We start from the raw sequence: 72,089 nt of genomic DNA, 5'->3' as shown, positions 1-72,089 counted from the left end.
AATCACATGCTTCATGTAAGCAATCTAAAATACTTAAGTCTTTATACATGAACGACTTTCCATGATTATTAGCGTTCTTCCATTATGTGCTGCTGAGTCATGGATGTATACCCCTGATTATGTGGATCAGGCCATGACTAGCAGTTGAGATTGTTAGTATTAGCCCTAGTACCAATTATGAGATGATTGACGAGGATAATTTTATATCATATTTCACTTATTAATAAAAGGCAAAGTTGATTATTATATTTATTTTAGTTCAGTGTCAAATGAATAAGTATAATAATATCCTAGGGTAATAGGTTCTAGTTTACAGTATATCAATTGGTTGAATTGATAGTGGGAGCCAGTAGATATATATAGACATTACTCTTAACTTGTAACACCCACGAAATTATAAGATAAGTATATGGGTATTATTTTCTTTAGAGCATAGAAATAAAAAGGATAAGAGAAAAGGGAAAATAGAAACAAAAAAATAGGATAAAAAGAGGTGAGGTCAAGGATTGAACCTTGAACCTCCCACAATTAATGGAGATAAATTGATGTATGATAACCACTAGAATAATGAATAATATTTGGATAGAAAGGAATGAAAATTTAGTTAAAGATGAGAAGAAAATAAAAGAAAACTAAGAAAAAGAGCAAGAGAAAACCAAGTGGCTTACCTTCTCTTCCTCTTGGTTAAGAGAAGAAGCAAGCAAAAGGTAAATTGCCTACTTCCCTCCCTCTCTCTATTTTTCGTGGGAATTAAAGGAGTGGGACATGTTTCATTGGCAAAGGAATAAATAGATTGGGAGAAGAAAAACAAGAGATTAAATTCCTTTTTCTTCCTCCTTTCTCCTTCCTCATTCTTCACCGAGACCAAGAGCCTGTAGGATCGAAAAGAATTTAGATATCTCCACAATTGCATGATATTGTCCACTTTGGGCCCAAGCCCTCATGGTTTTGCTCTTGGGCTCTCCCCAAAAGGCCTCATGCCAATGGAGATATCTTTTCTCTTATAAACCCATGATCTTTCCCATGTGTTTCCAATATGGGACTATGTTTGCAACCTTGCAACCCCAACAATCCCCCCCTCAAACAAAGGACCATAGGCTTCCCACGTCCGATCCTCGACCTACTAGGACTTCCTGCCCCTCGGTCCACCCGACCTACTAGGACTTCCTTGCCTAGTCGCAACTAGGACTTCCTACCTAGTGTCTGGTCCTCTTGATCCGAACATAGGAGCCCCCACTTTCTTTGTTCGAGGTCAATATTGTACTCACATGGCTCAATCAGACCATAGCTCTTGTGCACAGTCGGCGGTTAAACCTTCTGGCAGTCCGGGCTCTGATACCAATTGTAGGACCGAAAAGAATTTAGATATCTCAACAATTGCATGATATTGTCCACTTTGGGCCCAAGCCCTCATGGTTTTGCTCTTGGGCTCTCCCCAAAAGGCCTCATGCCAATGGAGATATCTTTTCTCTTATAAACCCATGATCTTTCCCATGTGTTTCCAATATGGGACTATTTTTGCAACCTTGCAACCCTAACAGAGCCTTTCCCTCTCCTTATTCCAAAAGCTAAGCTAAGTTCCTCTCCAAGAAAACTAAATTTTGAGAAGAAGCCTTCAAGTTCTATCCCTTCCAAGCAAAAGAAGCAAAAGGAGGTACAAGAAGAAGAAGCTTTCTCCTTCCTTGGCACTTATGATATCTTTTTCCTTAAGAAAAATCACAAGCGAAAAGATGTAAGTTTCCCTCACCTGTGGTACAATAGCTTGTGTATTTTTCTATGAGATTTGGTTGCCTAAAAACCTAGGATACCTTCATGAAAATTTCGGCCAAGACAAGACCAAAAAGAAAGATCTAGGAAATGTAAAGACCTAAATTTTGACATGCTCAATATGCTTCTTGTAACATGTATCTTATGGTAGGGATTTATCTAATGTTCATATGCTAGAATGTTGGTTAGAACTTAGAGTCATACCCCTAGACTCTCGGCCAAACATGAACAAAGGAAATAGGTAAGTTAAGACTCAAACCAAGCATGTTTCTTATTTTTGTTTATGATATGTGCCTCATGATGAGGAAGATGTTAACATGATATGCTCATGCCTATATGATGATTAAACTTCATTCCATGCTCATATGTATTCGGCCATGATATGACTAGGGGCCTAGAAAAAATTGTTAAACCTAAACTAATTATGTCATGATCCTCCTTAAGACAAGTTATGAAATTAATATGACATGCTCATGATTGTTCCTTGAAATAATTACTATGAAATTTGTTTAGGGTTCTCATGCTTTTATGACACTTGAACCCTAGTTTTAAGTCTTACAAGTTTCGGCCACAACATGTTTAAAGGCCTAGGAAACTTAGCACCTAACCTAATTATGCTCATGTTGTTCCTTGAAATAATTGCTATGAAATTTGTTTAGGGTTATCATGCTTTTATGACACTTGAACCCTAGATTCAAGCCTTACAAGTCTCGGCCACAACATGTTTAAGGGCCTAGGAAACTTAGAACCTAACCTAATTATGCTCATGTTGTTCCTTGAAATAATTGCTATGAAATTTGTTTAGGGTTCTCATGCTTTTATAACACTTGAACCCTAGATTCAAGCCTTACAAGTCTCGGCCACAACATGTTTAAGGGCCTAAGGAAATTTAGAACCTAACCTAATTATGCTCATGATGTTCCTTGTAATAATTGCTATGAAATTGATTTAGGGTTTCCATGCTTTTAGGACACTTGAAACCTAGTTCCAAGCCTTAAGGGTTTCGGCTACAACAAGTTTAAGGGCCTAGGAAACTTGGAACCTAACCTAATTATGCTCATGATGTTCCTTGTAATAATTGCTATGAAACTTGTTTAGGGTTTCCATGTTTTTATGACACTTGAAACCTAGCTCCAAGCCTTAAAGGTTTCGGCCACAACAAGTTTAAGGGCCTAAGAAACTTGGAACCTAACCTAACTATGCTCATGATGTTCCTTGTAACATTTGCTTAGGTTTCACATGCTTGAATATTGTTTTTTTTTAACCCAATGTAATGATTGATAAGATTCGGCCATGATAAGATTTATAAGCTCAGGAAACCTAGAACCTAACCTAAAGCATGCTCATGATGTTTCCTTATGGTATATGATATGATATTGGTTTTAGGGTTCACATGCTTGTATGTTGATTTCTAACCTAAGTCACATCTATATGTTTCGGCCATTACATGACATTAGGGTTAGAAATCTAAATATGATTTCCCATGTATCTCACATGAAATGTTTATAATGTGGTAAGAGCTTGTTATGCTTCTATGTTTAATTATGTACACTTATGATCTATGTATGATGGTAACCCTTATGCTATGTTGTGTGTTATGATGATGAGCTGTGTGCCCAGATTATGCATGCTATTTATGATGAGTTGTGTGCCCAAATTATGCATGTAATTATGATGTGCTGTGTACCCAAATTTTACATACCATTATGATGAGCTGTGTGCCCAAATTCTGTATGGTATGATATGATAAGAAATATGATGTGCATGAAATATTAAGAACCATGATTTGTATGACATGCTACTTTACTTTATATGGCTTGTACCAAGGGTGGGCTCCATAAGCGCCCCAGGGTCGATGGACTAAGAAACGGGCCTCGTTAGGGATGGGCTCCTAAGTGCCCCTAGGTCGATGGACTAAGAAACGGGCCTAGTATGTATGCCTTGTAAGGTTCAAGACTTGCTACCTTGGACCTACATAGGACGCGTGCATTTATGTATGTGGTACAAGCCGGGGCCCTAATCATGTTATTATTATTATGTTTAAGTATGTATGTAATAAGTTTTCAAAAGACATGTTGCATATATTATTGCATGAATCATGTTTTTGAAAGTCATCTCGCATAACACTTTATGATTATGTTACGATATACCATGATGCTTATGATTAGGACATGTTATGTTAGGATGAACTTTATGATTATGTTATGATATGCCATGATCATGATTATGATATGCTAGGATGTACTTTATGATTATATCATGATATGCTATAATGCTTATGATTATGTTATGTTATGCTAGGATGAACTTTATGATCATATTACGATATGCTATGATTATGATTATGTTATGCTAGGATACATGTTATGATATGTCATGATACCTTACAATTATGTTATGATATGATGCTTCTATACATGATATGATGAGTTGTCTTTATGCTTTATGCCTTGGAGATTTAATTATGCTATACGGTTTTTGTGAGTAGGAAAGGATCTTACTGAGCCTTGTGTGCTCACAGCTTACTTTCCTTATACCACAGATAAGGGTAAAGAATGGATATACTAAGGGAGCAGCAGGAGGGGCAAGAAGGGCGTGTGTAGTAGTGACTCGGCTAAAGAGAAAGACCTGCTTCTAGTTAATAAGAATTATATTTATGTCACTCTTTTATGACTCCATGACATTTCATCATGCTCTTTGATATTATGGTTTAAATTTATGTTAAGCATGTTATGCGACTCATATGATAGGTAGTTAGTGATGATGATTTGAAAAGTAAAGAAAAAGTTTTAAAGAAAAAAAAATTATACTATAGATAAGACTTCCGCTGTTTTAAGAAGAAAAGATAAGTAACCCCCGTCAGCTTGAGCAGGAAGGGGCGGGGCGTTACATAACTATTCATAGTCAAACATTAATATACAAGGACAATATTAATGCATTGAGACTAATATGTATGTCAAGTGATGACTTAATCCCACAAGTCATGGATATGAGATATCACGTTGACACATGAGTATATATTAAAGAATATATATTGAATTTGTTAGTAATAGTCCTAAGAGCCAATTATGAGATGATTAAACTTATTGGGTTATTGGGTTAATGGCTAATCCAATATAATAATCCAACCTATTAAGAGAAAAACAAAGAGAAGTTTAATTCGAATTAGACTCATTGAGTTAGACTCAATTGGATCCAATTATTAGATTGAGTTTAAATTAGATTCATGGAGTCAATGATGGATTCAAAGAAATAGAGCAACAAGCTAACGATATGAATCATGGTCAACCCACTCTAGATTTTAATGATGATCCATTATGCATCAATGGAGGCTCAATTACAAAAACTAAGGCTAGAAAGATGAAGGAAGCACTTAATGCACTAATTGAAGATGTGAAAGCCAAAGCTACCATTAAAGAAGGTTTGACCAAGAGCAAGTCATTCGGCATAAATTATAAACAGTAGCTCATGACTAAGATGGATAGGAACAAACCATTAGAATAGTCGTAGTGTAATTTGGTATTAGTTTATCTTAACTATAAAATTACACTAGTACACTCTGAGTATATTGATCAGGACCATTTAAGGTAAGATCTTTTTATACTGACTGAATAAAAGAACAAGACCTTTGTTATTATGGAAGTGTGCTCTTAATCCTGATATAATAACAAGCACATATATCTAGTATTTATTTCTTTGACTTATCAAAGGGTGCGATTTAGTTTGATAAATCAATAGACTCAATAAGTTGAGAAATGATATTATTTATAGTGTGTGTTGTTGATTATAGAAGGAAACTGTGTCCTAGTAATCTAGGTTGATGATGTCCCCAAGAGGAGCTCATAAGGATTATCATGTAAATCCTGCAAGTGGACTTAGTCCGACATGACGATAAGGTTGAGTGGTACTACTCTTGGAGTTAGATATTAATTATGTGAATTGTCGGTAACTCATTTAATTAGTGGCCATTCTATATCTCAAACACAGGGAGACTAACACACTCATGATAAGAAGGAGCCCAAAATGTAATTTGGAATTGGTGCGGTAGTTCAGTAATAATTCTTTAGTGGTATGAATTATTATTGATGAAATTAAGTTGGGTGTTCGGGGCGAACACAGGAAGCTTAATTTCATCGGGAGACCAAAACCAATTCCTCCTCTCGGTCCCTATCGTAGCCTCTTATTTATAAAGTATTATACCCACTCATACCCACCTTCTTACCCACCTTAAGGTGGCCAGCCAAGCAAGCTTGGAGCCTAAACTAGGGCCAGCCAAATGAAGGTGGGTTAGTTTCTTTAGGTGGTCGGCCTTAGCTTGAACCCAAGCTTGGTGTGGGCGGCCACAATAAATTAAAAGGTTTTTATTTTTTAAATCTTTCTTATGTGGAAGCCATGGTTTTAAAAGAGAGTTTAAAATTTAAATCTTTCCTTTTATAGTTTTCTACAAATGATTAAGTGAAAGGTTTGATATCTTTCCTTATTTGTAGTTAAAATAAATACTTTAATTTCGATAAAACTTTCTTTTTTTATAACCATCCTCATTATTTAAAAGAGAGTTTTAAAATTAAATCTTTCCTTTTATAGTTTCTATAAAAGATTAAGAAAATATTTGATATCTTTCCTTATTTATAGATTGAAAGGAATATTTTAATTTTAGATAAAACTTTTCTTTTTGTAAATCATCCACATGTTTTAATAGAGAGATTTTAATTTATAAAAGTTTTCTTTTATGACCAACCATGAAAGGAATTTTCAAAAGAGAAATTTTTATTTAAAAAATTCCGGAAACAAATTAGGAAGTTTTAATTTTATGTTTAAAACTTTCCTTCTTTGGAAGGATTAAGATGGTCGGCCATATATAGTTTGAAAGGGAAATTTTATTAAACTTTCCTTTCATTGGCAAAGAGAATAAGGAAGTTTTAATAAAACTTTCCTTATTTGCCAAGACCAAAGAATATAAAAGAGATGGTAGAGGTGTCTCACCTTATAACAATATCTCTTCTATTAATCCTCTCTTCCTTGGTTGGTGGTCGGCCCCTCTCCTCCTCTCCCTCTCCTATTCTTCTTCCTTGGTCGGCGGCATCTTCATCTCAAGGAGCTTAGTTGGTGGTCGGATCTTGCAAAAGGAAGAAGGAGAGATAGAAGGTCTTGTTTCTTAGCATCCCTTGGAGCTTGGTGGTGGCCAAACCTCATCTTCTCTTGGAGTTCTTGTGGCGGCCGAAACTTGCTTGGAGAAGAAGGAAACTTGGGTGGTTCTCGTCTCGGTAGATCGTCGCCCACACGAGGTCCGAGATAAGAAGAGGAATACGATAGAGGATCAAGAGGTTGTTGCTTACAAAGAAAGGTATAACTAGTAATTCTATTCCGCATCATACTAGTTTTCTTTGTATAGATTTTGAAATACCAAACATAAGAGGCATATGATTCTAGCTTTTGAATTTGTGATTCGAGTTTGTGTTCTTTTGTTTTTGTTTTTTTCGATCTTGTGATTCAATTGTTCCTTTTAGTTAAACCTAGGGTTACTATAAGGAAATTAAATATTAAATTTCGTTGAAAGGCTTTGTCTAGGAAGTGGTGGATGCTCCCATACCCAAGAAGGCCTAGTGTCTCGCCATGTTTAACCTGGAAGTCAATATCTGAAATTAATATTTAATTGAATTTGTAACATGGGTGGATTTGGATCAATAATGTTAAGTATCGTTTGCGATCCAAGTCTAAATCTCTAAGAACAGATAAGTTAAATTTGGAATCAATAATGTTAAGTTCCGCTTGTGATTCCTAATTTAATTTCTAAAGAACACAATAGGTTGTTAGGAATGGTTCAGGACTTGTACAAAATTTTTATACAGGAGAACCGATACAATATTCCGAGTATCAACCAACAATTTCAATATTAATAAAAGGCAAAGTTGGTTATTATATTTGTTTCAATTCAGTACAGATTGAATAAGTATAATAATGTCCTTGGGTAGTAGGTTCTTATCTACAGCATATCAATTGGTTGAATTGATAGTGAGATATTATAGATATACATAGAACACTACTCTTAACTATTCTAGTCAAGCATTAATATACAAAGACAATATTAATGCGTTGAGATAGCATGTAGGTCAACGGATGACTTAATCTCACAAGTCATGGATATGACATATCAGGTTGACACATGGGTATATATTAGAGAATATATACTGAATGACCCGCCATGAGAATGTTTCATGGATCGTTATATGAGTGTCATAAACATTCTCATGTGACTATTGGTATGTGATCCTGTCTGAATCACCGAACCAAAGGACGCTGGGCACGTGGCGCGCTCCTAGTCGGGGGTCGAGTGAGGCCTAGGTCTGCAGTGCATCGATCTCGGTGAACTGCCCAGTCGGGCCGGAAGGGTTCGGCCGACCCTCCGGCTCAGTCGAGCAAGCAAATAATGCAAAGGTGGCTCGGAGATGATTTTTCGTACGTGGCGGTAAGAGGCTCTATATAGGCGAGGAGAGAACTAATGCCGCGTTCACGAGGTGGGCGTGTCGCCACCCATACCTCGGTATGTACTTGTCGAGCTTACGACACCACTCGCTCAGAGCATGTCTTGATGGGACAACAGACACCCGTCGCAGACTAGGGTATCGGCGTATATCACACGAAAGGGTGTTCCTTCCTTTCACCACCCCCGGAGACGTCCGTCGTGCCACGGGAAGAAACGTCGTCCGGGACGCCTTAATTCTCTTCGGGGCGGCGTCTCCTCGTCGGTCATTATGTACTGTTTCATTGAGCGTCGGAACCCTGGTCCCTACCAGGGTGCCTTTTACTACCAGATGTCCCTTCCTTCTAAATCTGGTCGGCTCGTCCTTCTCCGGCGGGCCACTGGGCCCTTTAACCTCCCCGTGGTGTTGATCCCTCGTTATGGGGTTCCGGATTCTTACCACCGGATCAGTATGAATAGTACTTAGACCTGAAGTCACTACAGTTCCCTATATAAGGAGTTGTGTACTTTGGTATCGGCAAACGTCACATGTAACAAGGTGGACAATAAAGTCAATCACTGGGTATGCAATGAATTATGCGGGGGGATGTGAATGATATAGATGAGATCTATCCCTTCCATATGACGGAAGCATATCTATGGGCCCCTTGATTAGTAGGACTCAAGAAAGCGTGGTCATGCTCAAATAAGTCAAAATGAGATATTGAGCTTATTTGATTGAGTGTGTCTACTTAGAGATCAAGAAACACAAAGGTTGATAAGAAGATGACACGGTCTATGCCTCATTAATCAATCTAGATATCAAGGATAGAGGGACCAAGCCATACAAGATAATAGTCATGGGCAAGTTAGGTCGGATCTCGACTTTCTCGTCACTTGAGTAGCAATGATGCCTTGCTAGATGTCACTCATTGCTTATATATCTAAATGTTGATTTGGGTACATTGCCAACATTACAAAAACATATTGAGTCACACACAAAGAACAAGTAAATTTGGAGATGGGTTCATATGATGAATCATTGGATTAAGTCTAATCCGAATTGGACTTATTGAGTTAGACTCAATTGGATATAATTATTGGATTAAGTCCAATTCAAACTAAACTCAAGGAGTCAATTCAAATTAATGAAATATGATTCATTGAATTTGAAATTGTATGAGATTAATTGAGTAAAACTCGATTGAATTAGACTTGAGTTAGATTCAAGTGATTTAGACTTGAGTTAGACTCAAGTGATGATTAATGGAGATATTCATTGAATTTCGAAATTCAATGAATCATTTCATTCAATTTTTGAAATTGAATTTGAAATGAGGAGTTTCAAGTGTGGTCCTTAATGGAGTGTAAATACTCATTAAGGCTCATTAATTGAATTAATGCTCATTAAATGTTTTCATTGGATAAAAATACTTAACCATTTTTCTCTTCATTTTTGGGTAGATCTTCATTTTCTCCTTCCTCTTCTCTCTTCTTGGCTGAAACACCTACTCTAGGTTGCTAGCACATCCTTAGGTGTTTTCCTTCTCCTACTTGTGAGTTTGTCAGACAAACGAAGGCAAGGCTTGTTCATGTGGATACCATAGAGGCAGGAACCTATGATCGTGTTGTGATCCAAGCTGTCTGGAGTCCGTGTGCACACATCAAAGGTATAACCTCTTTCATGCTCTTTTAGAAAAATTAGTATATTTTTCTTTTCCCTTCGCATGGATCTCTTGGAGGAACTAGATGGTTTCCGCTGTGCATAAGCATGTTTAGTGCTCTAGTTCCTTACAATAACAACTAATGTTCCGATTTTATGAAGCATGAGGAAACCTAACATTTTCACCAGCAATTAAATGACTTTAAATTCGGATTTAATTCATCTAAATATTCTCCATACAGTAACCATGAGTTTTCTAATTTTTAAGGTCATTATACACATCAAAAGAATGAAGAAACTTCATGAATGTTAAAACAACAACCAAATGTTCCGATTTATGAAGCATAAGGGAGCCTAACGTTTTTATCATCAATTAAATGACTTTAATTCCATATTTAATTCATCTAAATATTCTTCATCTAGTAACAATGAGTTCTCTAATTTTTGAAGTCATTATACACATCAAAAGAATGAAGAAACTTCATGAATGTTAAAACAATAACCAAATGTTCCGATTTTATGAAGCATGAGGAAACCTAACATTTTCACCATCAATTAAATGACTTTAATTTCGGATTTAATTCATCTAAATGTTCTCCATACAGTAACCATGAGTTCTCTAATTTTTAGGATCATTATACACATAAAAAAAAAGATGAAGAAACTTCTTGAATGTTAAAACAACAAACAATGACATCAACTATGTTACCCGAAATACACAAACTATAGAAGCCAACTAAAACATCAACAAGGTAGGGAACATTGTTGATACGGTCTGACCTGGCTGTTGTTTTGATGTTGACACTAATTTAAGTTTGTATCAGATATTAATTAAACTCAGATTGATTACTGATCAATGTTGATCAGGTGGAAGGGAAAAGTCCAAGTATGGAAACTTGGCACGCGAAGTCAGAGAGGGCTCGGTAGCTCGTTCTCTGACTAGGTCGGAGGGAGGAGCTCGACCGCTCGCTGAGCGGAGCCGGAGAGGGCTCGGTAGCTCGTTCTCGGACTAGGTCGAGAGGTTGCTGGTAGCTCGCTCTGGACCCACGAAGTCGGAGAGGGCTTGGTAGCTCGTTCTCCGGACTAGGTCGGAGAGGGTTCGGCTTCGCTCCTGACCGCCAGACGAGTCGAGAGGGCTTGGTAGCGCTCGTTCTCCGGACTAGGTCGGAGAGGGCTCGGTAGCTCGTTCTCAGAGGACTAGGGAGCTCGTTTCTCCGGACTAAGTCGAGAGGGCTCGATGGCTCGTTCTCTGACCGAAGGCTTTGGGTTTAGGTGGGTGGAAGCTCAAACCTACATAGGCATTGGATCATTGCCGGACCCGTCGAGGATCTATGGTTATCGATCGGTCACCGGGCGATGAAATCAGACTATGAGTGCTGACCGATCGGAAATTCACGAGAATCACGAAGGCAAGAGCACACCAGGATTTGAACGGTGCGGAGAGACCCGATCGAGGCAATGAAGTTCGGAGAGAGTATAGGGGATCGTTGGACCAATCCACCTATAGCTAGATCGGTCTGACCGATCGCAGAGCTCTGACCGATCATGCCATAGCTCGATCGGTCCAAATAGTTGGATCGATCTGTTGACCGATCCACACCGACAGTTTTCTGCTTTCTGCAACCGATCCATCTCATTTAACCATCCGCTTGTTAGCTTTTTAAGTTGCGAGTTGCGAGGTTGCGTATCATGCCAATGCTTAAAATTCAAATTAAGCTCCATCGGAAGAATAAGACAAAGGGTTCTTTCTATCAGTGTTTATGCAATTTCATGCAAGTGATGCAATTCGGGCTTCAACGTTCACTGGCCGCGATCAGCTTGACTCTTGCTCATTGGTTCGAGCTCAGAGACCCCAGTGAAGACGATGGGTTCTATTGGTGTGAGTTCAGAGAACCAGAGGAGGAGGAAGAGTGATTGGCGACGTCGTAGCTTGCAGTAGAGATTCGGTGCAGGTTGACAGCAATTCGGGACAGGCTGAACGCAGTGGAAGCAGAGGCATAAGAAGAAGGATGAAGAGAGGTTCGTAAAAAAAAAAAAAAGAGAGAACTCTCGGTCGATCAAGCAAGGGTGCTGAGCTTTGAGTTCTTGGTTGTGCTTCCTTCTTATACTCTATTTAACTGTTGTCTTCGCGTGGCTGTGAGCGTTTTTCTTCATTCTCTTTAGCCACTGATCTGTAAGTCTTGTGCTTTATTTACATATCTTCTGAGACTTTGTGGAGAGGTTACTCCACCGAGAAGGAGAAATCTTTAGCCGGTATCTATCCGGGGTGTGATCTATCGAAAGATCAAGGGATCGTCCACCTTACGGACACGCCGAGGAGTATGGGCAAATTATCCCCGAACCTCGTACATACTGGTGTTAGTGTTAAGTTTTAGAGGAGGCTACCTAAGAAGTGGTATCAGAGCAAGGTGCTCTTCATCCGGATTAACACCCTAAAGAGCAAGAAGATGGCTATGAAGGAAGGGTTTAGCACCAATCGTCCACCCTACTTCGACGGAGCAGACTTTCAATACTGGAAGAGCCGCATGGAATATTATCTCAAAACCGACATCTCAATGTGGTTCTCCGTCAAGGAAGGGTTTACACCTCCGAAGGACGAAGAAGGTAAGGAACTTGACTCATCAAGGTGGTCCACCGAGCAAACTCGCAAAGGACAAGCTGATGTCAAGGCAGTGGTCACTCTACAATGTGGGATAGCCAAGGATCAACTCGTCAAGGTAGGTCCATTCACGAGCGCAAAAGACTTGTGGAACAAGCTCATCGAGCTCCAAGAAGGAACTCGAGACTCTCAGATCGCCAAGAGAGATTTATTCTTAAACCAACTACAAAACCTCACCATGAAGGAGAACGAGATGGTAAGTGAACTACACGGAAGGTTCAAAGAAATTATCAATGGTCTTCATTCCGTAGATGAACGCGTAGAGAATCGCGATCTCGTAAGGTATGCTCTCAAAGCCTTTCCTAGGAATGCCCTGTGGTCATCTATGATAGATGCCTACAAGGTCTCCAAGGACCTTTCAATTGTTAAAGTAGATGAATTTTTTTGTGAAATGGAACTCCATGAGTTTGCTAACAAGGGTCAAAAAGAGAAAGGTATTGCATTAGTTGCAGGAAAAAAGAGCAAAGATGGAAGAAGGAAGAAAGAAAAGAAGAAGGAAAAAGAGATTCTTTCGTCATCATCCTCCTCCGAGTCCGATGATGAAGGTGGATCATCATCAAGCGAGATGGCCAACTTTGTAAGGAGAATCATGAGAAGAAGCCGGAGATACAAAGGGAAAGGTAAATCTATCGATCAAAATGTTGATAAAACTAATGTTACTTGTTATGAGTGTAGCAAGAAAGGACACTATCGGAGCGAGTGTCCAAAACTCAAGAAGAAGGAGGAAAGGGCCAAGAAGAAGAAAGCTCTCAAGGCTACTTGGGATGAATCCTCCTCAAGCTCATCGGAGGAAGAGAAGAAGGAGAAAAGCACACGTCAATTAGCGTTCATGGCAAGGGAGGAACCGGATTCTGGGAGTGATGGTGACACAAGTGACACCTCAACCGCGGCTTCATCATCTTCGGATGATGAAGAGGTAACCTCTCCTCATTTAGAGAAATGTTATAAAACCATTGCACATTTATCTACTTTTCTTAAGAAATCAAAAACTCAAATTAAATCATTAAAAGATGAAGTAGAGCACTTGAGGGCCCTTAGGGAAGATGAGGTTGATGACCTACATCTAGAGGTCCTTGAGGATGAAAACAAAGCCTTAAAGGGTGAAGTTGAGAAACTCAAGAAAATGCTTGAAAAATTCTCAACTAGCTCTAAGACCTTAGATATGATTCTAAATGCCCAAAGGGCGGTCTACAACAAGGCTGGGTTAGGATATCAACCTAAGGAGTCTAGTTTCATTTCACTAGTGTCTAGAACCCAATTTCATATATCACATGCTTTTAGGGTTCATGAAACTAGGAAGGTTGTGACCAAGGCATGGGTTCCTAAGTCTTTCATTGTAGATGCATTAGGTCCCAAGATTTGGGTACCTAAAATATCTATTTTTCGTGTCTTGTAGGCATTGGTCAAGGGGGAGCATCTATTAACTTGGTTTTTGATAGTGGATGCTCCAAGCACATGACCGGGGACAAGTCACTCTTTACCACCCTTCAAAACAAAAATAGATGTAATGTGTCATTTGGTAATAATGGTAGCCTTAAGGTTATAGGAGTTGGAAACATTCATATATCCGAATGTCTCCAAATCAAGAATGTCCTTCTAGTCAAGGGGATGACCTTTAATCTCCTAAGTGTCAGCCAATTGTGTGATACGGGTTACACAATTAAGTTTCATTCAAGTCAATGTCTGGTCAAACACATTGACACACTTGACACAGTACTAGTAAGCACAAGGGTAGATAACATTTATCAAGTATCTTTTAAAAGTGCTACTAATGCCTCTGCTAAGTGCTTCATGTCAAAAGAAGAGGAATCATGGCTTTGGCATAGGAGGTTGGCCCACGTAAACATGAAGAATATTTGAAAGCTGACCAACAAAGGATTAGTGCGAGGCCTACCAAGCATCAAGTACCAAAAGACAAAATTATGTGATGCATGTCAAAAGGGTAAGCTAACAAAAGCATCTCATAAAGGTAAAAGCGCTGTAAGTACCTCTACTGCTTTAGATTTATTGCATATGGACTTATTTGATTGTAGTAATGTCATTTCATTGAATGGAAGTAGTTATTGCTTAGTGATCATTAATGACTTTACTAGATATACATGGACTTTCTTTTTGAAAAATAAGGATCAAACCATAGATATTTTTGTTTCCTTTTGTAGAAGAACTGAAAATGAAAAATCAACAACAATTAAAACAATTAGAAGTGATCATGGTGGAGAATTTCAAAATCATAGATTTTTAGAATTTTGTCAAGAAAAAGGATATAGGCATGAGTTCTCTACTCCAAGGACCCCACAGCAAAATGGGGTTGTGGAGAGAAAGAATTGAGTCTTGCAAGAGGCTGCACGAAGCATGCTCAATGAGTACTCACTACCGAGCTACTTATGGGCTGAAGCTGTAAATACAGCTTGCTATGTGCAAAACCGAGTCTTGATACATAGGTTTTTAGGAAAGACTCCCCATGAACTTTGGTTTGGAAAACCCCCTACAATTAAACATCTTAGGGTGTTTGGTTGTAAGGTGTTTATCTTGAACACCAAGGATCATCTTGGAAAGTTCACGGCTAAGGCTGATGAAGGGATACTGGTCGGGTACTCTCTCATCAACAAAGCCTATCGAGTCTACAACAATAGGACTAAATTGATTGAAGAGTCCTCGGATGTAGCATTTGAAGAAATCCCTAAATCAAATGATCAATCGAGGGATGTAGGAGAAATTCAATTTGAACTTAGAAGGCTAAGTTTGAATGATCAAAACATAGAAAGAGTCAAAGTTGACTCTGATGACGATGAGCAAAGGCAACAAAGGGCTCAGGCTGATCCTTTGCTTGATACTGAGTCTTTGCCTGTGCCTAGTGAGACCACTCATGAGGCACCGCCGACGCCAAGGCAATCCAGGATAGCCTCTAGTCATCCCAAAGAGCAGATTGTTGGAGACATCCAACAAGGGGTTAGAACTAGATCATTCTTTAGAAATGAGTCTAATGAGGTCGCCTTGATCTCAGAAATCGAACCAAAAATAGTTGATCTCAGAAATCGCCTTGATCCTGACTGGATCATAGCTATGCAAGATGAGTTAGGTCAATTTGAAAGGAGTCAAGTGTGGGACTTAGTTCCTAGACCTAAGAAGACCACCATTATTGGAACCAGATGGGTCTTCAAAAATAAGTTAAACCAAAAGGGAGAAGTCATAAGAAACAAGACAAGACTTGTAGCCAAGAGCTATAGTCAAGTCGAAGGCCTCGATTATGATGAGACTTATGCTCCCGTGGCCCGATTAGAGTCCATTCGTTTGATGCTAGCTTTTGCTGCACATAGAGGCTTCAAGCTCTATCAAATGAACGTTAAATCGGCCTCTTAAACGGTTTCATTAAAGAAGAGGTCTATGTTGAACAACCACCGGGGTTTGTGAATACCGAAGCTCCAAACCACGTGTACAAGCTCAAGAAAGCTCTTTATGGACTTAAACAAGCACCTCGAGCTTGGTACGAAAGGTTGTCAACTTACTTACTAGAAAAGGATTTTGTAAGAGGTCAAATAGATCCAACACTATTTCTGCGTAGAGATGGTGAAAACATATTTGTAGCCCAGGTGTATGTCGATGACATAATTTGTGACTCAAATAACAAGGGCTATTTGAATGAATTTATCACTCACATGGAAAGTGAGTTTGAGATGAGTCTGGTGGAAGAATTGACATTCTTCCTTGGACTTGAAATCAAACAAACTCGAGATGACATTTATGTCCATCAGACGAAATACACTCAAGAGATGCTCAAGAAATTCAAAATGAGTAACTCTAAGGAAGTATCCACTCCAATGGCTACAAACACTCACCTTGACAATGATGAGAATGGAAAACCAGTTGATCTAACGCAATATAGAAGCATGATCGGTAGTCTTCTATATCTCACAGCTAGTCGGACATACTTTTTGCTGTGGGCATGTGCCAAGGAATCTCATTTAATTACAGTTAAGAGAATCCTGAGATACCTTAAGGGCACAATTAGAGTAGGTCTATGGTACCCTCGTACGGAGTCTTTTGACTTGATAGGTTATACCGACTCCGATTATGCTGGGTGCAAATTGGATCGGAAAAGCACTAGTGGGGGTTGCCAATTTTTCGGTTCATCATTGGTTAGTTGGTCAAGTCGGAAGCAACATTGCGTTGCTCTCTCCACGACCGAGGCTGAATACATTGCCATGGGAGAGAGTGTATCACAATTGTTGTGGATGATCCACACCCTAGAAGATTATGGGCTTTCGTATAAGGGAGTGCAAGTGTTGTGTGACAACATCAGCACAATAAACCTAACGAAAAATCCAGTCTATCATTCAAGGACCAAACACATTGAAGTGCGTCATCACTTCATTAGAGATCACGTAGCTAGGGGAGACATTGCGCTCACATATGTTGAGTCAAAATCAAACCTAGCCGATATTTTCACCAAACCCCTTCCGGAAAATGAATTTAGTCATTTAAGGAGAGAATTGGGAATGTGTTTGGCTCAATAGGCCATTAGGACTTCATCATGATCAATAAGGACAATTAAAACGATAAGAGAAATTGGAAAATTAATTTGGGCAACTTGGGGACATCTCACACAAACTATAAGGTTTAACAAATTATTTTTGTTTGCTAGAAATGGGGTGAGATGCTAGGATCAGCCAAATTATTCAAAATGTATCATGCATCTCTTGAATAATTAGGTTGAAGAGACATAAATTGAGTATGGGGAAGACCATTACATAATTCATGTGTATTTGGTTCCTAGATCTTACTCATATATTCCAACCAAGGAAACTTGGTTGGACCTTTACCTAGAAATTATCTAACTATGGATGATGTGGTGATTGATACCTTTGATCGATACCTTTCATGATTTTGATTGAAAATAGGACAAGTTGTTGAAGTAATGATAGCAATTTGGATATATTTTGACAAACTCGAAACTGATCATAGCAAGGATGTGTTTTGAACCAGGTAATAGAGAGTCTAAGTCATGATTAATACCTTGGTCCACTATAGATCATAGTTTCAGAAGTTTTTCTGGTTTTGAAACTTTTAGATTCAAAAACGTCTGAACTCTATGCGTTTAGAGTTGATCTAAGTTTTTAAAGGTTTGGAACTTTCGGGTTCTGAGCAATTTCAGATTGTAAAAGCTTATCTTTCGGAAATATTCATGTTTGAAGATTCTTCAGGTACTAGGTTCTGAATTTGGAAGTTTCTGAACTTATTGAGTTCTGAATCTTCAGTTTTTAGAAACCCTAAAACTTCTTCAAATCTCAGATTACTGAAATTCCTGAATTTTCAATTTGTCAGACACTGATCGGTCTACAGCCCGATCAGAAGAGGCTAGATCGGTCTATCGACCGATCCAGAACTCTCTGTTTGCTTGCTGATACTCTCCCTGATCTGTCCACCGATCGATCAGTATTCAGGAACCAGCGAGGATCCTGATCGGTCCAGGGACCGATCAGGAGATTCCCTGATCGGTCCACCGACCGATCAGGGTATTCAGGAGACCAAGGGAGATCCTGATCGGATAGCCGTCCGATCAATCAACACCTGGATCGATCTCATCCCTCTTAACTCTTCCCGATCCTTTCTCTTCCCATTGCACGCCGAAGCCCTAGCTGACACCCTCCTACGCCTCAACTCTTCTCTTCGTTCTCCAAGAGATATGGCACCAAGGTAACTCCATTCTCCCCGAGCTCTACTCATTTTGGCACTTCATTTTTTATTTCTCATCGTATCTGTGTTATTGGCTTGGTTCTCGGTTGTTGGTGCTTTCCGTGCTCACGTATTTGCCCCGTCCATGTCACATCTTTTTTAAACCTTTAGGAAGAAACAAGCTGGTGAAGGAACCTCTAAGTCGTCAACTGAGAAATCCAAATCTAAGGCTCCCTCCCGACCTCAACCATCCGTTTCTGGACGATTTCCAAACCATCACTTTGAAGAAGTCTTTAAACAAAGAACCTTCAAACTGCTTCCTTGTAGGTCTGTGGATCGAAAATTCATGGATGAATTCTGTCCATCTGTGTCAGAAATAATTGCATATTACAAACTTGATTTTCTAGTCTACTTAGAACGGGACATCAATTACGACTTAGTATCCGAGTTTTATAATAATCTTCATCAAACTAATGATGTTAATTATAGAACTAGAGTTAATAAGCAAACTGTTGATTTCTCTTTCTCGGCCTTCTTTGACTATCTAGGCTGCCGGAGGTATTCAGGAAATATCTTTTCCATATATCCTGATTTACCAGACCCTTTACCTTCTCCATTTGATGTCTCATCTGACTCCATTTATGAGTATTTCTTCGGACATCCTAGACCGGGTGGACAGGATGAGTTAGATGTTGATTTTCCTACCTTTGCAGCCCTGAGACTATCTGCCCCAGATTACATTCTTTTTAAGATTGTCACAAATTGCCTTCTGCCAATCACATCTAAGCCCTTGTTAGAGATCCGACCATATCACTGCCTGATGCTTTATGGATTGCATCGGCGTCTCGATTTTGACATCATGTCGAGCATTTACTCTTCTATCATCTCCTATAGTGAGTCTAACAGTTTCACAGTTTATATGCCTTATGGGCATATAATTACGGATTGGCTCGAGACCCTACAGATTGATGTCTCCAAAGGAAGGATAGTCAAGATGGTGAGGCAGGACTGCAGACTTGGAAAACGTGCATTTTCCAAGTCTGGCATCATAGGACAGAATGGGGCGGTTCGTTGGAAGGACGGGAGATCACTGGGTGAGTTACCACGGGCACCTCCACGATAGGTTGATGCTGCTCCCGTTGCTGCTCCTCCTCCTCCTGCTGCTGAGTATGGAGAGGCAGATCCTGATCTGCGCTGGCAGATTGCTGAGCTGGAGAGCCGCATTGATCAGCACGATGAGCTACTGGCTGCTGAGCTCCATAGGCTGCGTGTTCGGATTGACCAGCGTTACGATGATCTACGCAGTCAGCAGTTAGCGACGCAGCAAGTGCTTCTGGGATGGATGGCCGGCTACCCACCTCCGCAGTATTACTCGGGCTATCCACCCTCGAGCATGCTGCCTCAGGGATTCATTCCTCCAGCAGATGATGATGATGCTCCTCATATTGAGGATGTCGATTGATACACTTTGTTTTATGTTGGTCATTTTGACTGCCTATGTTTCAGATACTGTTTGATAGATACTGTGTCTGACCTGGATATTAGCTGTTTATGCTACTTATTTTTCTATTACTTGCTTTTCTTTATTTTTCAGTTCGTATTGACTAATATATGCTTTTCATATGTCATATCTTGATTGTCTCTTATTTACTGTCCGATATTACACTTAGAGGGAATTTTGTGTGGATTAAGAAAGAGACAGTATGGGTTAAGGGGGAGTCTTTTGAGTCTTATTACCTAATTCGCACCTTTTCGGTGTTTGACAAAGGGGGAGAAGATGACTAAGTTTAGGGATGAATGAAGTTTTGATTTTAGGGGAGAGGATAACCTTGAGGATTATTGACTTCCTTAGTGTTGTATTCGTCTTAGGGGAAGGATCTTGATTCCCCTAAAATTAGGAAAATATGAGCATTTCTGATCTAAACTTAAATCGTGTTGTCAAACAACAAAAATGGGGAGATTGTTGATACGGTCTGACCTAGCTATTGTTTTGATATTGACACTGATTTAAGTTTGTATCAGATATTAATTAAACTCAGATTGGTTACTGATCAATGTTGATCAGGTGGAAGGGAAAAGTCCAAGTATGGAAACTTGCACATGAATCGAGAGGGCTCTGTAGTTCTCCTCGGACTACAGGTCGAGAGGGCCTGTGGCCTCGCTCTACAGGCCTCGGAGTGCGGAGAGGCTCAGCTCGTCTGACTCAGGAGAGAGGGCTTGTAGCTCGCTCCGGAGACGGAGTCGTGGAGGGCTCCGTAGCTCGTTTCCGGACTAGGTCGGAGAGGGCTCTAGCTCGTTCTCTAGACCAAGAAGGCTTTAGGGTTTAGGGAAGCTCTAAACCTACCTCATAGACATTGGATCGGGTCTGTGGACCGATCCGGTGATATTCTATGGTTATCTCGATCGGCACTCGACGCGGTAACGATAACAATCCTTCAGAGAATTACTCGATCGGTCTATGGATGATCGGTAACCATCAAGTAACACTGACGGAGATTTCGGCCATGCGGAGACCGATCGGGAGGCAATGAAGTTCGGGAGAGTAAGGATGACTGGACCGATCCACCTATAGCCTAATCGGTCTGCACACCAGAGAGCTCTCTGGACCGATCATGCCATGATCGGTCCAACAAGTCGTGGATCGATCCGTTGACCGATCCACATCTGAAGTTTCGCTATTTCTCCGCAACTAGATCCATACGAACCATCTCGCGTTAGCTTTTAAGTTGCGGGTTGCGGTATCATGTCAATGCTTAAAATTCAAGTTAAGCCATCGGAAGAATAAGACAAAGGGTTCTTTCTACAGTGTTTCACTGCAAATGGTGCAATTGGAGCATCAACGGTTACTGGCTGCGATCAGTTGGGAATCAGCTTGACTCTTGCTCATTGGTTCGAGCTCAGAGACTCCAGTGAAGACCATGGGTTCTATTGGTGTGAGTTCAGAGAACCAGAGGAGGAGGAAGAGTGATTGGCGACGTCGTAGCTTGCAGCAGGGATTCGGTGTAGGTTGACAGTAATTCGGGACAGGCTGAACGCAGTGGAGAACTCTCGGTCGATCAAGCAAGGGTGCTGAGCTTTGAGTTCTTGGCTGTGCTTCCTTCTTGTGCTCTGTTTAACTGTTGTCTTCGCGTGGCTGTGATCGTTTTTCTTCATTCTCTTTAGCCACTGATCTGTGAGTCTTGTGCTTTATTTACATATCTTCTGAGACTTTGTGGAGAGGTTACTCCACCGAGAAGGAGAAATCTTTAGCCGGTATCTATCCGGGGTGTGATCTACCGAAAGATCAAGGGATCGTCCACCTTATGGACACGCCGAGGAGTAGGGGCAAGTTATCCCCGAACCTCGTACATACTGGTGTTAGTGTTTAGTTTTAGAGGAGGCTATTCACACCCCCCCCCCCTCTCTAGCCATCCGAAGATCCTAACAAACATGTCTTTGATCCTTTAGCTATTATCCCTCTCTTCTTATCTTCCCATGGAGCTATGGGTAAATCGGTGAGTGTGGGAGCTTAGGGTCGACGGGAATCAAAAGAGCAAGGTGGAGTTTCATGTTAGGTTTTATATAAGGTGGGGATATTAGAACTTGTTTTATGTCTTATCTACTAAATCATGTAAATTTCCATTCTAGATAGATTTTATAAATGCAAGTCCTATATATAATTTTTATAAAACTTAATACTAAGTCTAAATAGAAATTTATAATCATGGTTATATAATTCCATATGCATACCAAGTCATCAAGTTGATATTAAATCCCAAATTCCATATATATCTATATAAACTCAGTAGGTTATAGTGCTTAATTATTTTTATTAATCTTTTATTTAATTTGGTATGCATCATATAAATTTATATTTTCTTCTATATTGTTTAAATGAATAACCCACAATAAAATTTATAAGTCTTTAATACCATTGTTTTCTAAAATCGTAATTAAATATACTAATTTCACATTTATATATCTCTATGTATAGTTTCTTAATTATTATATATACTATATATGATACATGTTATATATTTATTATACTAAGCCATTAATTACATTAAATTTCATATATTATATGCACGTTAATCTTATATTTTCTTATTTAATTTTATTTATGCTTTGTAATTTATATTATACATTTTATATTACATAATATATTATCTATTTCTATTTCTATATTAATTAGATGAACAATCTCTAAAAATTTAAAGATACAAAGTTTTGTCCTATTATAAATGCTAAGTGTTATAATTTCTATATACTAAGTTTTATCCATTTATAATTTACATATTATAATTTCTTAATTATCACATACAAGTTACATGTTGTTATATATTTGTATCTTACTACTTTCTTGATATAATTCACTAATCTTAGGCTAACTTAATTAATTTGATCTATTTATATAAATAAATTCTTAATTAAATCAAATAAACAATTACAATTAACCCAATAAATATCCTTAATTAAATAAATTTAAAATCTAATTAAATTATAATTAATCTAATAAATTATCTTAATTAAATAAATCCGAATTTCAATTAAATTACAATTTAATCCAATAACTCCTCTTAATTAAATAAATACTTCCAAACACTACAAAATTATATATTTAAAAAAAATTATAATATTCTTATTAAAATTTATAATTTTATTTTAATAAATAAATTTAATATATTTATCTATTTATTGCATAAATAGAGTGTAAAATCTATAAATTCAATATCAAAATCATTATTTTTTTATTTAAAAATTGATTCATAAACTTAATAAATCGAATATTATAAAGCTTGTGTTTGATTTATTTATCTTAACGAATTTCATTAAAAAATTCAAATAAACTTTTATCGAATCGAACTTCGAATAACTTATGAGCGACTTGGTTCATTTATACCCTCAAATACCTGAGATGATCTTAAACCACTGAACACCTTAAATCCACTACTTATGAAAAGATATACCACATGGTTAATATTTGACTGACCCAAGTGCTAAAAGATAATAAGAAATCCAAAAAAAAAAAACAAACAAACAGCTGTTAGTCAACTGTTGGCCCTCGTAGTTTGTTTGCGATATGGAGGATATGGCTGATGTTTGTGTTTGGAAAATTTTGTAAGAGCTTGAGATTAGCAATGAAATCACCCGCCAAAAGACGCCTTCGAACAAGTATCAACATAGCACAGCAAATTCGCAGCAACGTTTCCTGCAAAAGAATCAAGTAATGTTCCATGAGTTGGGCTAAATAAGTTGACAGGCAGAAATGAAGGATCAATTTCCTACTTGTGGGCCTTCTGGATCACTTAAAAGAACATCCCAGATATGCAGACACTCAGTAAGGTTGAACTCGCGCATCAATAGTATTGAAATCCATCTAAAAGCATAGAATTGAGGACTTACCTGAGATTTTCATCTGAAATCAGTAATTTATCATATCAAAGAGAATAATATAAATCTAAGCTACCATGCAAAGAAAACTAGAAGAACATATCTTGAATTTGCAACTGCAGATTTGCGAAGTGATGTCCAAACTGAGGTAAAATTAATCAAACAGATAAAATGTGGTCTGAGAATTTAACTCTTTGGTATTAACCCTAAATCGTTTCAGTTTACCATAAGCTAGCACATTTTGAAGCTCAAGCATCATTGGCTCAAAACTCTTTTATACAATGTTTAGTGGCTAGCTGGAACTTCACCATGTCTCGGTCCATCCTTACCCACCTAAGAGTGCAACCCTTTCATTGGTTTGTAGGTCATTTCCAACCCACTGAACCATCCTTGTACACCTTCAATTCTTTCATTGGTGTGTAGCCCCATTGAACAAGGACATCCTTGTCTACTAGCAAGTCAATGATTTACTCACTTCATCCAACTACACAATAACTTGGTTCTTTAAACAACTAAAATATCCATGACATAATAGTCATGGACAAAAGAATTTCCAAGTCATACTATTTTGTGTGACTTTTCTTATAATAAGGAGCATCATAACATACCTTATCATAATAACAATCTGTCTTATTACAAAGAAAATGTTTTTTCCCGAGATTTTTTTTTCAATGATTGCTATGTCAAATCATGGTCAATAAAATATGAGGCATTCACATGAAAGTTCACTCCCCTTCAATCACCTCCATCTCTCTGTGACATGTGAGTCTATCGATGAGCAATCAATTATACCTACCAGCTAGTCTACAATCACTAGCTATCTTAATATCTCAACCAACCACCACCAATCATCAGCATCGGCCAACCTTCTCTGCAGTTGTTCCTGTAGGCAATGGAATGAAAGGAAGGGAAGAAAGGGGGCAATATTTAACCATATCACAGCCATTTAAGGAAACAATCAATTTCATACTAAGTCATAAAAAGACAACAATGGACTAACCCTACCAAAGCAGCTACTCATAAAGAGTGGCTTGAATGTTTACTGTGAGAGAAGGGATTCAAAATCTCGGGAGAGAAAGAAGTAATGTTTACTTAGTGAAAAAAAGATAACCAAGGAGGCATCCCTTGACCTCGCCTTTCTATCAAAATTGGCTACTCCAAACGTAGAACAATTGGAGGGGGTGGGAAAGGGAAATAAAATGAGACCATTAAATGCCTTTCTTCAACATACATTGTTATAAACTGAGGTTTATTTATGGGTTATTAGGTGATTCAAGAGTTGAATGTGTAATTAGGAGTGCTTATGGTTGAACTGACCTGTCTTTCAGTTGTTTTTATGTAAGCCAATTGAGCATCGTATTAAATGGAGATCATTTTGGGATTACTTTGGGCTCAAATTAGAAAGAGCTGGACAATGTCGTAACTAAATATATACAAGCTTGATTATGATTATTATCATAAACTCAGCCCATCGCGAAACAACTCTGCTATAACTACTCACAAACCTAGATAAATCAAGAGGGTTGAATTAGGTTGCCAGTCAACCTAATGCTATCTATGGATCCATCAAATTATTATGCTAATGCTAGATTGTTATTCAAAGCAAGAACATGTTGGATAAAGATATTATTTTATATTTGAAACATGGAATGTAAAAATGCTCACTGAAAAGCAATGGGATAATAGATTGAACGATCAGAAAAAGAACTAATATTTTATATTTACATCAGACAAAATAGGTAGGGGAGAAAACAAGGTTGATAGAGAATTTAGATTTTGAGTAATGGTACACAAGAAAGAGTAAAACGGAATATAAGAAATTTACTTTAGTAGTAATAGTAGACATAATACGACAATTGTTAAAATAAAAGATGATAGTTACCTAAGTCTATAATTGAGAATTATGTATCTAAGAACATCTTTACAATAGGATAAAAGGTTGATAGAGATGTTTCACATAAAATACAAGTCAAATGGTTGAAATGGAGAAGGATGTCAATGTTTTTTATGATGCTAGAGTACCTTTAAAGGAAAATTTTATAAAACAATAATTAGACCTGATATGTTATATGGAGTTAATGTTGGACTATGAATCAAGCACACGAGAAAGATGAAAGTCAGATAGAGAATGTACAAGACAAAAAATTAGAATATTAGAAAGTCAAAGTTGCGTCAATTGAGGTAAAACTCCAAGGGATGGATTTTAAAATGATACGAACATATACTTAGGTAACAAATAAATGTCCTTGTTAGGTGATGTGAGACTATAATAAATACACATTAATTGAGGAAGAAGGAGACCAAACAAAACTGAATTAGAAAAAAAAAATACAATAAAATTCATTTACATATAGATGAGGATATAGAAAGGTATTGAACTTAATGATGCAAAAGTATCCATCTAGTTGACCCTACTTAGTGTGATAAAAGCTTAGTTGTATTAGTATTACTCTGTCTTCACTACATGACTTATTGTAGTAGTTGCATTGTTAACAGGACAATCTTGCCTAAATGCTAATTCCCAACAAATGCTTCTCCATAAATAAATACCTGATGAATATTTTGTTCTTCTTTGGTTAGTTAATCCATCTAAAAAGATAAGAATTAAAAGGCTTATTGATGAGTGCATTTCATACGTGATTTTAAGTATCCTTTTGTATGCATTTTGTGTCATCTCATTAGCATATTTCGCATTTTCGCATCTTCCTTCTTATTGTTTCTCTTTTAATTCGGAGAACTGCTCTTTGCATGTTTTTATTTATAGAACACTTATTCGGAGCAAAAATAGAGTTATAAAGCCTTAGACGAAAATCTTCAGCAAGGAACACACTTTAGTCGTGTCCTCCGACATGGGTGTGTTCCTCCTGCCGAAGTTAAACAAAGAACGGAGCAAAAACGAGGCTTGCAACACTTGAAACAAGTTGGTCGTGCCCTTTGGCACGGCCATGCCCCGTCCAGTCGTAGCATGAATCGACACGAGTTGGTCGTGTCACCAGGCACGGTCATGTCTTTTCCCACCGCAAGCAACATGGCTAGGCCATGCCAAGGGTGTCCTTCATCACAACGGCCAACATGCCCAAGTCGTGCCTCCGTGGCACAACCGTGTTTTTCTCCATAGAGTTGGACATGGCTTGGATGTGCCCTGTGGCAGTGTCCAACCCCCAACCCAGTCGATGGGCGCGACATAGCAAGGTCATGCCTCCCAGGCATGGCCGTGGCGCGATGGTTTTGCCCTTACAGTTGGGCTATTTCCAACCGTTTTTTACGGTTGGAAAGGCCATAAAAAGCCCAAGAGGTCACAAAATCAAGGGAGGAGGGTTTTCCCTACTACAGGGAACCTAAAGTCATCGTTCCAAGAGCCATCAAAGCGATCTATTCACCTTTAGAGCTTGGGAAATTCATCTGAAGACACCAGCATCAATTGACTAAATTTCCTCCTCTCTTCTTTCAGTTTTGAGTTGTAGATGCTTAATTTAATGTCTCCTGGTTGTAACTCCATCTCGATGGAGTAGTTCTCTAGATTTTAGGATAAGGGAGTAGCCCGATGTAATTGCTAACATGTTTTTATGAATCTATTTATATTTTCCTTATTGCATGATATGTTTGTTTCATGATCCAGCTTTATTGTGCATACACGTTTGTGATACTAACTGTGCACCTTTGTATCCCATGGGAGGCGGGGAAAGACCGAAAGGTGAATCCAATTCTTCGACCCATAAAGAACCGAGACATGAGGGATTGGTCACGAAAGTAAGCCAAAACCTCATGAGAGCACTTTTGGCTATCACAGAGCTTAATGGGTTTGCCTCGACTCAGTGTCACAAAGAGATGACATTTTTGAGAAATGCAAGACAAGATATACTAGATGAGGATAAACAACATTGAAGGGGGCATATTTATTGAGTGTAAAAGCAGATAGACTATGCAGGTAACAATCATTATTTTCAAGTTACTATGCTAGCCTTTACAGTTTTTTGGTCATTGCATAACTTGGTAGAATAAAAACAGTTCATATTCCAACCTACAGAACTAAAGTTTGGCCAAATGCAGAATAGAAAGTGGAAAGCAAAGCATAGTAAATAACAATAAGCAATAAATACTATTGACAATCTTAGAAAACTTGCAAATATATTACTTTTGTTATGACTTCCAAATGTCTCCAAAGCTCTTCATCATGTCTTTTCAGAAGCTGTGATAATTTCTCCATTTTAGACTGGATGCCAACAACACTATAGTCAAGTTGTTTGCAGAAGTTATCCCTGAAAATATTGAGTAGTTCGGCAAAACAGAAAAAAGTGTCGGCCTCTGCAAAGGTCTGCGTACACCGTGATTATATATATTTAATCAGAAGTGTCTCCAAATAATGGTAAGATAAAAAAGAAAACAAAAAAACATATTTTCTCACAAGTCATAATTAAGTTGGAAGGTAGAGGTAGAAATATCATTATATCAATATCAGAATTAAACAGTCAATATCGGCAATCATATTGGACCAATAAAACCAATATAGACAGGAAAAATACAAAAAATGAAAGAAAAATTAAAATTATTTCACCGAGAACATTACAAAAGGTGTTCAAAAGTAATATATTTTATTCATCATTAAAATAGCACATATATATTGATAAATAATGACATCCATTGTTCATTATTAGATTAATAAAAGGGCAGTTCTATGCACGAAGCTCTCGCCAATGTGGGATCCTGAAGAAGGGTAAGACCACATTAGATTTATTATACGAAGTCTTATCCTGCATTGTAAGAGATTATTTCCGTAACTCGAACATGTGACCATAAGATCACATAGTAGCAATTTTACCGTTGCGTCAAAACTCCCCTTTTCATTATTAGATTAATAGGATCAAATTATTATTTGATGGACTCATCATAATTTTATAGGTTACATACGTACATTTATGAGATAATTAGATAATAGAATCGTGTCATATAAATATAGGCAATCAATAATAAAAATATATTTCATAATAATAATACTAAACAATACTAATCATTTTAATATAACATCTAATTGATTAATATTTCATATTGTAGAGTTTAGTTGAGTTCTCAAGTACATCCTAATTGTTGTTTAACAAAAGGGGAGACTTTTGACGACTATTGCTTGACAAAGGTTTTCTTGTTCTCTTAATTGGTAGTGACTAAAAAAAGAATGGTGAGTTGCCAAATCTAGTGAGTGGTGCCCATGGTTGGATGAGTGATATTCGAACTCACATTATCTCAAGTTATCACAAGGTTAAATGATTTAATGTAGATTGAAGTGATAGATGAAGACTCTTCTGCCTCTTATCCAAGTTCACAAAAATTCAAATTGGGATCCATGAAAAGTCAAATAGATTGGATCTTCCTCTTGTACCAATTTTATCCATTTTCATTTTCAATGTGACAATTTAAATTGATTATACAAAGACGATGAAGAGAGAGAAAAGGAGACAATGGGACAAGAATAGTGGAGTGGAAAAGAGGAAAGTTAAGAAAGAAACCTAAGTTTAATATTTCTTTGTTGCTACCCAGGTAAAAGATCCATATATTCATAGAGTGAAACCTAAAAAAGCAATGGTAGTAATAATTAAACGGCCTTAGTCTCTAGACAAATTTTTCCCTACTTTCAGAAAGCCACTTAAACTTCAAATGTTAACTTTAGAGTTTGAATATAGCCTTTATGTATTCACCAATCTACATTCCTCAATGGTGCCTTCTAGATTGATCTTTGATGTAATATCGAAATGCATTTTATTGATATGCTTAGCAAAGGAATGGGGAATCTTTGCATATAAAAATAATGCAAATTTGTGTTGGATGATGCTTGGCGGTTGTGCAATGATGTTGAGTCTATTTAAAATATGATGTTAGGACTGACGCGCAAGCATAAGAGATACACCTATAAAATGGACAAATTTGTAGGATGGATAGATGAAAAGTGTTGGCGGTGAATATATGGAAGGGATGGAAATAGTTTTATAGGGTAATTGATGTAACAACAAACTAATTTTAGCAAATGTATGAATATGAAGAAGGCATGGTAGAGTAATAAAGGATTAAAAACTCTATTTGGAGAAATCTAACTAAAAGTAGACAACGGTCATGATGTTTGCCTAGTTATTCTTTGTAGTCACTCATCAGGCAAGTCTAGTGTGAAATTGTGTGACTAGCTTCAAACTCCCTTTGTTACTCATTTCTAGGGAGAACAGGAAGAAGACAGAAAAAATGATTTGATTCTATATCGGTGTAGGACCTAAGTAGAGGTAAGCGTACAAGGGAAAACGGAAGAAAGTAGAGAGAACTGGAGATTTGATAAAGAAAGCATTAAGTTAAAGATCTCCTTGCTACCGATTACTACTATCATAGTACAAAATTTATCTCTCTATAGACCTAAAATAAATTTAGAAGAAAGTGATGATAGAATCCCTAGATAACTTCATCAAAAAGGCCAAGAGACTTTCAAGATATTTTAAAAAGTTATATTACATTTTGCAATTTCAACCGATTCATTTCCAAAAAGTGGGCCCCCAGTTCTTGAAGGTAATTTCTCGATTAATCTTTGTCACAAGTTTTTAAAGTATCACTCCAAGCTAGAGTTTTAATTATAGTTTAAAATTTTGAGACATATCATAGTTTTGATTTATGAATGATATGGTTTTGATACTAGATTGTACCGTACTGATATGATTTCGATATTTTTAAATATAAAATATATTAATTACAAATATTTTTAAAAATAAAAATTTTAACCTAAATATTAACAAATTTAAAATGCAAAAAATAATAAATAATAATTTTTTTAGAAAAAATTATGGGATCACGGCGAACCGTGTGTTGATGTTGGTGCTAGTACCGCCAATGTTGGTGCTGGTACATGTGCTAGGTGACGGGCAAAAAGGTAAATTCTGCTCATAAAATTTTAAACCATGATTTTATTCCTCTGCTACAATAATAGTTACCAATGTCACATTAGGCTATTAACATATGGTGCCGATATCAATTTGGAAGAGGAACATATGAGGATTTCTAAGTCTAAAGTCCTCTCAAGCTAGGTATTTATCTCCAACTAGTATGATATTGTGTCGATGTCATGTCAAAGTATTGCACATGATATTGTGTTGATGTCGTGCCAAAGTAGTGACAAGAGATGTTAGTGGAAGGATGAATCAATACTTCATTCCAAGCTAATCATAGCAGAGGTTGAAGAGAAGAGGCAGAGGTTGAAGAGAAGAGGGAAATGTTATAAGAACGAAGCGGAGATGAGAAAGAAAACACAAGTTAAATACTTTATTGCTACCATTTGTAAGCATTCTATCAATGTATAAACCTAAAATAAATAAAAGAAAGTGATGATATTATAATTACATCACCTTGCTCCTTAAAAAACTTGGTTTTAATACTTCCAAAAAGACTTGAAAACTTTCCAAACATTCTAGAGTTCTCATATAACTTTTGGTATTCCAACACATCTTCATTGCTTGAAAGTGACTCCACTTCTTGAAGGAGAAATCTAGATTAATCTTTGTTCAAAGTTTAAAGTATCATTCTGATGTGGGATCTGTCCTTGGTTAGAACAATATATTGTCAATCTGAGGACATATAGTGTCAAAATTGGTTACAAGAGAGGATCTGACAAGGGTTACAAGGTTTACAGTATCATTTTGAGCGGGGGTGTGATCCTCAATAGTGTCAATGTCATGTTAGTGTACCAAAACATGACACTCGCAACCATTTAATAGAGGCATCTATGAGAAGAAGATAAAATCATTCTGAATTGAGGTATCAGTCCTTGATCAAAATGATATTATATATGCATGGTGTTGGAGAAAGGGAGGGACTGATGAAGAAAAGAAGCACAAGGAGAAGAGGACAAGGTGATAGCCCCTTAAAACTTGGAGGAGCTGGAGACCTCATCCAAGAAGAAGAACAAGATGCACTTTGTATAAATCTTGTTCTAGATTGGACAATAGAACAATAAGTTTTATCATGTCAACTGGCACAAAACAATTTTGTACGCCTTGCTTCTCCATGCTTCAAATAAACTTATTGTTAGTCATGTTCTCGTCCTCTATCAACTATTTGGTGATTACTAATGTATATTGAAAATAGTCACTCAGCTAACTCTAAATCCAATTGTTATGATCGTAAGGGATCAAGCACCATAGACAACAATAAAGAAACAAGAGAAAAAAATTAGATAAGAGAAAAAAATTAACTCATAAACAGAGACAAGAATGGATGAAAAGAGATAATTTGATGAAACTTGCTTAATGTAAACATATGGAAACTTATGAATTAGCTTAACTTGCAAACTTTGTGTAGGATTATTTATTTAGATTTATTCAAATAAAAAAAATACATGTAAAACAAATAATCTCTAGAGTAGTCCATAGTGGACAGTTTCACGATAAAATGATTGCACTTAAAAGAATTCACATAGAATTTTATAGAAATTGAAGAGAGGCTAGGGGCTAAATAGACTATCGCTTGATTTTGCATGTTTCTACAATATTACTATATGGGCATTGGAAAATATACAAAAGTTGCAAACAACCAAAACACAAATGCAAACAAAGACAAGATATGTAACATGGTTGGGCAGCCTGGCTCCTACTGCACAGGCTAGTCTATCAAGGGATCTCCCCTTGAAGTTTTTCACTATCTTTCTCCTTCTCAACAGCATCGGAGGTAGAGAAACCTCTTACCCCTTTTTCTTCTTACAATAGAATAGAGCTTTGAGTATAAGGAGAAAGTAATTAATGTAAGACAAAAGAAAATGATAGTAAAGGATCTTGGAATGAATTTCCTGGGAGCTTTTGATCATCGTTGCAAACCTTGGCCAATCCCCTAAGATCCCTATTTGTATGTTCTTCAATTTGTGCAGCAGTTCTATTTCCCGCAATGATCAGTTGACTGCCCAGTCCATCGGTCGACCCCTAAATAGTATTTATTGTGAATCTGAACGTTTTAACTCGGTCATCTGCACAACAACTCCTTATATGTTTGCTTCCCTGTTAAAGGATACTGATTTGCACAATCATCAGCGCATTGGCTTCAATTGACTGATCAGTCGACTACCTCTTGAATAGAAACCTTGTTCAGTTTGGTCCACAGTTAGCTAAGCATATGAGTCAAATGATCAATGTATCAATCAACCCAAACAAAAGCATTCTATTCGTTCCTGTTTGACGTTGAGTCAACTGATCAATGTATTAGTCGACTACCTAGTCTGATTAGCACCCAGATAATGCAACTGAACAAAAGTTTTCTTGTCCATTTCTTTATTATACTGACTGAATTGAACATAGACATCAATCGACTAATCAATGTATCAATTGACTACCTAGTTGACTAAGTCAAGAATAGAGCCAAACCAAAGCTCAAAACTGAGAGCAAGGGACACATTTCTACCAGTGAGATGACATATTTTGTAAAGAAGAAGCCCAAGATTAAAAGGTTCAACAGGATGTGAAAAAAATCTTTGAGGATTTAAAGAAAGAAGGAAAATCCAAAGGTAAAACTAAACCATAGTATTACATGCCTTGAATGCGACATGAAGGGCCATCGGATGAAGAAGAGCTTCACAGGGTTATCTGACACATGGCTTTCATGGCCATTGATGAAGTGAAGGATTCAGCCACTAACAAGGAAGAAGCTTAATAATGTGGAGAGAAATCATCGTCTAGTTTTGATGAGGTAATATCTTCAGAGTTAGATAAATTGTATGAAATTATTACTTGTTTCACTAACTCTTTGGCTAGATCGAAGGAAAAGGTCGAGTCTTATAACATTTGTTTCTTATAGTAAACACAAAGAAGAATGCAAATAAAGAATAAATAAATAAATACAATACAAGAAACTAAATTAACAATGATTTTTTCTCTTTTACTTGCTTTTTCTTGCTTTGGAATTGCTCAAAAATGGCTTAAGAATGCAACTATCAAGAGTCATCCAAGAACAAAATATGTGTTAGTTCATCTAGATAGACCACACCATACATCTTGAATTTAGTACATCATCCTAACACCTTACTTATTTTTGTGCTTACATACACAAACAAGTTAACCCTATATTGTGAGATAATTTCAAAGTTCAACCTAAAACTAAGGTGATCATACAAGTCGACAATAGAGATTTTTAATTGACACTCATGCTTAGGATGTCAATTTTTGTTATCATCCTTAATTGTATTGTATGAATAAATTAAACATGACATAAACCAAAAGCTTACAAATCATAGCATGGGCTAAACCTAACACATTACAAAGATATAGAATTAAGTCAAAATTGATATAAAAAATCATGCTTATTCCTATTTATGTATCAACTCGTAACAATGTGCCAAAACCATAGGAAACAATCTAATTCAATTTGGTATACTTTAAAACCTTCTAAAATAAAATTAGAACATCATCTTCTAGATATCTCACTCAAAAAATCCCCTGAGATGTCAACTTTTACCATTGTTAAGTTAACTACTCTCCCAACCCATTTAACATGATGAAATCACACCCTTGGTAATCCAATACCTATTAGAGCTTATTGGGTTTTCAAGATGCTCACAAGGGATAATGTCCCTTAATGCCTTCCTAATAACCTTCTTAGGCTTCTTAGAAGCCTTGACCTTGGTGATCTTATCAAAGTCACCTCTAGGGATGGCCTCACTTGAAACCTTATTACCACTCCTAGACCTAGAAGATTTCTTTGATTCATAGTCAAAAGCAACCTAATGATAGATTGGCACATTGTCCTTAGACTTTGGTTTGTATCCCAAACTACTCTTGAAATTGGAAGACTCTTGGCTTCTAATCATAGATTTTGTTTCTTAGACCCTTTTATTATTTTCTTTAAAGTCTTCTCTAATTAATCAAATCTTGAGCTTAATTTGATTTTCCTTTTCTAACTTCCTAATCTTATATTCTTTATTTCTACGATCCAATTTTCTAGAATTAACCCGAAGAGTATCATTTTTTTGCTACTCTTATGATATGAAGCACAGTCAACCCCTTCCCAGTGGGATAAGGCTTGGTTGTTGTTATGATATGAAACATTATTCATTGAATATTTGTCTTAGTTTAACGCGCTAGCAAGCAACCTAACGCAATCCTTCTCCTTTATCCGGAGCTTGGAACCGGCCATGAGAGGGTAATTCATCATAAGTGGAGTTATATGAAGCACTAAAATCATGTAATTTATTATAGTATACACTAGTATGTTTCCTATCATAATTAGAAGATATATCATTAAAATTAGCATAATTGCAAGAGGATGATAATACCTTACAGTTTATCTTAAGAGCTTCCCCTTAATATAAGCTTCTCCTATATTTTTTGAGTTGCCTCCCATTTAGACATCGATTGTGGTAGTGTCCCTTTTAATTGCATTCAAAGCAAAACAATGTGGTCCTTGTTTTGCATCATGAGTACAATTCCCTTGGGCTTCTCCTTAGCCAAAGTAGCATACCTATTCTTGTAGTGTTCTCGTTCTCTACACTTAAAGCATATTATACTATATATGATTTTTTATCAATTAAAATGTATACCTTTAGGTGTGAGATCCTTAAGCCTTAGAAAGGTAGTGCATTCCTCTTCCACAACTAATAAGGTTGAAGGTTAATCACTTATGAATCTAAAGGTTTAAGTTTCCATTTGTTTTGGTGTCAATGACCACTCCTCCCCTTCATTCTCGAAAGATAATGTAAATGCTTCCTCAACCTCCACCTTGGATATTGAGCACCTCTTAACTTTTAAATTCCCGCATTCTTAAGCCAAAGATCAACTCTCCTTGGCCTCTTTCTTCTCTTGAATTGGTCATGGATCTTTGTCAAATTTGATCAATTTGTTCCATGAATGATGAGTGTTCTTGTACTCTCCTATTTTACCCAAAATATCTTAGGCAAAGCACTAGTTAACAATTTTATTACTTTGTCATCCGGCTCCAATTTCTAAATTTACTCCTGCCTCCATTTGTTCCTCTTGAAGGGTGTTCTCCTCTTATCCATTGATACTTTAATATCTCCCATCAAGACAAACCAATTCGCAATATCCACTACTATAAGGCATTCTATCTTGACTTCCAATAGGCAAAATCTCCTATTCCAAAGGATGGAGGTACTCAAGTATCAAACCCAAATTAGTCTCTTAAAATCTATCTCGATTTTGATTGATCGTTTTAGTCCTTAGCCTTCTTTCAATTTGTGCTTTATTGGCGATTAGTCCAATAACTCACACAGAATCGTTCTAGAAGTTTGTGACACCTTCAAAGATCATCTACTTTTATTAGGAACGAATTAGAAGGCAAGCCATATATTATTGGAAAGCCACAAATGTCTAGCTTTCAATAAAAGATAGACGGTGCTCAAAAATAATATTAGGAAGTTATAGACATGTTAAAGGTCCAACCAACTTTTGGTATTCTTGGTGATTTGCTTCTTGGTACTTGAAAGCTAATAATTCTTTAATACCTTTGCATCAACTTTTTCATCGTTAGACTCACTTTTCATTCTCAAGGCCTTAAGAAATATTAAATCTCGTTTAATGCATTTTAACTCATTTTGGAGGGTTATTCCAAGTCTTACCTATAACGGCCATCTTTTGTATTGTTGGAAGGCACGATATTTTTTTGAGATTAGAAAAATATATTGTGAGCTCTTAAGCTTATTAGAAGATTTATCTTCTAGTTATTTCTCTAAACAATTTGGTGGGTTCCCTAGAGTGGTGAGTATTGAGATTTAGCTTGTGTTACCTTTTTCGGTGTCAATAACAGCTAGCTCTCATACAATTTGCTTGCATTTGTTTGTCCCTACAATATTAGTATGCATGACAGAAAATATACAAAAATTATAACCACCAAAATACTGGAATGCAAACTGAGACAAGATATTTAGTGTAGTTCAATAACCCTTGGCTCTTAATCCACGCCCTACAATCCATCAGTGGATTATCCTCATAATTTTCCACTATCTTTCTCCTACACAACAGCACTAGAGGCTGAAAAACCTCTTACAACTTTTTCTTCTTATAAGAGAACAGAACTTTGAGTATGAGGAGGAAGAAAATAAAGTGACAGTAAAAGAGCTTGGAATGGATTTTCTGAGAACTGTTGATCACCATTGTTAACCTTGGCCAATCCCCCAAAATCTCAATTTATATTTATAGTCTCTTCCATTTCTGCAATGGTCTTATTTATTTATGCAACAATCAATAAACCCATCTGTCCATCAGTCAACTCTAGTGAACAATATTTGTTGCAAATGTGAATGTTAAAGCTTCAACTTATCTGCTAAATGACTCCTTACATAGTTTCTGTCATAGCAATCAACAGATTTGGATAATCCAATTGACTGCCTTGACTTCAATCGATTACCTCTTGAACATAAACATTATATTCAATTCGATTATTTCTTGAACATAAACATTATATTCAATTTTGTTTGATCCTGAATCGACTGGAACCCAAATAGCAATCGACTGGAACCCAAATAGCAAGCCCAGACCTAAGGGGAGGCCAAAGAGGCCTCCGCCTCAGGCCCAACCAACTAGGGGGCCCTAAAAATTTGTCATAGGTTAATTAATTTATTTTGTTTTTTTAAAACCCTAAGTAGCCTAATTATCCAAGCATATAGAGAGCCCAAGATAAATTTTAGGCACCTTTTAAATCACAAGATGTAAACAAATTACGTTAAAAAAAATTACAATGAATTTACATCATGATGTGGCGATAGTTATGCAGTGGTGCTGATAGGTGGCGAATTGACGATATAATTAGCTTTCTTTCTTTGACAATTTACATGTCCTTCATTTGATCGAGAGTCAAAACTCAATAGGTATATTTTTTTTATTAATTGTTATATTCCATCTGACTTAGGATCTACTTTCTTTCAATTTTGGTAGATATGCTTTCTTTCTAGTGCAACCTGTTCGTGAGTGTTGTGGAGTCAAGAGACTTTTAAATTTGTTCCACTTGGTTAATGATGTGTCGTCTGCTTTTTTATTTTTGATATCTTTTTGTTACTTAATTAATTAATTTGGTAGTATATATTAGTTTTTCCCCTCAATATGAATTCGTAGATTGTGTGCCATAGAGATTGCTCAACTGTTGCTTGATTGACTTGAGAATATGGGAGGCTAAGGGGAGATTCAATAAAGTTGTGTACTCGGATTTTATAAAAAAATCATAAAAAAATTTAATCACAAATTTTATTTATATTTTATCATTACTATGTATTCCAATTTCTTTAGTTGTTATTTCTTGTGCAAGTATACGTATCATTCATTTATATATTTAAGAGTAATGTGTTCATATTTCTTGAGTTAGATTTAAAATATTTGAGTTAATTGTTTAGAGAAAATTCAATAATTTATGTACTCTAATATATTTTTAATATTTTCCTAGATATAATTAGTAAACAATGACTCTTAAACTTTTGTCCGCTCTCAAAAGAGAAAAAGAAAATAAAGGGAATAAGCATTAATTCAAAACCAAGTAGGTGATATTGACAAATATTTTGCAAGCACAATAAAATATCGATAGAAGAAATAATTGATGATTTAATGAATGTGGATTGAAAATTTGATCAATTTATGAAAGAGGATGATAATAAAGAAGCCATCCTCTCATTGTAAATGAATTTAATGGCAAAGGTAATACTAATATTATGAAAGATGTTCAACTTGAAAATATAAATGCAGATAGCTTATTTCCCTTGAATATTAATGATCCGGGGAATTGGGATAAAATTAGTCAAAATATGAGGGACTTCTTAGTTGAAATGGTCCAATAAGAATTGATGGTATTTTCTTTCCTATAGATAGTACGGGTAGACATTTTGATGCCTTGCATTATAAGCGATTATTACAAAATGGAGAAATAAGTGATAGGAAATGGTTAGTTTATTCAATTTCTGTAGACAGAGTATTCTTTTGTTGCACGTTGTCCAAGAAGCTTGATTGACTTGAGAATATGGGAGGCTAAGGGGAAACTTTATAAAGTTGTGTATTCGGATTTTAGAAAAATCATTAAAAATTTTAATCACAAATTTTATTTTTATTTTATCACTGCAGTGTATTCTAATTTCTTTAGTTGTTATTTCTTGTGTTAGATTTAAAATGAGTTAATTGTTTATAAAAAATTCAATAATTGATGTACTCTAATATATTTTTAATATTTTCCTAGATATAATTAGTAAACAATGGCTCTTAAACTTTTGTCCGGCTCTCAAAAGAGCAAAAGAAAATAAAGAGAATAAGCGTTAATCCAAAACCAAATAGGTGACATTGATAAATATTTTGCAAGCAAAAATAAAATATCGATGGAAGAAATAACTAATGATTTAATGAATGTGGATTGAGAATTTGATCAATTTATGAAGGAGAATGATAATAAAGAAGTCATCCTCTCGTTGTAAATGAATTTAATAACGAAGGTAATGCTAATATTATGAAAGATGTTTAGCATGAAAATATAAATGCAGATAGCTTATTTCCCTTGAATATTAATGATCTTGGAATTTAGGATAAAATTGGTCAAAATATGAGAAAATTCTTAGTTGAAAATGGTTCAAGTAGAGTTGATGGTGTTTTGTTTCCTAAGGACAATAATGGTAGGCATTTTGATGCATCACATTACAAGAGATTACTACCTAATGGCGAAAAAAAAGATAGAAAGTGGCTTGTGTATTCAATTTCTTCCGACAAAGTATTTTGCTTCTGTTGCAAATTATTCAAAACTCAAAGTACCATGTACAAAATTGGTCAATTGGCTAATGAAGGGTACAAAGATTGGCATAACTTGAGTCGTAGTCTGAAAAATCATGAAGCAAGTAAGGAACATATTGATTGTATGATTAATTGGATTGAATTGGAAAAAAGGTTGTAAAGAAATAAGACAATTGATGAAAGCTTTCGAGCAAAAATTAACAAAGAAAAAGAACATTAGAGATTAGTATTAAAGTGGATAATAGCTATTGTGCATAGCAAAAAAATAACTTAGCATTTCAAGGAGATTATGAAAAAATTTATCCTAACAACGGTATCTTCTTGATCCAATAATACAAGAGCACATTAGCTGTATTCAAGCACAAGAGATGTATTATACATTTATTGGTCCTAAAATTCAAAATGAATTAATATAGATGTTGACAACTAAAGTGAAGAATGTCATTATTGTAAAAGTTAAAAAAGCAAAATATTACTCGATTTTACTAGATTGTAGTCTAGATGCAAGTCATGAAGAATAAATGTTTTCTGTAATACGTTATGGATAAAGGGTAGATCGATGCACGAAGCTCCCACTGGGTCCCGAGAAAGGGTCTATTGTACACAGCCTTGCTCTGCTTTGCAAGAGGTTATTTCAAAAACTCAAACCCGTGACCTCTAGGTCACTCTCCCCTTCTAATACATTGTGTGATGATTCAACAAATTATGTAGTGGTAGAAGAATATTAGATAGCATTTTTTAAGGTAGATGATACATTTGGACAGCTTTTTACTGGACAAAAATGTATTGACTATTGAGAAATCTTGAGCTTGATATTAATGATGTAAGAGGTCAGGAGTATGATAATGGATCAAGTATGAAAGGACAACACAATGGTGTACATAGAAGATTACTTCAAATAAATCCTAAAGCTTTTTATACTCTATATGGATGTCATAGCCTTAACTAGGTATTATGTGATACAACGAATTTTTATCCCAAATCTATCATTGTTTGGAGTAATATGTCTTTATATTCTTCTACCAAGCCATGGAAAATTTTTAAAGATCATGTGGAGGGCCTAACACTTAAGTCATTGTCACAAACACGTTCAGAAAGTCATGTTGAAACTGTGAAACCTATAAAAGACCAAACTTCAAAAATAAGAAATACTTTGATTGATTTGGCAGACACGAGTGAGGATCCTAAAACAAAGTGAAGTTGAGTACTTAACAACATATGAACTTAGAGTTTTGAATTCTTGATTGGCAATGTAACAATGTTCTAAATGATGGCTAGGGCGACCACCTAGGCCGAAGGCAGGAATCAAATGCACCACCTTTGCCTTAGGAGGTGCTTTAGGTGGTCAAAGATAAGGCCAGCCTGGCGAAGTTGACGAGGTAGTGGTGAGGTGGTCAAGATAGTAGGTGAGATTTAAAAACCCCTAGATATATTAATATACTCTCTCCCTTCCAAAACATAAATAACTCCACTAGCCCACCAAGTCACCCACAACCCACCTCCTTCCGCCTAGAACCATCGTTGTCACGTTGTCACACCGCCGCCAGAGCCACCGCCACCGCCACCGCCAAGTTAGGCTTTATATATTTCTAGTACATTATTATTCTAGTTTTTCATATTTTATTTAATTATTGAAGATTAATTGCGGAAAATGAGAAACAACCGGAGGTGGAATTGAAGCGAAAGTCTAGTGATATTGTTTGGAATTATGAGGTTTTGTATTGCAAAGAAAAAAAAGATTAGATAGCATACAAATTGTGTAAAAGGCTTATTATTCGAAGAGTTTATTGGATGAAGCATCATATTACAGGTATTATAGACAAGTTGAAGCATGTCCTAAAGCATCTAATGAAGACAAAAAAAAATGAATAAGAGCTTAGCTTGATTATAACAAAAATAAGAAGCCAGAAGGGATGGAAGAACTAAAAGAAGAGGATGATGATTGTCAAGTGGAAGGAGATTCTTCTAAAAAGAAGTCAAAGCATCTCAGACCTATTGATAAGTGGGCATCCGCAATTGATCTAACAAAAGGCAAGACAACAAAACATAAATGATGCATTGAAGTTAAAATTTATAAATGATGTGCATGAGTAACTTGCAAGATGGATTTATGAGGTGAGAATTCCATTTCATACAATTGACAATTAAAGCTTTAGACAATTTATTGAGATGCTTGGCCAATTTGCCCTGAGCTACAAACCTCCAAGTTAATATCGTTTAAGAGAGTCACTTTTGAAGCAAGAAATTGAGGGGACCAAATTATCTCTAAAAAGCATGAAGAAGAGTGGATGAAAAATGGATGTTCAATTATGACTGATGCATGGAGGAATTGCAAGAGAAGCATTATGAATTTATATGTAAATTGCAAACTAGGCACTTCATTCCTTGATTCTATTGAAAAATCTTTGGGGGCACACACCGGGGCTTACATCTTCGAGTTGTGAAAAAATACATTAATGAAATTGGTTGTCAAGATATTGTTCAAATAGTGACGGACAATAATATGACGACGACAGAGTTGTTGAAGGTTACACAACCTTAAATTTTTTGGACCTCTTGTGTGACTCATACAATCAACCTCATGCTTGAAGCAATTGGAAAGCTACCCAAGTTTAGCAAAATGCTTAAGAAATCAAAGGCTCTAGCAATATTCATACATACACAACATAGAACTTTGGCTATTATGAGGATATATCAAAAGAGGGATATTATAAGGCCCAGTAACTAGATTTGCTCCTTCATTTTTACCTTGAAAAATCTCAAAAGCAAGAAAGATCAATTGAGACTTACGTTTGCATCCGAGGTGGAGCAAAACAAAATTGAATAGTGAAGGGAAAGCGAAGAGGCAATGGTAACAAGTATCTCTTTTTGGAATATTTTTTTTTTTTTTTGCTTTGAATGTTTTCACCCCTTTAGTGAAAGTTTTATACCTTGTTGACGGTGAAAAAAGCTCTCAATGGCCTTTTATTGGGTGCACTTAAATAAGTCAAGCCAAAGATTATCAAAACTTTCAAAAAAGAAAAAAAATATCACCCCTATTTTGAAGATTATTGATGAAAAGTCTAAGGGCAAATTTGATAGTCTTTTGCATTAAGTTACTTATTGAATGTGATTTTTTACTTCAAAGATCTAATAAAACAAAAGACACCAATGTTAAGAATGAGTTCTTAAATTGTGTTGAGAGAATTTTTCCCACTGATGAGGGCATGCAATCCACTATTTCTAATGATGAATTGCTAAAGTATAAGTGTAAATCGAAACTTTGGAAGAAAATTGGGGTTGTGGCATATGAGAAGGGGATGTGTACCATGACTTTGATTCGAATACATCTCTTTCCTTTATTTCTATTTACTAGCATACATATCTCTTTTACTTATTTTTGGGTTTAATATTTTTTTGTGTCTTTATGTTTTTTTTAAGTTGGATGGTAGTCCAATTATGGTGGTGACACTCCAAACTTATAAAAAATGGCAATGAGATTTCTCTCTTTGATAAGTAGTTCATCGAGGTGTGAATGAAATTAGAATCAATTTGAAAGAGTATGTAGTCATTCATAAATTATGTTATCTATCCTTTCTTATTATTAGTTTTTAATAATTTTCCAATTGTTTAGATGCATACTAAGATGGAGACATCACGATTAAATGATCTTGTATATGTCAAATTCAACGTCAATCTTATGAATAAGAGTAAAAGAGAAATGGGTAGAAATTTGCTTCTATCCTCTCAAGCTAGTGATGCTCAAGGTTGGCTTGTTGATGGGGATGAGATCAATTCGGGTTTGGGACTTACTTGGAGAATGGTGGCAAGGCCACGGGAGCAGATGAAGTGCTACAACTAAAAAGGAGTGCAAGGAACATCCCCATTAGAGAACTTGAAGAGGATTTCTATACATTGGAAGAGGAGAACGAACTGTTGATTTTGAGTCCGATGATGAGAGAATTATAGATGTAGTTGATGGTGCATGCATAGATGATTTAGAAGATTAGTTATGTTTTGTCTAGTCTTTGTTGGCTTATTGCCATATTAGATTGAAACTTTGAATTTTATACTTAGGCTTTTGGTAAAAGTAATGATATTACTTTTTTAGTATTAATATGATGATGAATTTTTATTAATTATCTTGTTAGTTGCATTTATATATTTATTTGTATCTTATATAAATTATATTGTATTGTATGAAGCTTATTTATGGATAAACATCATTTACTTACTTAAAGAATTATACCTATTTATAATATTATATATAAAAAATAGTAAAAAAATTCAACCGCTTAAGCAGCCAAGGTGGTAGGCTATCATTGACCGCCCCGCCACCACCTACCGCCATTTATAACACTAAATAGTAATTTGATATAAGTTGCTACATACAATCAACACTGTGAGCAGACTTCTCCAAGCTGAAAATATAGATATCGAGGTTGTTATTAATCAGTTAAAAGGACTTATTTTGACTTTTAAAGACTAGAGAAATTGGATTTGATAAAGCAATGACAAAGCTAAAAAAATGGCAAATGGGAGTAGAAATTGTATTCAAAGAAAAACGTCATTGATGAATGTGATCGTGATGACAACACAATCAATTGAAAAATCTTTAAGAGTTAATTATTTTCTCTTTTTAACTGATGAAGCTATTTCTTCACTACAAACTCAATTTGAACAATGTTAAAACTATAAAGAAACTTTTGAATTTTTATTTAATTTGGAGAGATTATGAAATGTTGTTGATATTTTATTGAGATTTTGTAAAAATATCAAACAATCATTGAGGCATAGAAATTATACTATTGATGATTATGATTTGTATATGGAGTTAATGATCTTCAAGTGTTCTTTACAAGCAAAAGCAAAAAGAGTTATTGATATGCTGAATTATCTAAAGAAAATGAATGGTTGTTATCCAAATACTTATGTTACTTATAGGGAAATAAGTCAATTTCCATTTATGAATATCTTCTATCACATCATGGCGTGGATACATTGTAAACTTTTTTAACCTTTTTTTTCACAACTTATTATTTAAAAGGAGCCTAAAATTTTTTGGGGATTCCATATATTTGGATAATTAAGTTACCTATAGTTTATAAAATTAAAACTAATTAATTAACCTTTAATTTTTTTTAGGTCTCGCTAGTTGGTTGGGCCTAAGGCCTCTTCTTGGACCTCCTCTCGGTCCGACCCTATATTTTGCCTACATGCACTATTATGAACTTGTGTAGATGCTAAACATTGACCACAAATTATTTAAGACATGTTCCAATAAAAATAAACTACTTGTAAAATATTATCTATATGTATATATATATAAGTTATCATATTTGTATAAATTAGTTACTATATCTGAATATATTAATTATCATATTATTGGTAATTAATTAGTTATATATATATGGGTCAATTAGGCTGATTGTAAATTAGCCTAATTATTATTCATAAAATAGATCCTAGTTTACATATAAATATGTCTCCCTCTTCAATAAAGTGGTGTAGTATTCTTTTTATCCCAAACTACACGGTAACAAAGCTTTGGATTATCCTTCGAAATTAGGTTTCTTCTCCGTCGTTCTCACTCGCACGTTCGAGCGTCGCTACTAGCAGTCGATCACCATCGCCTTCTCAGATCCCATCTCTTGTTTCTATCAGCCATCGTCTGGCTTGCCTTTCCCCTCCTTTCTTCGCCACCCGATCCGCGACCAACATGCCCTCGTCTCCCTTCCTCGCCTCGACGTTCGCTCCCGCTCTATTCTGCTCCGGGCTCAAGTCGACTCGCCTCCCTCGCCCTCCCCTCCGATGTCATCAGCGAACAGAAGCCCATCGCCTCTGATTCCTCTACCTCACGCCATGTGGAAGTGAGCCCCGAGGAAGCGCTGGTGCTTTACGAGGATATGGTGTTGGGGCGCGTTTCCATTCCTTTACCCATCGAGATGTCGGCCTTCCCCACTATCAAGATTCTTTCCTTCCTCATTGCTGTCTTTGCCACACACTTGTGCGACTGAGCTTTAGTCATCATTGCTAGAGACAGGGGCTTGGAGCTCGTCGACAGTAACCTCCTAGTTTCTTGTTGTGACAACCACAGCACTACTTCTCGCCATCCAGTGCCACTGCCACTACCAGAGGGAACATCTCTAACCATCTTCATCCGTCGAGTTCATAGCTAGGGGTTTCTTATTCTTCGGGTTAGAAGAGGAGCCTCCACGTCATTGCAGCTCGTCGTTGGTTTGCATCCATCCGACTGACCAGCTTCTTCTTCTTGTTCACAGTAAATTTGTGTTTCATTATCATTAGTGTCTGCTCTCAGATCCTCCCGTAGCTGTGCTTTCTTCTGTTGCTACGTTTATACTTGTCTTATTGTTGTGCTTTCTTCCTGTTGCATTTTGTCTTTCCGACGACTACACAAGTTACAATCTGTGCACCAAGGCTCCATCCTCCTGTTGCTGCATTCTCGTAAGATAAAATCTTATGGCCAAAAATAAGCCTTATCTTGTGGCGGATGTAGTTCCCGTGATGTCTAAGATTATAGACCATAAGCTAAATGATTCAAACTATTTAGATTGGAGTAAGACTATTCGTCTTTCTCTACGAAGTATTGATAAAGATAGTCATTTGACTAAAGATCCTCCTAAAGATGATTCGAAACAGACATAGCTAAGAGAGGATGCCCGCTTGTTTCTTCAGATTCAAAATTGTATCGATAGTGCGGTAATTGGTTTGATCAATCACTATGAATTCGTTAAAGAACTAATGGATTATTTGGAATTCTTGTACTCTGAAAAGGGGAATCTCTCCCGCATGTATGAGGTTTACAAAGCCTTTTACCGTGTGGAAAAACAAGATCAGCCTCTGATCAATTATTTTATGTCGTTCAAAAAAGCATATGAAGAGTTTAATATGCTGCTGTCATTTTGTCCTGATATGAAGATTCAACAAATCCAATGAGCTTATGGCGGTCATGAGCTTCCTTACTGGCCTATCTCCTAACTTTGAGTATGCTAAGTCACAAGTTCTCTCTGGTTCTGAGATCTACTCTCTACAAGATGTATTCAGCCGCATTCTCCGTACAGAAAGTACTACACCCACTCACCTTAATGGTGCTTTAGTAAGTCGCAATACTAATTATATGCCTGGAAAATCAACTAGTCACAATGAAAAAAAAAAAGGAGGTTCTCGGGACTTTCAAACTCGAACACCTAATTCAAGTGGTATCGTGTGCAATTACTGTCGTAAGTCAAGTCATACAAAATTTGAGTGTAGAAAGCTTCAGTACAAAAATCAGCAAAAACACTTGGCCCATATTGCATCCACTAATGATGCCTCTGATAAATCAATTCTTATTTCTGCAGATGAATATGACAAGTTCTCAAAATATCAAGAATCATTCGAGTCGTCATCTCCCTCTGTCACTGTTATTGCCGATTCAGGTAAACAAAACGCATATCTTCTTTCCTCATCCTCCAAATTGGTTATTGATTCTAATGCCACAGATCATATGACATAATTCTAGTCTCTTTTCCACTTTTCAGTCCAAAACTAATACTCATACTGTTACTTTAACTGATGGATCTCTATCTTGTGTTCCTGGGTCTAGCAATATCGATCCTACCCCTTTGCTTCTTACATTTACCTAATTTATTATTTAATTGGCTCTTTGTTAGTCATCTAACTCGTAATCTTAACTATTGCATCTCATTTTTCCCTAATCATTGCTTATTTCAAGATCTTTTAACGAAGAAGATTATTAGTAAAAGACATGAGTCTGGAGGTCTTTACATTCTTAACACATCACTCCCAAATTCTTTTGCTTGCTCAAATGTCATTTCTCCGTTCGAGGAGCATTGTAGGTTGAGACATCCATCTCTACCTTTGCTCAAAAAGCTTTGTCCACAATATGGCAAGGAGTCTTCATTAGATTGTGAGCCGTGTCAATTTGCAAAACATCACCGTCTTAGTTCGAGTCCTAGAGTAAATAAACGTGCTACTACCCTTTTTGAATTAGTTCATTCCAATATTTGAAGTCCTTGTCCTGTTTTATTTAAATCTGGTTTTAGGTATTTTGTTACTTTTATCGATTATTACTCTCATGTAACCTAGTTATATTTAATGAAAAATCGTTCTGAGTTATTTTCTCTATTTTGTGTCTTTTGTGTCTTTTGTGCTGAGATTAAAACTCAATTCAATACATCCATCTGTACTTTGCGAAGTGATAATGCTAAGGAGTATTTGTCCGATTTATTCCAATCGTATATGAGTCAGAATGGCATGCTTCATGAAACCTCTTGCGTTGACACTCCATCCCAAAATGGTGTAGTTGAACATAAAAATAGGCATCTTCTTGAAACTCAACTGACCTTTTTATTTCAAATGAATGTTCCCAAATCTTTTTGGGCTAATACAATTTCATTAACCGTATGTCATCCTCTATTTTTTATGGTGAGATCCCTGACAACATTCTTTTTCCTAGTAAGTCGTCGTTTCCTATTAATCCTAGGATATTTGGTAGTACTTATTTTGTTTGGGATGTTCGTCCACATGTCACTAAATTAGATCTCAAGTCTTTGAAATGTATCTTCCTTGGTTATTCTCGTCTTCAGAAAGGTTATAGATATTATTGTCTCAGTATTAACAAATATCTTATATCAATTGATGTCACCTTCGTGAAAGACACACCGTATTTCCCATCCTCACCTATTCCAACTCATCAAAGGGAGGATGATGATTTATTGGTGTATTCTATCACATCCTCGGCACCTATTCCAGAATCAGCTCCTGTCAAACCTCCTATTATTCAAACCTACTTCAGGCATCACCCTCTAGATTCATATCTTGCACCTACTACTTCGTCATTAGATCCAGTCTTGAGCGATGATCTTCCTAATGTGTTACGTAAAGGTAAACGACAGTGTTTTTATCCTACTTTTGTTTCTTTTATTACTTCACTTGATTCTATCTCTATTCCTAAGATTGTGTGTGAGGTCATATCTCATCCTGGTTGGAAAGAAGCAATGATAAAGGAGATGAATGCTTTAGAAAACAATGACACTTGGGACTTAGTCGATTTACCTTCAAGGAAACGGGCTATTGGATGCAAATGGGTATTCGTAGTTAAAGTTAATCCAGATGGGTCAATTGCAAGATTAAAAGCTCGTCTTATTGCTAAAGGCTATACTCAGATCTATGAGGTGGATTATTCTAATAATTTTTCTCATGTTGCAAAATTGACGTCTTGTTGATTATGTATTTCAATGGTCGCTACTTATCATTAGCCTTTACATCAACTTGATATCAAGAATACTTTCTTTCATGGTCATCTTCACGAGGAGGTGTATATAGAGCAACCTCCTGATTTTCTTGCTCAAGAGAGTCAAGGCAAGTTTGTCATCTTCGAAAATCTTTATACAGTTTGAAACAAAGTCCTTGTGCTTGGTTTGAAAATTTTGTAAGATTGTTGAAAAATTTGGTATGATGAAAAGCAAGTCTGATCATTCTGTATTCTATAAGCAGTCAAGAACTGGTATCATTCTATTAGATATATATGGATGATATTGTCATCACTGGAAGTGATACTACGAGAATCTCATCTCTTAAATCTTTCATTCATACTCAACTTCATACAAAAGATTCGGGGGTGCTAAAGTATTTCTTGGGAGTTGAAGTTATGAGGAGTAAAAAAGGTATATTTCTATCTCAGAGAAAATATGTCCTCGACTTATTAACTAAGACGAGAAAATTAGGGATGAAGCCTAGTAGTACTCTAATGACTCAAAACATGCATCTCATAGGAAATGCGGAACTATTTAAATATCTTGAGAGATAATAAAGGTTGGTTGGGAAGTTGAATTACCTTACCGTAACTCATCCAGATATTGCATATTCAGTGTTGTCAGCCAGTTTATGTCATCTCCAACCATTCATCATTAGGTAGCATTAGAACAAACTTTGTGTTACTTGAAGGGAGCATCCGAAAGGGGGTATTGTATATAAAAATTATGGGCACACTCATATTGAATGTTTTTCAGATGCAGATTGGATAGGTTCTAAAATGGATAGAAGATCTACTTCAAGTTATTGTATCTTTGTTGGAGGAAATTTAGTTTCATGGAAGAGTAAGAAGTAAAATGTTGTGTCACGATCTAATGCAAAGTCAGAATACAGGGCTATGGCACAGTCTGTGTGTGAGATAATATGGATATATCAACTCTTGATTGAAGTAGGACTTAAAATTTCAGTACCAACTAAACTGTGGTGTGATAATCAAGCTGCTCTTCATATTGCATCCAATCCTATATTTCATGAGCGAACTAAGCATATTGAAATCAATTGTCATTTCGTTCGTAAGAAAATTCAACAAAACTTGATTTCTACTGGATATGTGAAGACTAGAGAACAACTCGGGGACATCTTTACAAAAGCTTTAAATGGAGTTCGGGTTGATTATCTTTGATAACAAGTTGGATATGAATAATATCTATGCTCCAACTTGAGGGAGAGTTATATATATATATATATATATATATATAAGTTGCCATATTTGTATATATTAGTTACCATATCTGTATATATTAATTACCATATTATTGGTAATTAATTAGTTAATATATATATATGGGTCAATTAGGCTAATTGTAAATTAGCCTAATTATAATTTCCTAAAATAGATCCTAGTTTATATAAATGTCTCCCTCTTCAATAAAGTTATAGTATTCTTTTTATCCCAAACTACATAAAACAAAATTTTCTACAACTTCATCCATAATGAACCTTTTGATAACCATTTTTGACACATTATTTTGATTTATTTCTCGATGTTTTCACATGACTTATCATGTTTTATGAGCATTGGATTATTTAGAACTTTAATGCAAATATCATCTAATTGATGGCTCTAATGCTTGAATTGATATATACTTTGTTTTGTAGGGTATTTGAGAAGTATATCAAGGAGTTTTAGGGCTCATTCAGCAAAGAACATGGCCAAGCTGTGTAAACTGCACTAGCTGATTAGCATGAAAACCAAGAGGACAACCCTAAGCACGGTCAGGAGGGCAGCCCCAAGCACGGTCAAGGTGTGCCTCCAAGCACGGTTGTGTCGGGGTGCGTAACGATCCACGATTTTAGGTTCTGTTTGCGATTTTGAGTAGTTCAAAGGCAAGTATGTTCAAATAGGGGGAATCTCTATGGAATCGCCTCCTTCAACTTCTATCAAACCCATCAACCCTAGCCGCCATCTCCACCTCCCTTCCTCCGGATTAGGAGGAAGGGAGATCATCTCCACCTCTCCTCCTTAGATTAGAAAGGAAAGTCCGCTCCACATCCGAGGTTAGGCGATCCACATCCACCACTTCACCAGAATCCACCTCTCTTGCTCGGATTAGAGAAGAGGATCCATTTCATCTCCGACGGCATTCCCCCAAGCTCGAACAACTTAGAGAGAGCTCGGATTCTCCACCATGTGTCAGGATTACAAACGAGTTCCATTCTTCCTCGCCACTTCGTCGACATCATTTAAACATGAGGATCCATCCGTAGCAACGATCCCTAGTCTGGATTAGGAAAGGCGCTCCCCCCTTCATCGCCGGAATCCACATCCATCATCGAAGGGAGAGATCTCAAACCTTACCCTAGTCTTAGCTTAACTTAATTTTTCTGCATTTCAATTGCTTGTTTAAATGCCCCTTATATTTTGTTACTTTTGTTAATGCATTTCAATTCCTTTAATTACTTGCATGATTGCTTCGTTTAATGTTTTAAGTTCTTGTCATTAATTTAGATGTCTTAAGTTATTGTGCTTCCTTTAATTCCCTTGCAATTGTAGTTTAGATTATATTAGAGTTTTAATTACTTGCATTGTTTTTTATTCAAGTAGTCTTAGCAACCCAAAATCCAAACCCTCAATTACACCATAAAAAACCCAAAGCAATAAATTGATCCTAAGAACTATCAACCTGTCATTACATTCACTGGGAGTCAAATGCTACATTAGCGTAGAGAGGGTTCAGTAATTAAATTGAGTTTGAAATTGTATCATGACAATATATAACTTATCACCGTTTCCCTATTAAAATTAATTACAATTAAAGAAATAATATAATTATATGTTGGCATGGCAATCCCGACAATATGGCATGTAGGCAAGGGACAAATTATCTCATAACAAAAGAAAAAATTCTCTATGTCGTATAAAGCAATTCTGGAATGGCTAGAAATCTCATAATCAAGTCATGTAACTCAGAACTTGTTTCTAGCATATTAGAGACAGTTGAATTTTGTCCCAAAGTGAACTATCGTCTTCGGTGTCAAATTAAAAATTAAACAATAATAGAATGGTGTAAGCAATTGAGACCATAATGTTACAGAAAGTTACAATAAACAAGTGAAATAATTAACATAATTTGTCTTAATATATTAACATTGTCCTTACCGCATTAGTGCCATCTAGATCATTCCTAAAGACATAGAAGAGAGGTGCTACAACTTCGTGCATTCCCTGTACATATTTTATACTAGGATTCAATTTTGTGAAGATAATAAGTATACGCCTTAAAGCTTCCTGAAAAAAAAAACAAAAAAAGAGTAAGAAACTAAAGTTGATACATCAAATATATTGCAAAAAATGAGTGGCCATGTTTGTCACTTGTTCACCTGATTAGTCTTTGCAATAGGAGAGTCTCCACAAAAAAATTCCATCTCTGGATGAGTACGTTTTACATCTCGATCAATCTGTTCCAGAATCTCAGCCTCCTAAATAGTTTAGATAGTAAAAATATTTCATTGAAGTAATGATAAGCAGTGAAGGAAATAATGGATGTAATTGCAGAAAGATATAATCAGGAGGGCAGACAATAACCAAAATAAGAGGTAAGTATGGATATGACTCATGGAGATTCAAGTTTCCGCTTATTGATATTCTGTTACTCTTTGGTTACAGATATTGATTGGATCTTATGAATTTTACACTCATTTTGTAGATCTATTATGTGGTTTTACATTGACTGGACTTGCTGAATATTCCTGCATAGCAGTGTCAAGAGAAAACACTAGTGCAATGTGCAGCAAAAAACTGGTGGCACAGTAAAATCTGCTATCTCTTGAGTGGCCTAACTATAAGTTTTCTCGTAATTTAGTACATCAAAGACAAACAACCACAAAAATAACCCTGATTTATGCGTCCCTTATGTTTTTAAAATTGCGTCCATCAGCTGCGACTGGTTGTTTCTCAGCTACGCAGTTGACCAATCAAACAACTTTAGTCAGTCATTCCGATACATAACCATATTGATACAACAAACCCTTCTTCCTACTGCAACTTCCATTTACTCTGCCACCACTTTCCATCCCCAAATGTTTTCTATGCTCCTTTTTGTATGTTTTCCAGCAAATTTCTCTCATAAGAAGATTTGTTTCCATGCTTCTTTTTCGTTAGAGGTATTAGAATAGTTCATTTGGGCTCATATTAGTAGTCATACATTTAGGGTTTTATCATGAATCTACATCTAGCTATTTAGTTATTATCTGACCATCATAAGATGATCCAATATTTCTTTCCTAAATTCTACATTTTATCACAGCCCCTTTCTAGGGTTAAGGTTTTTACAAAGACAATCCTCCTCAACAGGAGATTCTTGACCTCCCCATCAAGGTCTTCTCCCTATTTCTATGCTTTGTGGGGTTCAAAGAAATTTCTTCCTAAATCTGACACTCGTTGCCCACATGACCTGCACCCTCTTAAATTGTGTGATGTCTTTGCATAACTTGGGGCCTCATGGCTCGCTACCAGCTCCTCTAGATACTTCCAAGGTTTAAAATTTTGACCCGTGCCAAGATTTTGGTCTCAGACCGAAACGATACGGTTTCAGTATCGTATCGTGTTATGCTGATACAATTTCGATATTTTTTTATTTATATATAGTAATTATAAAATAAATATATTTATGGTGTATATAAAAATAAATTGTATAATGATTTTGTACACTCAATTATTGAATAATTTAATATTGTTAGAAAAAAAATAAATATAAATTTTTAAAATAAAATTGATTTTCAATATCTCAAATTAAAATTGATCTATCTATAATAATATGTATATAAATTAATACAAAGATATATAATAATTATATAAATTAGGTATTTATTCATTTAATTAATTATTAATTAAATAATATATATTTTAAATAATAAAATAATAAAAAATATCAGAATATAAATCTAATTTATTAGAATTTTTCAAAAAAAAAATTAGAATTTTTAAAGATATTTTTAAAATTTTTAAAAAATTTTAAATGAAATTTAAAATAATAAAAAATATTAGAATATAAATCAGAATTATTAAATTTTCAAAATAGTAATTAATAAAATTTATCAAATTTATTTTAATTTTAAATATATTTTTTATATATTTTATTAGGATAATTTAATTAGGGTTTATAAAAGTCTGTTCGAAATATCACACGTATCTTAGGAATTTTTTAAATTAATTAAATAGAAAATTTAATTTCTCGAGAAAAAAACGTCGCTGCCCTAAACTCGCTACTGCCCACCCACGGTGGATTGGGGGGGCGCATCGGCGGCTCCGAAAGCGTCGCCGGAGGCGCAGAAAATGTTGTCGGAGGCTTTCAACGATGTCAGAGGCGTCACAATGCTTTTGGTGCCACCTACGACGCGTCGAGATAGGGACGCCTCCGGTGCTTATTTTGCTGTCCAACGAAACAATAAAAACCGTCCGTACCGAACGGCACGGAACAGCATTTCATTCCATGGATACTTCAATTACTAAAGAAACGCGTGCCCACTGCTCAAGCAACCCCTACTGCGTCAAAGCAAAGCCTTTCACGTTATTTGCAACCTGGTCACCATCAATGCCTCCACAACATCGAATATGGCTCATCCATTAATAAGTGTCATGCAATGCTCATGCCACCACTCTAGCTGAACCCAATCTTTCAGAGAAAATTTTCCTCCCTTTTTGTTTTGCAAGCGACATAGCCTCGCCGCCCTCCTAAGCTATACAAGCCAAACACTATTATGATCGTTTCAGATAACCATACAAAAGCTTCCACAACTAGCCCAAGAGAAATATCATTAGCAATTTGGACAACTTCACGGTCAAGATGCACATTAGACTTATATTAATCTCTTTCCATGTCATGAGAATACACTACTTCATGTTATCACTCAGTAGTTAGGTCTGCAAAATAAATATCTATCCAATACCAACACTAGGTCATCGAAACCTTAGGCTCCAGCACAAATTTGTACCTCTGAACATCTTTTCCAAATTTCTAGATGAAGTTTCAATTTTGCAAAATCCTTTATTACCTGAGTTACTGCTTCATGTGCATTCCAACGTCGTCTTTCATAATCCTTCTTTATTACATGTAGGCACTAGCTACTCCTAATTCTGATCCTTATAACACCAAAGCTCACACACAATTGTTGCACCTGCCACTGGTATCCTCCTCTGCCTTTGAAGATCTAAAGCAATGCCAGAACCAAGATGAGGGGAGCACTAATACCCAAAGCCTATGCTCATAACTTAAACACCTACTTCAGCTCACTATTAAGGACTTGGTTTAAAATTTTGACTCGTGCTAAGGTCGGTCTCAAACCGGAATGATACGGTTTCGGTATCATATCATGCCATGCTGATACAGTTTCGATATTTTTTTATTTATATATAGTAATTATAAGATAAATATGTTTATGGTATATATAAAAATAAGTTATATAATGATTTATTATAAGTTCTCAATTATTGAATAATTTAATATTGTTAGAAAAAATAATTAAAAATAATTTTTTTAAATAGAATTGATATATAATTAAAATGGATCTATCTATAATAATAAGTATAAATTAATATATTTATATTATTTAATTAATTTATAAATAAATAAATTTAATAATAAATTATTTATTTATTGAACTAAGTCTTGGAGTAACCAATAAATAAATAAGATCTAGGGGTCGGATTTTTGGAAAAGAGTAGCCATCCCTACCCTAAGGAGAGAGAAATGCCATTCCCTATCCTAAAGAATAAATAGTAAAAAAATATCAAGTAAAAAATTTAAAATAATAAAAAAAATATTAGAATATAAATATAATTTATTAGAATTTAAAAAAAATAGAATTTGTTTATAAAAATTAAAATTTTTTTTAATATTTTTTAAAAATTTAAATGAAATTTAAAATAATACAAAATAATAAAAAAATATATTAGAATATAAATAATAATTATTATATTTTTAAAAAATTTTAAATAAAATTTAAAATATTATTTTATTTAGAATATTAATTAATAAAATTTATTAAATTTATTTTAATTTTAAATATATTTTTTATATATTTTATTAGGATAATTTAATTAGGGTTTATAAAAGTCTTTTCGAAATATCATATATCCTTAGAAATTGTTTAAATTAATTAAATAAAATAATTAATTATTAAAAAAAAAAATCGTGAACGCGAGATCGTCCACGCGAACCCCGCGGGACACCTATAGCGGCCGCGGAGGAGACACGGGACGTGTCCGGCGACGTCGAAAGGGTCGATGGATGTGTCCGGCGGCGCTGTTAGGGTCGCCGGACGCTTTTGGCGACGCCTTGGGCGTTGCAAAAGGTGTCACGGGATGCATCCGGCGCCGCTGAAGGTGTCCCACGTCTCCTCAAGTGCCGCTGCAGACGTCCCGCGTCTCCTCCAGCACCACTGGAGGTGTCCCACGTCTCCTCCGGCGCCACCGAGATGGGGACGCCTCCTGTGCCAATTTCGGCCGCACGACAAAATGGTAAAAACCGTCCGTGCCGGGCGGCACGGAACGACATTTCATTCCTTGGTTAGCACCACTACTAGCAACCTCTACTTGTGACCCGAAACCTACCAACACATGTGAACATGAACATCAACATCAACACTATCAAACATGGTTTGAAATTTCCAACCATTTGAATGGCATGATCAAAATTTATCGTTGCAGTAATTGATCAGCATGAGTACTCTCTCTTATGCCAAGTGTGTCTGATCCTGTCCGAAAGTCGAAGAGACGGATGCTGGGGACGTGGCGCTCCTATTGACCTCCGGTGGACTTTGCTCCTACCTGCAACACAAGCAGCGTTAGTACCGAGTCAGGGAAGGGGTCCCCGGCGATGATCCTCCGACGCTCAAGTCGCAAGAAGTAGTGAGAACTGTAGCGCAACAGTAGAAATCAAGAGAGAAGCATACCTCCGCAGATGTCTGGACCCCGCTCTATATAGGGCTCCTATAGCGTGTGTACACGCTTCTTAAAGCGAGCACGCTTTCTCAAGCTTTCCCTGAGAAGACATGTCAGTAAAATGTCCCTGACACAATACCTTAACGGGTCGAGCATATCTCTGAAGTGATAGTGGAAGCTTCCACCGTACGATCCTCTATCTAACCATGTCGTCTGTCAGCGACACTAGCTCCCAAAAGGATACCGAAGGATATCCCGTTGTGTATGTTGCTTGGCCGAGCGAAATGGCCGCTTGGCCAGAATTCTGCTATCCCTGTGCTATCTGCTACCACGCCGAGCAGGATGGTCGCTCGGCTAAAAGTCCGCTGTCGCGTCGAGCGGGAGAGCCGCTCGGCTGCAAGTCCACTATCCCGTGCATTCTGCAATTGGTCAAGCGGGATAGCCGCTCGGCTGGAAATCCGCTGCCTTGATCTGTCTCTGGGTCGAGCGGGAAGGCCGCCCGGCCAGAAGCTCACTGTCCGCATGCTCGACTGACGTGGAGTCTGTTGCTAGGCCAAGCGGGGAAGTCGCTCGGTTCGACTTCTGCACGTCACTTGAGCGTCGGTTTGATTACTCCGTGTCGAAGACGGTGGGTCTGCTCTTAATCCCCGATCGGCGTATGGCTCGCCCGACCAACCGACAGCATTCCACCGTTGACCATCTTGACTTTGACTTTAGAAAAATTTTCAATCGGGTCAAATAGTATGAAATTATTGTTGAACAACACAAAAAAATAGAAAGAAGGTTTGAGATTTGGAGGACCTAATTGTAAGTTCGTAAAACCTAAGGGTGCGTCTGGTTGGGAGTTATTCTAGATAACTTTGATTATCCATCTAAGGTTATCAACAAAAACCTTGTTTGGTTTAGGTAATTGATGATTCCCGAGTAATGTTCAATACCCGACACGTCAGCAAAAGGGGCATGCAATCAAGAATCGAAAAACTGAAGTTTTTCTTGATTTCGAGGTTAGTGAATTTTTTTTACCCAAAATACCCTCGGATAAGAGAAAAATGTGACAAAAAAGAAAAGCATAAAGAAAAAACAAAAAAATTTAAAAAATAAAACTTAAAAAAACATAAAAAAATTAAAAACCATTAAAAATAATAAAAAAATAAAAAATTGTAAAAAAACTTAAAAAATAGAAAAACATTAAAAAATGAGAAAAAACATTAAAAAAATGAGAAAAAATATAGAAAAAATATAATATATAAAAACAATAAAAAACGTAAAAAAATAAAAAGTAAAAAATAATAAAAAACGTTAAAAACATAAAAAATCGAAAAATAGAAAAAAATGTAAAAACATTAAAAATTAAAAAAAACAAAAAACGTAAAAAAATTAAAAATAAAAAAATAAATAAAATAAAAGAAACTTAAAAAATAAAAAATAAAAAAATTGTAAAAAACATAAAAAATTAAACAAAAAAACATAAAAAAATAAAAAACAAATTTTAAAAAAAACTTCCAAAATAAAAAATAAGTAAAAAAAACTTAAAAAATAAACAAATGAAAAACTAAAAAGCATCAAAAAAAAAAAAATATATATATATATATATATATAAAGAAAAACGTGAAAAAGAAAAAGTAAAAAAACGTAGAGTTAAGTATAGTTGGTTTTGAAACTGAGGGTAATATAGTAAAATATTAAACTAGGTTATTCATTAAAACCTTCAAACAAACAAGTTTTTGTTGCATTACCTAAATTGAATCAAACAACATTTGGTTGTGTTTTATTCCCCGTAACCTTGGTTATGTGATTACCTGGTAATCACATGACCAAGATTATACATGATAACTTGAACCAAACGCACCCTAAGGGTTATATTAGAAAAGTGTGGAGTAGGCACAATTTTATTTTGGGTGCCAAAAATCAATTGACTTTTTAAGAAAAACCCTAGGTTAGTCAACTATAGAAAATGAAAGTTTCAATGAATAAGATGGTTGACTCAATATGCAAGTTTGAAGTTGAAATTCTCTCTAAAATATATCATGTCTACTACTAGTAGTTAAAATTTCAAAATTTTCAAACTTTTAATAAAAAATTAAATAATTTTCTAAAGAAACCCATGCATTTCAAAATTAGCAATTTAGTTTTCGAAAATGAAAACGAATTTTTAAATAGAATCAATTTTCTGTGAAAGGGCAAATTGTGTACTGGACATGATAAAAATTTCAAATTTTTTCGACTTTTAGAAATTTTTAATAAATATTCTAAGGCATGCAAAGTTGTATTTTCAATAAATATGCTCTAACTTCAAAAATCAAAGGGAAAATAATTGAAATTTTAAAATTATTAAAAAAAATTATCTTTAATTTTTGGACCCCCATATTTTTTATATTGTCCAAGAAGGAGAAAAATGAGAGTCAAATGATTAAGTTAGGTTAATTTTTTATCAAGAAAGGTTGAATGCAATGCAAGGGGAGCCTAGGATTAGGGCTAATTCTTTCCTGTCTACATTTTTGTTATGTTATTTTTGAAGTTATTTTGATTTACCCAAACTTAAATAAAGTTTGACAAACATCAACAAAAAAGAGAGAGAAAGAGAGATTGTTAGTACCCTGAACGGTTGAGGGGAAGATCATCGGGAACCCCAAATGGTGAGAGCCATAATTGTTTTGATGTTTAGTCAAATTTGTTTAGGATCTGTCTTGTTGTTATTATTGATGCATGTGTCTAAGTGTGCAAAGACTTAGGAAAACACATAGTATATGATGGATCCGATGCATTACGATGAAAGGTAGTATGGGGCACTCGAGGGATTGGAAAGGACGAGGAGCATTAGCGATAGCGAGATTTTGGCAGAATAGACAAGAGAGCTCGAAAGATGGCAAAGGAAGAGAACCGACGGACTCTAAGGTACGAGGAGCTACGGAAGAGTACTTCAGTGTGAGAAGAACGCACAAAAAGTGAAGCAGAAAGGCTTAGTACATACGAAGAACAAGAAGCCTTGAAGAAATTTGTAGAAAGTAAGTTGATGAGATGAATTTTGTGACCTATACTTGGATGAGGGTAGACTCAACTTAGGCAAACTCGGGCATAATCAGCTGAGCCAGGAGGTTCGAACAAACAAAATAAGAGTTTTGGTTAATCTAAAGATCTGGTTGATTGAACCAGCACGTCCGATCGATCGATGCATAGTCATCATCCATTATCTGTTTGGATAGGTTATAATAGGATTTGAATTGGGTGACCAATAACCAGGCGACCGAATGTCACGTGGGATGTGATCTAAAGCAAAGATCAGTTCTAATTGACCAAACTGGAGTTCGAGCGACCGAAAGGACATCATGGCAACAACGGCGATGCGCAAATACCTGTTCGTGGATGAAATTGATCTACCACATTGGTTATCTCCAATCAACCAAACAGGATTTTCCGATTGATCGACCAAACATACCACGTCAGCACTTGACCAGAGTCTATAAAAGGAGGTCTGGAGCTCATGTTCAAACCACCACAACCACACTCGAAAAGATTTGTTCTTATTTTCTATTAAACCTCCCTTGTATTTTGTATTTGATCTGTGTAAGAGGTTTCTCCATCTTTGGTACCTTACCAAAGATGAGAGAGATAATAGACAGCTATTTGTGTATAGGCATTAGACGTAGCAATCCTTGGAGTCGTGAACCAAGTAAATCCTCGTGTCTCTTCTTTTATGCTTGTTTTTTATTTTAATTAATGTGTGGACTTGCTAAATAATTAGCAAGAGAAAAAAAATTATTTGTAGGTACACTATTCACTGTTCCCTCTCTAGCGATCCTTAGTAGACCACTGCACTCTTGTGAATAACTCATTAAACTAAATGAACAAGTTTGAACAATTATATGTTCATCTTGTTAATGTTCATGAATCCTCGTGTCTTTTTTCGGTGTGGTAGCTAAGGCATAAGGTGTTGCCACATGAGGTATTGGGGTCGAAACTTGGCATGTTCGAGCATGCCTTCCCCATGCCTTGGCCACCTGCACTAATGGCTAGTAGTCATCCATGATTTACATCCTCCATGTTGGCACAGGGACGGATTGGTGGGGCACTAGGGACAAGCGAATCGCCTTTTACCTCATTAATCAATATTTTTAATTATTTGTGAACAATGTTCATGAAGAATCTCCACAAACAAAACTTATAAAGCATATCATTAACAAACCTCTTATTAAACTTGTAAATATATAAAGATTCTCCCAAAAAGAACAAACTTACGATATTAAGCTCACTAACCAAACAAACTTAAAAATATAAAAAAAAAATTAAGAATCAACAAACTCGAATTAAGAACACGATAATGAATCAAGCTCAAACCTAGCTCAAGCTTAAAAAAAATCAAGCCAAGCTTAATCACTCGTTTCAATGGCTTGGTTCATTTTAGGATCAGTTACCTTATCATAGGGTTGTAAGTGAACCAAATGTTCATAAGCAAACTTGGTGTTCAGCTTGGTAAGAGCTTATTTATATTCGCTCAATATATACAAGATCAATTAAGTAAACAAGTTTGAACAATTTATTAAACTAAATGAAGAAGCTTGAACATGTGTTCGGCTCATTAATGTTCATGAACAATAATTGTGAATTGTTCATAAACAATATTGATGAACAATGTCCATGAACAAAGTTTATGAACCATACTCATCAACAATATTCTTATCAAACTTATAAATAGACAAACAAGCTCTTAAAACAAATAAATAAGCTTACAATATCAAGCTCACTAATCAACCAAAAAAGCTTTAAAATGTAAAATTTTCAAACGAGCTAAAATTTAGAGGTAAGTAACACCTAAACGAACCAAACTCAACCTTGAACAACTTGGTTCATTTTAGACTTGGCTTGGCTCGGTTACCTCATCAAACAAGCTTGAATAATACAAGGATTGGCTTGGTTAGGCTCGTTAACAACTCTACCTTATCAAACAAGCTTGAACAATACAAAGTTTGGCTTTGGTTTTCTTGTTTACATCCCTAATAGAAAGTATATGAAAAGGACAATAAAATGTTTACTGTTTCATATTTATTTAGCAAGTAACAACTTCTATAACATAAATGATACTAGAAATATGAATGATAATGACAATAATTAAAAAAGATTCTTCCACTGAATTAAAAAGAATATTATATAATTGATTTCTTCAAATTATGATAAAAAAAAATACAATAGCAAATATCAATGTTTAGAATGTCTAAGCATACTTATTTTCTATCTTATCATGGTTATTGGGTCCTACAAAAGAAGGCTATAGCGCCACTCAGATTTTACTTGGGATTTGGCTCAATTAGACCTACTTGGGATTTAGCGCATTTATGTAGGATTTGGCTCATTTAGGTTGGATTGGATCATAAGATCCTAAGTCTAGACCATAATCTTAACTATCATGCTATAAAGCTTGACAACTATCAATGAACTAATAAATAGCATACAAATTTGTTATGTTATCTTCTAAGACACCTAAGTGTATTTAATTAAATGCAAAATTTTCAATCAATTAATTAGAAAAAATAATTTTAAATGAATCGATAAAATAAATAAGAATGATCAATAAAATCAAGATTAATTAACTTAAAAGGGTTTGTGTTTTACTGCATTTAGTTCACTTAATCCAACTACTTTTAAGATCAATTATTTGAGCTAATGTAGAATTTGAAGTTGATACTGTCGGAATAAAAATTGACATTTTATTTTTTCCTATTTGAATTATTTTACCGATTTAAATTTCAATAATCCTACTGATCTCAATTGATGCCAAGCATTTTTAACCGTCCCAACCAGACATTGATTTTGATATTGATTTTAATAATCAAGGTTGATGGTTGTATAGTTAAATGCAAGAATTAACACTCAGAAAATTAAATATTTTTGGTTGCCAGATTTTTGCAATGTTTGTTTGCGCCTTTATTTTTTTTCTTCCATCTTTCTTCGACTCTCATGTTATTTTTGAAATTAACTGTTGTTATTTCTTAGTTGCTTTTTCCTTTTTTTGGCCTTTTTTAATAAATAGGATCAGAACACTAACAATTTCTGATTGAACTAGTTGAACCACCTGGCCATTCTGAGTTTGAAAGCATTGGTTTAAGCACAATTCCAAAGACAAAGATTACTAAAATAACTAGCAGATCAAAAATAATGGGATATGCACTAGATAGATAGGTAACATAGTCAACATGGAAAGCCAACTGCCTCTTTGTTTGAAAAGTAAAAGTATTCTTTTTATATATTGGTTCAAGTGCAATCTTTCTATGAAAGAGGTTCCAGATCAAATAAAGATAAAACAACTGGATGAAAAAATTTGCTCAGCGTCCTGCTATATAGTCAATAGGATAAAATTCAAAAAAAAAAATGACCAGATAAGATGGATAAATGTTTCTCTTCCACATGGTTTCTTCATGTAAAGAAATTGAATGCGATAAAGAAAAACAGAATATTATCAGAAGAAACATGATAGGTATTCATGTTATATAATCACACAAGAAAAGTGCTCTTAAATAGCTTTTCGATCAAACATTAAATTTCTCCAGCAGAAGTCAGAGTGTCAGAAAAAAAAATAGTAATACCTGAAAGTATTGATTCCATACACTAGTTTTACTAAGACTCAAAGGATGCTCTTCATGCTTTATCTCTGACCTTGAAAGCAAGCCAATGTTTTCATTAGCTAACTCTTCAGTTTTTGTGGCAGCTGAAGCTTCCATTCTACGCGTGATTTCTGACTGACTAGCAACAGTAAAAATTCAGAAACCCAGAAAACGTAAAAATAATGCAATCTAGAAATCTAAAGGAAATATTAATTGTCCCTTGTGTTTCCAGTACTTCATATAGTCAATAATGGTACAATCAAATATGATGAATGATAGAGACTTACGGGGTTTAGCAGTAAATCATCTTTAAGCTTATTATACTGCTTCATCTTCTTCTCCAATTCAAGTGCCCATAATGTGTGATCAAGTGGAAAATAACCCAACAAAAGCTGCTCACTACAAAGATTATTCTCATAAGTTCCAATAAATGAATAAAAACAGAGATCATACTAATAAGTAGCATCACAAGGTGATTCAGCTATCTAGAGAGAGAAAATGTCTTATGGAGAATGCTAGAATGGTGAACTGATCAAGTGTCCGGACATTGGTAACTTTCCATAAAATCTCGTAATTCAACGGGAATCAATCAGGACCTTCCATACTGTCGGACGCACGGCATGCGGAACTCCCTGACACGCTAATTTCCGCACCTCCCCAAGATTGATGACCCTCTTCGACAACTAAGAACCAAAGACGATAAGTTCATCAACATTGAAGAAAACGAAACAAGTGGAACCTGGGGGCGGCGACAACATGTAGGGTAACCCTAACCGTGATCCGGAAGTCGACTAAGAGCTCCGAGTCGCGGGGTTCCTCCTCTAACCAAGGATGACATGGACTCGGCTCGCCGGAGGGTAAGTCCGATCTCTCGGAACCGAGAAGCGCAGGAAGGGAAGGAGATTTAGAAAGCGGCGGCGGCGGCGGCGGCGGCGGCGGCGAAGAGTCCGGTCTTAGAGTTTTTGTATTGTAGTGGGAGATGGGGCGATCATCAGGTGGCTTGGAATACCAGAGGGGGCTGTTTAGCCACTCGGGCACGCTCTTCTTCTTCATCACCATGGCCCCCCGGACTTTCGCTTCAGACTTCCCCTGTCCTCGTTTTGCCTCTTAATTCGGGCATTAGCATGGCAAAAAGTTAAAAAGGCATTTTTATAGATATGCAAAAACACATTTTTATTATAATGTTCTATTAAATTTATCAGTTCCATCAAAATAATAATTTTTATTTAATGGATAAAAATAAAATAAAAATAAAAATAAAAACTTCAAATCATACGCGTTAAAAAAAAAAATTAAAAGATGCCTATTAGATGTTTTATCTCAAGATAAGTATTATACAACATTGGTGTAATCCCCAGGGCGTAGCACAGATAGGAAGTATATAGTTTTATGACTGAAAAATTCAGGGGTCGATCCCCGGGATGTCACTGCCTGAGGTTAACATCTCCGCTATGCACTTTCCACCTGTGTATCTGTATTTATCTCCCTCCATATCCGTAGGACCGGTTCTAGAGGAACCGCTGATGTGACAGTTCCATATTTTTTTATGCAACATTGGTGTAATAACTACATGTAACTATCACAATATTAATACTTGCTTTTAGTAGTATTATTATAAAAGTTACTATGTAGTTAATTTAATGTGTATAAATTATTTTTATTTTAAAAAATAATTTAATTATTTTTAAAATAATTTTGAAAATGTATAAATAATTTAAGATAATTGATAAAGAGTATTTTTGGTATTATAATGATCAGAATTTAAAATTTAGGACTTAAATTTTAAAAAAATTATGATTTAATCATACCGTATGAGCTTACTCAGTGGCTACTAAACGTGTAAATATTATTTAGTAACTACTGCAACACAAAGAATTAATTATATCAGTGTTAGAATTTAGGAATAGAGTTCAAAATTTTAAAATTTAGAATTTAGTCATATATAAAAAATACTCGATAGCTACTACAGTGTATGAAAGTTATTTCATTAAAAATCTTAACCCTTAAATTATAAATTATGAACGCTATTATATTAAAAAAAAAATTTGCTAACTTTCTCAAAATTATTTAAAGTACATCAATATTATTTTAAATAATTAAAATCATTTGAAAATGATTGTAACAGATACAATGTGTAAAAATTACTACTACTATAATTCTATAACAGTATTATATTAAATATTACATGTTCTAATACTTATCTAACAATTTTTTACATATTATAATAACTACAACTAGTCGATACAATAATAATGGAAGTAAGAGTTTCCTCATATATAATATCTAGTGGGATGTCTTTTTGGATTTTTTTTTCTAGCGCCAATTTAATTTTGCCCTTATTTAATTTTAAACTAAATTATCAAACTTAATTTAAATATTATAAAAATTAATTTGGTGAAATTATAACAAATGGTACAAAAATATTAAACTTTAACAAGAAAATTGTGATTATTAAAATATAATAGATAAATTAAAATATAAACTTTTTTATTTGATTGAATTAATACTTTCAATTGATAGCCAACTGAATATAAGTGGAACTCAACGCTATAGGGGTAAATATCATTAATTATTTTAAAAATGAGTAAATAGTAAATAAATAGTTAAATATATCATAATTAGCATAGCAGCAATAAAATTAACTTAAACTAATTGAATAAGTAAGACAAAGATAATAAAGACATGTAATAACTAATTGAATAAGTAAGACAAAGATAATAAAGACATGTAATAAATTTAGCTAATGATTTAAACATATAAGTTGATCAATTAAATCACAAGTATAGACACGTAGCATTATAAAATATAATTTTTATTTTTAATTTTTCCAATATAGAGAAATCTTATATAAAAGAATCAAAAAAGTTTAAGCATGATAAAACAAATAAGGCAGCACTAAACAAATGAAAAAGTGAAAGAGTACTTAGAGCATAAGTACAGGAGTGAATTATGAGTATATAAGTGATTTTTAAGCTCTGTCTCGAAACATTGTACCAGCAAGACTGGTCACCAGGACTTCTTGGTTGCATATATCCATGCTAACATGACTACAACTTCTATCTGTAAGATAACATTAATAAAGCTCTCCGGTCGTACATACAACCTCAGGTCACCTGGGTAAAAGTTAAATTTCATCTTGACCCCTTGCTTAGATTGCTAATAACTCCATCTCTTAGTCACCTTGAAGCTGCTCCGGTCGCCCATATTTCCTAGTCACCTGAACCCTCTAAATCCTTTCGTCGAGAGTTATCATTAGCTAGTCACCCCCAAATTCCATCTAGTTGCCTAGAACTGTTGAACATGTTTCCTTATAATGGTTACACGTAATGAGTAGGGTATATAATGTAAAGTTACTCGCATTTATGTTGGGTCTAGATATCCAGCCTCTAGCTGACTCATCTGACTTGCTAAGTCACATCTCCAGCTGCTTTCACTTGGACTTGTTTGTCAAGCCTTCAATGCTAAGCTGACTCCAATTGAGCTTAATTCACCTATCACCTAACTTTAAAATTTGTTTATCAAACCTTAATCATTTGGACTTGATTCACCTAGTTTCTAGTAAGGAATTGTTTGCTTGGTCTCAACCAAGACTTAACTCATGCCTGACTCTCAATCAGAACTTTTGATGCGTAAATCCACTAGAACTTAGTCATTGCTTGGTTCACAACCAGGACTTTAACATTTCTCAAGTATCTTGCACCTACAAACTTGACACAATTAGTTAGAATACAACTAACATAACTTTAATCTTGTCATATATCAAAACTCTAGATTAAATATTATACACTTAGCACCGACAATTTATCATTTTTTAATATTATGAAAACTAAGTTAGTAAATACTAATAAAAAATGTACATTGGAATGAATTTATATTCAATGTATGAAATAAACAAAAAAGGAGTTAGTGCAGTTATACATGAATATAACAAATAAAATATAACTTCCCCTTAATTATTGCTCCACTAAATCGAATAAAGAATAAATTTGGGAGGTTTTAAAAAAAATATTTAACCCTCCTTTTTCATATATCAAAAGACGAGTTAAGTCAGAAATATAGAGAAAATAAAGGAATAAACTTGTATATATTCAAAAATAAATCAAGCAAATAAACTGATAATTGATTTATAATTATAAATAGAGTTCAAGTCAAACCATATAAACAAACGATAATCCAAATTTTACAATAAATAACAAGTGAAAGAACTAAAATTGGTTAGTTTGGTCTAAAGTGTAGGATCGTGGAAGTCAAGAGAGAGGGTGAATCTCGTTCGTTTAAAATTATTTCTTTTTCATCTTGTTTCATAAAACCAAATTAAAGTAAATAGCAACGAAATAAAGTAAAGTAGATTAGGACACAGTTCGATTTTACTTGGTTCATAGTCTAACGACTAATACTCTAAATCCTGCGATCCTTAATCTCTTTCGATTAGCAATCTAATATAGTTCTTCTCTTCAAAAACTTTTGGAAAAGAAGTGAATTCATATAAGTATGAGATGTATAGTAATAAATAATGCAAGAACATAAAATATACCAACAACAATATGATAGAGATGAAGCTTAGATTGTCAAAAGTCTCCCTGCATGGTAGTAGTTAAAGCTTACACAAGTAGTAACTACCAAGAAATGAATGAGCATAAAGTGAATTGAATTATTTTCTCGGACTCCAAGCCCTTCTTTTATAGGCATTGTTCATTCGATTGAAAATCCGTTATATCGACTAACCCTATTAGTCGACAGAACCTTTTATCTATCAACTAATCTCTGCGCCCTTTGATGGAGTTAAAGAAATAGAGCAACAAGCTAACGATATGGATCATGATCTACCCACTCTAGATATTAATGATGATCCATTATGCATCAATGAAGGCTCAATTACAAGGGATAAGGCTGAAAAGATGAAGGAAGCACTTATTGTACTAATTGAAGATGTGAAGGTCAAAGCTACCATTGAAGAAGGTTTGACCAAGAGCAAGTCATTCGGCATAGTCTACCTAATTCAAGCCTTAGATGAGCTTAATTAGTACTTAAGTCTCATGTCTATATAGTAGGGATATGTAGGCTCAATTTAGACTCAATTTCTACTTTTATTTATGTTGTAATAAAGCCATAAGCTTAAAATAGCTAAGTAATCTACATAGGCCTTTACTAAATGGGCTTTCTTTTGGCCTTTTAGGATTTTTTGGTCACTTTATAGCTATAAATAAAAGGGGTGATGGCCACCCATATATATCTTTGGCATATTTTCAATCCAAAGTGTGGTGATGCTCTCACTTGTTGGTTCTTCATTGAATTAGAACTTATCAAGACATTTCCTTGTGGCGTTCGAAGACTTATCAACCTCCATCCCAAGGTTGTGGCATCTTCCATTTTCTATACCAAGGTTCATACTTTCCTAAGCATTGAGTCGAGGTTCTTTTCATCAATCTTATCGATTTAGTTCTTTCTTTCTTTCTTCTTCCATTCGTTGTGGGTTCTTGAGATATCTTTCTCTTTGGATTCATATCAGTGTGATAAGAAGTAAGGACGTAATCTCCGTGCAGCCAGAATAAATCCATAAGCCAATTTCTTGAGTGCAATGTATCGACACTCGACTCCTTTTAATAGATGACTTAAGAAATACACAAGCTGCTATTCTTTCCCCTCTTGCCTCACCAAAACTAAGCCAATAGCATGCTCCTTGGCTGACAGATAAAACCACAAAGTCTCTCCCACAATTGGTTTAGCTAATACAGGTAAAGTAGATAAATAAATTTTTAATTCCTCAAACGTCTTATCACATTCTTCATCCCATTGGAATTTAGTAGTCCTTCAGAGTATCTTGAAGAAAGAAAGACTTTGATCGGCCGATTGGGAGATAAAGTGTGATAGAGCAGTGATCCGACCGGTGAGCCTCTGCGCCCCCTTCATGTTGCGTAGTGGAGCCATGTTTTGAAGCGCCCGTACTTTGCTCGTACTTTGCTGGGATTAGCTTCTATCCCCCTCTCGGTCACTATGTATCTTAAGAATTTTCCACTTTTGGCTCTAAATAAATATTTACAAGGGTTGAGCTTAAGTCCATATTGCCTCATAATTCCACAGGATTCTTCTATATCCGCACATAAATCTGAGGTTTTTAGAGATTTGATAAGAATGTCATCCACATTAACCTCCATATTTCTTCCAATTTGCTTCTGAAAAACCTTATTCATAAACCTCTGATAGGTATCCCCTACATTCTTTAGTCTGAAAGGCATAACATTATAGCAATAAGTACCTTCGGTAGTTATAAAACTAACCTTTTCTTGATCCTCCTTAGCAAGTGGGACTTGATGATATCCCTGATAAGCATCTAGCATACATATAAATTCACATCCAGCAGTAGAATCCACTACCTGATCAATGCGAGGCAAGGGATAATAATCCTTTGGGTAAGCTTTATTAAGATCCCAGAAGTCTATACACACCCGACATTTGTTTTCAGGCTTAGAGAGCAGGATAACATTAGCCAACCAATTAGGGAATTAAACTTCTCGAATATAACCAGGTTTTAATAGTTTATTAACATCTTCCTTGATGATTTTATTTTGATCAGCTCCGAAATCTTGCTTCCTTTATTTAACCGGTCAGGTATCAGGATACACATGAAGTGCATGCTCCACGACCTGGGGGATACCCCTGTTACTTCCTTGGACACCCACGCAAATACATCATTATTGCGTATTAAACATTGTATCAATTCGGCCTTCAGTTTTGGTTACAAGCCTGATGCCACATGAGTACAACTTCTGGTCGACTGGCTTGAATTTGTACCTCCTCTTTTTCTTCATATACTAGGGCGGGCGACCCTTCCTGAATGGCATTGACCTCTATTCTTTGTATCTTCCGTGCAGCATTGGCCTCCGCCTTGACTATCTCCACGTAGCACTTGCACGCTATCAATTGATCACCCTTTACCTCTCCTACTTGATCATCCACAGAAAATTTAATTTTCTGACAAAAAGTAGAAACGACCGCATGAAATTCATTCAAGATCGGTCAACCCGAGATAATATTATAAGTAGAGGGTGCATCCACCACCATGAAAGATGATCGGTGCGTCCTCATTAAAGGCTCCTCTCCCAATGATATAGCTAATTTTATCTGACCCAATGGCTGAATTTCATTTCTAGTGAACCCATATAGAGGAGTTACCATGGGCTGCAACTCGCTCAGATCTATCTGCAACTGATCAAAAGCTTGTTTGAAAATAATATTAACTGAACTACCAGTATCAATGAAGGTACGAGAAATGTTATAATTGCCTATAATAGCCTTGATTATTAATGCATCATCATGGGGTACTTCTACCTCTTCTAGATCTCTGTGCCCAAAGCTAATTTCTAGTTCAACGGCCTTTTTGCGTTGCATCCTACAACATGAATTTCCAGTCGATGGGCATGTGACTTCCTTGCTCGGTTAGAATCACCATATGTCGGTCATCCAGCTATTATGTTAATATTACCCCGGGGAGCATTGCTACGATTTTCTTCTTGTCGGGTGGATGTTGCCTCTCGTTGTGGCTGATCGAGTGCTTGAGCTTGCCCAACCGGGAGTGGCAGAACTCCTGTCTATTGATCGATCGTCTGGTATTCCAACTTAAGAGGGCTATCCTACATCAGATACTGTCGGTGATTTAGGGCTGGAGAATGTCACCTGTAACGCCCGCCCTTCTCATGCTCAGAAGGGGCGGCGTTACCAATGTTACATACATACATGCATATGCATATGGGGTCATGGCAGCGGAAGAAAGATTTTCATTTCATTTAATCATATGCATGTTAACAACATAATATGGAGAACGATATCATCTTGTAACATATTAAACATGTGAACATGCTAGAGTCCATAACGTGACTTGATATCTACCCCTTGAAACATAATACATGCTTGTTTAACTAGAGCATAAAGTGTACCAAATATGAAGGAACTAACATGGATATTATTCTCTAGAGTTCATGATAACTAACAAAGTTTTATGCAATAGGAAATAGTATAAGTTCACATGCAAAAGTTTAAAACATATATAAGTCTTGAAAACATAAGCAGATCATTTCCACCATGCCACTGCCACACACACACACTTGCCCTTTCTGCTGCTCCCTTTAGTTTAGTCATTCTTTACCCTTTTCTGCAGTACAAGGAAATTAAACTATAAGCGCATAGGCTTAGTAAGATCCCTTTCCTACTCACAAAACCATGAATCATAACGTGAAAGGAAAGAACATAAAAACATGAATAATAAACATTGCATGTGAGAGCATAAACATAAGGTAATAGCATGTTCATCTAGGCATTTTAGACATAACTCAAGAGAGTATGAAACATAGTATATGAAAGCATAAAGAAAATCATATAGCATGTTCATCTAGGCATTTTAGACACGACTCAAGAGAGTATGAAACTAGTATATGAAAGTATAAAGAAAATCATATAGCATGTTCATATGCAAGATGTTCTTTTGAAAACTCATGATAATGTATATATGCAAGATGTTCCTTTGAAAACATATATTACATAGGTACTTAAACATAATCTCAATATGAGGGCCCGGCTTTGTACCACATACATGAATTTGCACGTATCCTAAATAAATCTGAGATAGTTAATCTCGAACCTATTAAGAACTAGGCCCGTTTCTTTGACCATCGACCTAGGGGCAACTTAGGAGCCTATCCCTTACTAGGCTCATTTCATTGACCATTGACCTAGGGGCAACTTAGGAGCCCATCCCATGGACCATTCTTAGGGTCTGGTACAAGCCAATACAAAAGTAAAATAGCATATCATGTTCTTGTCATATTATAAAGCATAGCATGTTCTTGTTATATCATAAGCATAACATGTTCTTGTCATATCATGAAGAATGCTCTTGATCCCAACTTATAGGGAAGCAACTCTTATAGCATATTATCATACATATGTCTTGCATAAACATAACATGGTAATCATGAAGTTCACATTTCACAT

At 35.6% G+C, this 72,089-nt stretch overlaps 1 protein-coding gene across 3 annotated transcripts; it reads right to left on the bottom strand.

The window, feature by feature from the left end:
- Positions 1-23,107: 23,107 nt before the first annotated feature.
- LOC122021265 (TBC1 domain family member 13-like) lies at positions 23,108-64,223 on the bottom strand. Of its 3 annotated transcripts, none has more exons than XM_042579369.1 (9): positions 63,876-64,018; positions 63,698-63,784; positions 63,389-63,500; positions 63,084-63,236; positions 51,945-52,043; positions 51,724-51,852; positions 27,728-27,907; positions 23,488-23,604; positions 23,108-23,410 (listed from the first exon to the last, which is right to left on the bottom strand). In XM_042579369.1, the coding sequence occupies exons 2-9, from the start codon at positions 63,721-63,723 to the stop codon at positions 23,246-23,248; spliced, it is 981 nt and encodes a 326-aa protein (XP_042435303.1). In that variant the 5' UTR covers positions 63,724-63,784; positions 63,876-64,018; the 3' UTR covers positions 23,108-23,245. The 3 variants fall into 3 exon arrangements, with proteins under 3 accessions (XP_042435303.1, XP_042435302.1, XP_042435300.1); XM_042579368.1 differs by having other exon boundaries at positions 23,110-23,410; positions 51,945-52,022; positions 63,389-63,493; positions 63,876-64,223; XM_042579366.1 differs by having other exon boundaries at positions 23,111-23,410; positions 63,389-63,493; positions 63,876-64,223.
- Positions 64,224-72,089: the final 7,866 nt, after the last annotated feature.

Source organism: Zingiber officinale, chromosome 9A, assembly GCF_018446385.1.
Source record: "Zingiber officinale cultivar Zhangliang chromosome 9A, Zo_v1.1, whole genome shotgun sequence".
NCBI classification, from domain to species: domain Eukaryota; kingdom Viridiplantae; phylum Streptophyta; class Magnoliopsida; order Zingiberales; family Zingiberaceae; genus Zingiber; species Zingiber officinale.
Note: the sequence above shows the minus strand (reverse complement) of the source record. Positions and strands in the feature narration are given on the sequence as shown.

What these genes read in the sequence shown, in the direction of transcription:
- LOC122021265 (XM_042579366.1), bottom strand. Translation starts at nt 64,160, where the DNA reads ATGGTGATGAAGAAGAAGAGCGTGCCCGAGTGGCTAAACAGCCCCCTC. An exon ending in CTATTGCAAAGACTAATCAG is followed by an intron (nt 51,853 to 51,944) that starts GTGAACAAGTGA and finishes TTTTTTTTTCAG; the next exon opens with GAAGCTTTAAGGCGTATACT. An exon ending in GTGATCCAGAAGGCCCACAA is followed by an intron (nt 23,411 to 23,487) that starts GTAGGAAATTGA and finishes ATTCTTTTGCAG; the next exon opens with GAAACGTTGCTGCGAATTTG.